Source organism: Macadamia integrifolia, chromosome 4 (assembly GCF_013358625.1).
Source record: "Macadamia integrifolia cultivar HAES 741 chromosome 4, SCU_Mint_v3, whole genome shotgun sequence".
Lineage (NCBI taxonomy): Eukaryota > Viridiplantae > Streptophyta > Magnoliopsida > Proteales > Proteaceae > Macadamia > Macadamia integrifolia.
The window spans coordinates 11,890,251-11,951,198 of NC_056560.1; the positions used below are offsets into that span (position 1 = coordinate 11,890,251).

The 60,948-nt window shown below is 36.4% G+C and overlaps 3 protein-coding genes, 2 long non-coding RNA genes and 1 pseudogene across 8 annotated transcripts; 3 read left to right on the top strand and 3 right to left on the bottom strand.

Moving 5' to 3' along the window:
* Window positions 1-1,010: 1,010 nt before the first annotated feature.
* LOC122076037 lies at window positions 1,011-8,285 on the top strand. 2 transcript variants are annotated; one of them, XR_006139418.1, is made up of 6 exons: window positions 1,011-1,171; window positions 1,289-1,394; window positions 4,833-5,142; window positions 6,132-6,339; window positions 6,428-6,581; window positions 7,281-8,285. It is a non-coding gene; the product is annotated as an uncharacterized LOC122076037 (long non-coding RNA). The 2 variants fall into 2 exon arrangements; XR_006139417.1 differs by having other exon boundaries at window positions 6,428-8,285.
* An 11,435-nt stretch (window positions 8,286-19,720) lies between these two features.
* Window positions 19,721-22,322, top strand: LOC122076240 (annotated as a pseudogene).
* Window positions 22,323-25,686: 3,364 nt separating this feature from the next.
* On the top strand, window positions 25,687-28,677 carry LOC122076210 (LOB domain-containing protein 4-like). Its single transcript, XM_042641534.1, has 2 exons — window positions 25,687-26,087; window positions 28,089-28,677. The coding sequence occupies exons 1-2, from the start codon at window positions 25,911-25,913 to the stop codon at window positions 28,413-28,415; spliced, it is 504 nt and encodes a 167-aa protein (XP_042497468.1). The 5' UTR covers window positions 25,687-25,910; the 3' UTR covers window positions 28,416-28,677.
* A 9,009-nt stretch (window positions 28,678-37,686) lies between these two features.
* LOC122075169 lies at window positions 37,687-39,054 on the bottom strand. Its single transcript, XM_042640099.1, has 4 exons — window positions 38,664-39,054; window positions 38,377-38,520; window positions 38,132-38,284; window positions 37,687-37,975 (listed from the first exon to the last, which is right to left on the bottom strand). The coding sequence occupies exons 1-4, from the start codon at window positions 39,015-39,017 to the stop codon at window positions 37,883-37,885; spliced, it is 744 nt and encodes a 247-aa protein (XP_042496033.1). The 5' UTR covers window positions 39,018-39,054; the 3' UTR covers window positions 37,687-37,882.
* A 9,128-nt stretch (window positions 39,055-48,182) lies between these two features.
* Window positions 48,183-50,079, bottom strand: LOC122076155. Its single transcript, XR_006139451.1, has 3 exons — window positions 49,985-50,079; window positions 48,383-48,517; window positions 48,183-48,258 (listed from the first exon to the last, which is right to left on the bottom strand). It is a non-coding gene; the product is annotated as an uncharacterized LOC122076155 (long non-coding RNA).
* Window positions 50,080-52,823: 2,744 nt separating this feature from the next.
* LOC122075694 (uncharacterized protein At4g15545-like) lies at window positions 52,824-58,179 on the bottom strand. Of its 3 annotated transcripts, none has more exons than XM_042640830.1 (10): window positions 57,679-58,179; window positions 57,417-57,485; window positions 55,265-55,318; window positions 55,063-55,126; window positions 54,881-54,955; window positions 54,532-54,699; window positions 53,691-53,736; window positions 53,516-53,594; window positions 53,250-53,388; window positions 52,824-53,129 (listed from the first exon to the last, which is right to left on the bottom strand). In XM_042640830.1, the coding sequence occupies exons 1-9, from the start codon at window positions 57,970-57,972 to the stop codon at window positions 53,290-53,292; spliced, it is 948 nt and encodes a 315-aa protein (XP_042496764.1). In that variant the 5' UTR covers window positions 57,973-58,179; the 3' UTR covers window positions 52,824-53,129; window positions 53,250-53,289. The 3 variants fall into 3 exon arrangements, with proteins under 3 accessions (XP_042496764.1, XP_042496763.1, XP_042496762.1); XM_042640829.1 differs by having other exon boundaries at window positions 52,824-53,113; window positions 54,532-54,789; window positions 57,679-58,175; XM_042640828.1 differs by having other exon boundaries at window positions 54,532-54,789; window positions 57,679-58,175.
* Window positions 58,180-60,948: the final 2,769 nt, after the last annotated feature.

The window sequence follows — 60,948 nt, forward strand, 5'->3', positions numbered from 1 at the left end:
TATATATGGATTTAGCATTCATGGATATCCTAGACGCATGGTCGGGTAGCATTATCTCTCTCATAAATATATTAGAAGAATAATAAAATAAAAAATTTTAGGTAAAAGGAAAATTATAATCTGAAGGACATATCTTTGGATTTAGCTCACGGTATTCTTTATCCCAAAAAAAAAAATGTTCACAGTATCTAGTTGGTGTATTAGCCAATTTTGAAACAATGCTAATACTGATTAGATTAGACAATTTACGCTTAAGATTTCAATATCAATTTTTTAAGGAGAAAAGAACCCTATCTGCTTGCGTCTCTTTATGCCAAGACACAGACACACATGAAAAGACGATGCTACTCCTTGCCTAGATGTTTCTGCACAGCCTCCCATTGGCTTGTACGCTAGCACAATGGTTGTGCAAGTGGAGAGGATTCTTTTGCCCCTTTTAAAATTATTTTATCCCAAAATTCTGTAACATTGTATCGTATCATCGTATCATCGTATCATCGTATCATCGATACTAATTTCGTAAAACCATTACATATTTACATATCCATATAACTTGAAAGTCTCTGTCACGTGTAGATGCAACGTGCGAACAAGATTGCATATTTGAATCCTCTGTATATACATTCATGTAGACATACATGTGAAGATCCAACACGCAACAACTATCCCACCTCCTATTAGTTATAATGTAAAAAAGATATGTAAGGAACCAAAAGGGATCAGTTGTTGAAAAACATGTACGGTGCATAGTTTCAAGTCTGGGATGGGTCATATCGGAGGTATCAATTGAGATCGATCCTCGTTCCGATACTGATCTGGATCATTACAGGGGTAAAATTGTAAAAGAATAGTACTTTTTATAAAAATCAGGGTTAAAATAGACCGATACCCACCGATCCGATCCAATCTGATCCAAACAAGATCTATCGGCATAGACTGATACAGATACCGTCCCCTAAATCCTTGGTCAGGTGAACGTACGCGCAGAGTATCCATTCAAACTTCTACACTATACTATAAGTGTCTCCCTGCTTTCGTAGGAGAGTTCACCTGCAAGTCCAGCAGAGAGCCAGAGATAGCTCTAAACCTTCTCAGTGCTTCACTCCATAAGACCATAACCTTAATTACATCTTCAAGCCTTCATCTCTGATTGACTGGAAGACAATTGCAGGTTTAATTTCTCAATCTCTAATCCCTTTCACTTCTTCTATTTGGTTTTTCTTTTGTCCTTCAATGGATATTCACGTGATAAATGATGACTTACATGAAAACTCGCTGCATTCACCAGTTCTTCTTCCAACAATTGAAGTTCAGAAGTTCACCACAAAAGAAGTAGATTTCTTCCAACTTAATTTGTTTATAGAGGATTGACAGATAAAACATACCTATATGAGGTATCAGTTGTGTGGCTTTTTAATATTTCTTTACTGTTTATGTTTTCACTTGTTCCTGTACTTAATCATTCTGGGTTTTTTATTTCCCTTGTTGATTTTGATAGGCTGAATAAGTAATTTGTTGATTTTGATAGGCTGAATAAGTAATTTGTTGTGGAATGCTGATGAGCTGTTTGTGAAAAGATATATTTGAAAGAGAAAACAGAGTAAAGGTTAAAATATCCAGCAAGATTGTTGAGGTGTCATTTATGTTCTAAAATCCCTTTTTTTTGCAGGATTGTAGTAACAGTTACGTTTTATATAGGATGTGGGATCACAAACCAAAAAAATTCCTACCAAGAATGGCCTACATGGTCTCTAAAATTTTCTACTAATTGGTTGTATTTCCACCCTCGATGTTGTTAGCCTTGACAAACTGATGGCTTGGGTAGAGAAACACAGAAGTTCAAGTCCTCACAATTTTTTTTTTTCAAGAGCCAAGGTGGTAACTGAGAGAATTTTCCTCAATATGTCTCTAACCTCCAATTTCTGAACTTCCATTTTATTTTATGAGGAAACCCAGGGATGAACTGTCTTCGTGTGGTCTCTGACTTGGACCCCACTTCCTTCATCTCCTGGAAAGAGGGAACAATGCCATTACTGTATATAGAAAAATATCTTGGAGGTGGACAATTTCGTTTTCCGATTGGATGGACTACAGCGTGGTTTCAAAGATCGAAGTTGGAGAGGACAAACTCTATCTATGATATACAGTGGACATTAGCTTACCACTATGCTCATTGTTTGTTTTCTCCTTATGTTGGCTGACATCCAATCTGGAACAATCTTGATTAGTATTTTTAGGGACTGATCAGCCCTCTTTTGTTGGCCGTTATATTTTTTTGGCTCCTTTAATATGTTGGCCTGAAGAAATTCTTCAGCACATCTTAAACATAAGATATGTCTACAACAACAATGCCTGATGGTTTTCAGCACCAACTAGTATTTCTTCCACATGGCAATGTCTGTTGGTCATTCACTAATTCTTACGATTGGATAGATGACAAAATGCCAAAATCTGGTGGGCTATCTCATCAATATAACGTCCCACCAAGTATGGATGTTTTCTTCTTGTTTCTCTAATTTCCCTCTTCTTAAAATAGAATATGTTCTTTTTTTCTTCCCAAAGAATTTCCCAAGCATTATTCTGACACATGACAATGTCAGTTTGGAGCACAATAGTGATTAGATGAGTATGAAGACACCATGTCTACAAAGCATGGGCACAAATAGACACTGCATGTCACAGAAAAAGCTGTTGTTTCCAGAAATGGCACTGTTAATGCCAGGAACTCAACCCTAGGGATATAAATTTGAACAGGCAGAGGTTGAATGGCCTGTTTGTTAGGGGCTTTTGTAATATAGTTCATTTACATTGCACCTCGGATCTGAGGAAAAAATAGCTTGCACATTTTTCAAATATTTCTGCTGGTACATAGGTGTCTGATCAAGAGTTCTAGATCCAACTTACCAATGGGAGCTTGAGAGGTCAAAGCTTAAAAGAATAAATAGGTGGTAGTTGTACCGGCTGTACCATTAAACCTGAAAATAAAGATGATCAATTGTTTCTCCATGTTCAAGGCAGAGACGGTTGATATGTGAATCGTGCTTGCATATGCCATTTTTACCAGGATTCTTTCTAGCCAAATTTGTGTAGTAACATTTATTTTATTTGGAACTGGGATTTTCCGAATGTCAATCCAACTAAGATCAGGCGGTGATGAGAGCTCATTGCTGATGAGCTGAAAAACACTTTTAACTGTGACACCACCTGCGAGTTATGTGCAGATTTTTTTTTAATCTGCATCAGTGTCAATAATCCCCAATAGAGTGGCTTTTGATCTGATCAACTATTTCCATAAGAAGAATCTTTAACTGGCCAATTGCCTTGGATGCTTTTGATTTGTGGATCCATGAAGTAAAAAAACATGCTGGTGTTGGCAGTCTCCATGGGGTTTTGGGGAGGTGATGCATATGATAAGAAATTTTTTTTCTGAGATACCATCCTGGATTTGAATAGGAGTCCCACCCCCAAGTTTCCAGATTAGGCTTTTCTTTAGAAGTTGTTCACCCTTAGAATGTTCTACCAGTACGAGAAATGTCAAGACATAATTTCAGTGTCCAAAAATTTTGATTAAATTTTTTTGCTTCAGTTAAGCTAGACAGCAAGGAGTGAGAGCATGGAGGACAGATAAGGCTGGCTTGTTGATAAATGCAACTTTTTTGGTTTTCGTACTTTTAATGCCTTGGTTCCCAACATCTCTTTTGTTGACAAACTATATGCTAGTAAATATCATGAAGCATAGGGAGCTGAGAAGAGTCATGAAACCTTCTCCTTCCTTTCTGTGGCTAATAGATAAGCATTTTGTATGGGCACTGATTGCATGGAAGGGTGGAAGTTAGGGTTGTGTCAAAATTCTGTGTTCAGCCATATATAGCAATTGAATCTGCTAAAATTATCTCCTGGAGTGTACCCTGTCCAGAAAAATGACTTCATAATTCCAATCTTGAATCAGTTGGGAACACTGATATCTTTCAGGAATAGTAGTGAGCCAAATTGGGCAAAGAATGTGGGAAGGCTTTTTCATGTTCTCCTTATGTAAGTTGGACATGGCAAGCTGTTTTCATTTGATTTTCTGTCCAAAACTTGTCCAAATGGAGGAAAATATGGAGATTGCTGAATGGAAATCAGAAACAGAGGTTTTGAGAATTTATGTTATCATCAGCGATAAAATTATGGAATAAAGTGGGAGAAAAACTAAACTATCATCAGCAATAAAGTTCTGAGATAAAGAGAATCAAAACAAGCTATTCAAATGGGTTGAAAAACATGTTGGTTCTGCATCCATGTTGGGCACTCTAGGTAGCAAATATGGTTTCTCTTGACACGGTAAGTGACAATAATCCCTGTCTCATCTGTCCCTTGAAGATGAGATTTTAAAAGAGTGGCACTGGCTTAATTGACAATGGGGAGACATTGAAGTCTTAATAGACATTTCTTTTCAGTTTTCTGTCAATTATGGATTCTTTTATTCATTGTTAGGGCGATTCTTGGTACGAATAGGGATTATGACAGTCCATTCCTTTTGACTTACTATCTCTTTTATTTTGGTTTGATATTGTTGTCTTTTAAGTAATATGTTTTTCAAACCAGTTGTCTTAAGTAGTTGATATTCTTCTTTTTCTCTCCCTTTTCTTGGATTGGGGAAGATAGGCCCAAGTGAAGATGGGTTTTGCGTGTAGGTCATTGACATTATTTTTTGCTTCTATTTTTCTAGGATTTGGATTTATCTGATTTAGTTATGGGTGAGATGAATCATGTTTGAAGTTTGGATGGTTACTTTCAGTAAAATGTAGTTTTCATCTGTTCTAATGATTTGCTTTTATTTAATATTTTAGGAAAGGAACCATTGAAATCATGGAAGCAGTTGCTTTAGTGTCCAATACTGAAGCAAGGGTGCTTCTTGGTGAGGTGAAGGACCACATCAGCAAATTGCCTGACTCTATTCTTCAGTATATTTTCTCCTTCTTGCCCACAATATATGCTGCAGCAACCAGTGTATTATCAAGAAGCTGGGAGTACGTTTGGACCTCCGGCTTCAATCTTGACTTTTATGATAAGATGGTGTCAAATCTGGTTAAAGCTCCTGAGCATAGGAATAGCTTTATGAATTTTGTGTAGAGTACTGATGACTCCATGATGCTTCAGGTATACTAAAATTCAATCTTATTTGTGGTGATTGTGATACATGTGTTAATTCATGGATAACTGCTGCAGTTGGGCGTAATGTTCAAATCCATGCTCTTATGATCCACATAGGGAAACTCTCTGAGCTTCTCCATTTCCTTTTCACATGTAAATCACTGGCAGGAGATAAGAACGGACATGTGCTTTAAAAATTTCCTACTTGCATTAGCTTTCCAATCCTCAAGTCCTTGCGTCTGTTTTAGGACTCGTTTGATAACGTTTCTGCCGTTTACATAAATTTCCTTTTCTAGAAACAGAAACGGAATTGAAGGTGTTTGATAAGTCATGTTTCTGGAAGTCGATAGTAACCAGCGAAAGAATGGCCACGAGTCGTTTCCAAAAACGGATCTACTTTTTTCGCCTAGGTCGTTTCTTGAACCATAGATAGGTAGAAATTTCAATTTCTATTTATGAAAACAATTGAAACGAAACAGTTTTATCAAACGCTTTTTGTTCCGTTTCTGCTGCTTTTGGACACAGAAACGGAAGAAACGTGTTTCTTGAAACGTTATCAAACGGGCCCTTATATTACACTTCCAGCTAGTCTTTCAAACCAGAATCTCTATTCCAGCTGTCTGGTCCTGGAAGACCTGGTCATATAAGTGTTCAAATTGGAGGATGGACCCTCAATATTTCAAATCCTGCACTTACAATCTTGGCTATACATTATAATTTATATTGAACACCATAATGCACCTTTGGGTTGTGAAATTGAGATTTGTGCTCCAAGTCTTGTATCCTTCAAGCACATATCAGATGAAACAGAAATCGACTCAATAGATAACCCATCCAGATTAGTTGATGCATGCATTGACATGATAGATGGCTACATCAATGGCAACCTCACTCGTAACCTTCTTCAAGAGCTTTGTAATGTCTAATTTCTAACACTAGCATCAAGTTCAGTTCAGGTTTAACTATTTCCTTCTTTACTTTCACTATATGGGTAGTTCTGACTCGAACCCATGACCACTTGGTCACAATGGAGCAAACTTACCGTTTCACCAAGGTCAAACCTCTACGCTGTTGGATGGTGCCCAAAAAAGAAGAGTTCCGAGTGTGTTTGCAGATCAGATGGTTATCTATTTGTGGGCTGTGATAACTTATGCATGAAACCTTGTCATGTTTGGGCGCCAAAGACAGCCTTGGACTACTTTGGTATGAATTCATTAATATGATTTGACATGTTTATTTCCTTGATGTTTTCAAATGTTTCCTCATTTTGCATTATTCTCTCATGATTTAGGGTTCTTCTGGAAGAATATGGAAAGACATACAGCTTTCCTACATTTTATAATCTGAATCGCTTGCTGTTCAAGGATCTTGATGAATCTGATATGAAAATACTAATCTGCTTGCTCAACCAATCGCCTAATCCTGAACATCTTGTCTTTGACGAGGTAAATTTTAAACCCTTAATGTTGTGACTGTTAATATCAATCCAATTGTACAATTGCATTATTTTTTTACTTTCTTCTGGTTGTTATTTCTCTATGAATTGGCTGTCTCTTAATTAGAAGTATAGCTTGATTGTCCTTACTATAGGGAATTGAGCCTCCTGAAGATGATGAAACCTATTGAGAACCAATGCATGTGCGTTGCCTCCTGAAGGGATCTTTTCCCTTCTAAATTTTAAGGTTCAAAATTTTTATTATAATTTTGGTTCATGATGTACATTTTTCTATTTCCTTATTTTCTTTTGACGCATTTTGATGCACATGTCTTCATCATGTGACAAATTCAATGGCTATGATTTTTGGCACATGTCTGTTCTGCACAAGCTTGGTTGTGCTTTCCCTTTAGGTTAACCATTTATGAAATGTGTTAAAAGAAATGGGTTCGAAAAGATAGCACATGTTTATTTTGGAACCGTTGGATTATTTAATGTGTGACAAATTCAATGACTAGGATTTAATCGCATGTTCTATGTGTGAAGGCCTTTGAATTATTTCCATTTATTGCTTTTGCTTTTCTTTATTTGGTATTTTGGAGGGAGAGAAGGACCCCTGAGGCCTAATTGGTGGTTTTCTCTCATCTGCGCACAACTCACAATCTCTCATTTCCTCCTCCCTTATCTTCTATATGACTTTTCTTTTCAGATATTTTGAAGCAACATTGTTAATTTGGATGCCTATAAGTGAGGTGTATGGTGGAAAGCTGCTCTGCCCTTTATTGATTAAGGATTTTCTCTTAGGTTTGCACCATCTGTATGTACATTTGTTGGATGACACAGGAATTGGGTTATTTTGGTTGACATCCCTAGGGAGCTTTCTGGTTTAATATGGCAGTTTGGCTACCTAGTTGGTCGCTCTGTTGCTTCTCAGTGTTATACATAGTTATTAACCTTTGTGGCACCAGGTCACAAAGCCTTGCTTTGCTTGATGGTAATAGAGTTTACTTGCAAGGAGTGATGGAGTTTAATTTCTTTCTGATACCAAAGCAGTTACTGGAACTACGTAGAGAGGAAAGCCAAAGTTGTCCAGTGATTCTGTTAGTGATATTACTGGTGATACTTCAATGTTTCAAGCCTTCTCCGGATGTGTCTGCTTATTGGAGAGACTGCAATTTTAGAGCTCATTGAATATATCTCAGCCTAGTTTAGTTTTGAGTGAGAACTTCCATGAAATACTAGAAAGGCCAATATGAATTCTTAGTAGTCCTGAGACTTCCGGTAATTTTGAATGCCTGGACCTATGTTAGCTGAGTTGGAAGGCCTTGGATCATTGACTGATGGAAAGATACAGGGTTTCCCGTCCTAGTTTCAACATGAGAACAACTACTATAGTTCAAAGTCCCAAGATTTCACTTACCTGATTGAAACATATCCCACTCACTATCAGGCTACTACAATGATCTAACCCTCATGGGGTAGTAGCTCAGTTGGCAAGGACCAACATCTCACTGTTAAGAGGTCATTAGTTCAACTCTCCTTGAGATAGCTGGTTTGGGGAACCTAACAAAGTGAGACTTGAATCTGATTGCTTGTCATTTATTTGTAACCAGTGAGAAGAGTATAGGTTTCTCTTATCATATGATCTGATGTGCAGTTGAGAGTGCAAGTTGGGAAAATCAAGCTCAAATTTGAACCAAAATAATAAAGGTTTTTTTTTTTTTTTTTTTTTTTTTTTTTTTTTTTTTTTTTTTTTATATGCACGTGTGGGACGCATGGAAGGTGAATAACAAAGATCCAATTGGAATTCGGCCATACTGTTGAACACTGCGTGGATAGGGCCTTCTAGGTTAGAAAGTCTGCAATCGAGTTAACTCTCTAGAAACAAATTTGTAAATACAGGTTGTAAAATATGAACTTAGATGATGAATATCAGAGATATTGGTTCCAAATTTACTGTGATTCCTTGATCTAGGCCTGGTGTTGTATATTCAAATTAATATCCAACGAGGTAGAATCATCTCTCTCAATATGACATTCCAACTCTTTATACTATCATACTATTAATAGGATCAATTATAACAAGTCACACACTCATATTTCAAAAATACAGAAACAAAGGAATTCCTCGATCGAACTACTAGTATGGATTCTAATCCATGTTTACCACATTGCAAGTAATGGCAAATCCAAAATATACTCCTTTTATGCAACAAATATATATATATATATATACTCATACTTTTTTATTTTTAAAGCAATTTAAAAAATGTAAGGTATCATCAAGACATCAATGCATAAATCATCCATTATTTTTCTTTTTTCCATCGAAAAATCTCCTTACGGTATAACCCAGTGTGGGTCCCAAAATCCCAATGCCTTTCAAATTGGTGGGGATTGTGATTGGACAGGAGAGTAGGAAGAAGATACATTGATCCTTTCCTCGATATTCTCCATTGCCTTTAGATTTCTCTTCCCGCCCTTGGGCCCTGAGATGCCTAAAAACGGGAGACTCTTTTTATATAAAATTAAAGTAGTAGGCTCTGGCACCATCTTTCACGTAGCCATCAGATGTCAATTTAGAATCGAAACCAAGACCGAAATGGAAATGGGGTTTAACAAATCGCTCTCATTTCAGTTTCTTGATATGGTTTTTTTTTTAATTGATTCGGTTTGATTTTGGTTTTAGGGTTGAAATTTTTGATTTAAATTGAACTAAATAAGAAATTAAAGAAATTCTATTCATTTTGAATGGATTATGTATGGTCTTAACAAACAGTTTTTTTTGTTTGGGTTGGTGAAGATGTAAAAAGTCTTCCTAACTTAGTTTCACCCCAAGCTTTATCGTGTTCATGGATAGATCACCCATGTTTAGATCCATAAGCAATAACAATTTCCCTATGAAGATTTGCTTTCGCTATTGCTCCGGTGGCTTCCATTAACTAAGCCATCATTGTTTATGAATTGTCAGCTCATTATTCAACAGGTACGCCGTCTGAGTCTTGGTCTTCTCCCACTTCAAAGCTAGCTGAAAGTGGTTCTTCAAAAGCGTGAAAAGCAACCAAACAAATAGAAAAAATGCCTCAATACATAGGACTGAGGGATGGAGATCAAAGTATCAAAATTGGACTATGGCATCAAACTTCTCAATAGCAATATCTATTCTATAAGAAACAATTTCTAGCATTTGACTCTTTACCACCTAAGAATTTAGTTGTACACTTGAAAGATAACCCTAAAAGTATAGGAAATAATTAGATAATTGGTTTATAAGGATCCTGTTTGGTTGACACTAGAAATAAATAGTTGATAGTCAGAAATTTACAAGGTAACATTTCCATTAGTTCCCATTGAATCTAAAAAGATTTCAGTTTTTTTTTTGCTATCCCATATTTCTTTATTTATATATATAGGATCAAGTAGTGGGTGTTTACAATGTGTTGCAAAGATTGTGTGGTTTAGTGGTCTTCTGTTATGACCAGGATAGGAAAGGTTGCTATCAGAATTGAATGGGCTTTCCCGCGGAGGCGATCAAGCAGTAGATCGCCTTGACCACATACATACACACACACACACACACCTATTTTAGTACTTATATCGAACTAAAATTTAACTAATAAGATGAGTTTTGATCTTCAATCACATGGAAGGGTTGGCAAAATCCAAGTTTTCCATGCAGCAAGTGGTTAATTACAATCAAGATGTAGCTAAATGTTGCTACATTTTATTTCCCCTTCTAATAGATTGTTGCCATTCCATGATGACTCCAAAGTCATTATCTATAATATATAATGTGGTTTTTAGGAATCAGGTTGTTGATATTTTTAATTCATGTCTCAATGCTACCCACCAAAATTACTGATAAACTCAACCACATTTAAATTAAACTGAATCAGTCCAAAATATATGGAAAACTTATGTTCAGATAAGGTTTTTTAAATAATTTGTGAAATTAATAATTTCGAGAGAAAAAAAATAAAATCCTGTCTCTTAAAAAATGTCTTTGAGAATAGTACGTGAACAATTAGATAATTCAAACCGATGAAGTTCATGATCTTCAACAAAACTAAATTAAGAAAACTATTATAAGTTAAATTTTAGTTTTCAAAAATGTAAATGTAAATTTAAAATGCCCAAATCGAGAGATTACTAACTTTGTTGCCTGCTTTTTTCGAAATATGTTTCCTTTTTAATTAGAAAATTGAATTATTATTATTAATTTTTTTTTCCATTTCAATCTATTCTCAAAACCAAAATTTTTAACTAAAAACTCTCAATATCAGGTTAAAAATTCAATCTAAGTAACCCAAATATGACCCATAGTATAAAGTTCGGTTATCTAAAGGGAATAACGTTACTTTAAAAAAAAATAAAATAAAATAAAGAGAATAACTTGTTGTCATCAAAGTGGTGAACTAAGAAATTGTAACATTATTTTAATTACCTCTTATCTTATTCCCTTACAAAGTTATTTATTGAAGGGGTTAAAAAAGGTTTTTAAAAAAAATTGAAATTCATTTAATGCAAAATCAATGAAATTTAAGGGAAATGTCTGTATTTATTTTCATTGATGGAAAAAGTGTGTTAACCTAGAAAAGGGTGTCAATCGGTCCGGAACTAGGTATTCAGTCTGGTTTCGATTTCGGTTCCAAAGACTATTAGTATGATCCAGAATTGGATCAAGTCTCGTCTCGATTTTGAAAATTGGTACTTGTATCCGACCCATTCGGTTCCGGTCCGATTTTGGTTCATATTCGGGAACAAGTAATAAAGGGCAAAGGTCCCTAGCTCAATGGTTCATTGAGATTTGTCTCAAACGCCCGATTATTTATAATGTGGCAGATTGGATGAGTTCCAACATTATATCTATATATAAACAACAATAATTTCCAATTCCGTTTCAAGAAAAAACACTTATACATTAGAAAGATAAGAAAGTTCATACAAAAAGCTGCAACGCTATTGAAGATTGAAAATCAAACAAGTGCATCATTGTAGGAGATGGAAAATGGACCTACTGTAATGTTGTTGAGAAGAATCGACTGATTGGCGGCCGGGAAATCGTGAAAAAAGGAATAAGGGACACTTTCAGCAACTGCAACTTTGTCTAAGACAAAGAGTTGCTGTTATGCTAATCATGAGAAGAGGAAGAACATAATGCTTCAAACTTAAAGAGTTACAGTTAAATAGATTATTTAACTCATGGTTCATGAGTCCTAAGGCAACAAAAACTAAAAAAAAAAAAAAAAAAGTGTTTTACAGTTGGACTATAATTATAAGTCTAGAAGACAGATTATCATTTAGGTAATTAATTATGTCGGGTTTCCATATAATTTTTGTCAAGTTTTTAGTTAAAGAGGAAAAAGTGACATTAAGTTATTCGGTCTGGTTTTGGTTAGATCCGTCGGTTCTTGGCATAAATCCATATCCGAACCAAACCGAATTGTATATACTTATTTTAGATCCAGGATTTAATCCTATTATAATGGGTTGGATTCGGTTCAGGGTATTTGATCCGGAACTGGGTTCAATTTTCGGTTTTGGTTCCAATTTGACACTCTTAAACCTAGAGGAGAATAAAGGTAAAATTATAATCTTGTTGTAACTAATGAGATATATGTTAAACCCATGGTAACAACCAAGGGTGGGTATTTTCAAACCTACATCTGGAATTCCATTCCACTAGCTGGTACTAGGGGTTGCAGCTTTGCTTTTTGTATTCTCTGGTATTTTTAGTAAGGATGTAAGTGGATAGTCGAAATCCGAATTCGTATCTGTATAGGAGTATCCGTATCCCGTCAAAAGATATCCGAATTAAAATCTGAATGATCCGATCCGATTAAATAATCAATTAATGATTTTGAGGGTTCTTGAAATTTAAATAGAATCTAGAGAACGAGGAAAAGAGCTAAACCAACTTAGAAAGATGGATTAAGAGAAAATTGTATTGATAGGGGAGGGGGGAGGAAGGTCCAAATTATATAAGTTAGAAGGTAGACGGATAGTTGAAAATCCGAATTCGATCCACATTTGTATCAATTTAAAGGTATCCATATCCAATTAGAATATATTCAAATTTTATCACATCCGATCCGTTCCGATCCATTTACATCCTATAAATTTTAATAGTGAATTCTGATATTCATCATGCTGAATCATTAGAATAAATGACATTTCAAGGCAAAAGAGCTCAACAGAAAGGAAAAAAAAAAGGTTTGACCTAAAGACAATGGTCGGTGGATGGGACTAACAATGACACTCCAAATACTTAAACTAGGGCTTTCCCAGTTGAAAGGGGTAAAGAGTCCACTAGTACTTATTAACAAGCCACGAAGAGTGTTTTAGAAGCAAAGATTTTAGAGTCCCACTAGTACATGTTGAGGCAGTTGAGCCATATATGAAGAGTGTTTAAGAAGCAAAGGTTTAGAGTCCACTAGTACAGGTATGCTTGGTGCATGGATTAATAAATATTGCTGCCCATCATGGGAACTAAGAGACACTTAAAGACCTTACCAAAAAAAAAACAGAGACACTAAAGATGTGTATGAGCTTGTTTGAACTTTGAAGTTCATTCCCTATTCTTATAGATCTTTCCACTTTTATAAGGATTCACCAAGTTGTCTTTATGTGGAGAACCCTCTCCACTCACCTCCTCTTTCCTCTGTGACATGGATATATGGTCTTCTTGTTGGCCATGCGTGCTTGTTTTGTAGTGAGAAATGCATTGCAACAAATGGTAAAGAGGGTCTAATGCTCCATAAAAATCTATATATTTTAATTAAAGAGGCCTGTGACCTTAAGAGCACTTGAGATGTCTCCTTTGCAGTGCCACTCCCATTTGCTTTTCCCACTAAATGGGTTATTGCTTTAAAAAGAGAGATCCTACCTAAAGGTAAAAGAAACCCGTTAATTTAAAAACAAATCAATCTGCTTTGCTTCAACAAATTAAATAAAGGAAGAGGTTTAAAGAGCCTCCTCCTGTTGAATATCCTTGGAGAAAGTCTACCTAGAATTAGAGATTTCTCCAAGGTCAAACTAATCATGCACTAATCAAGATATCCCTCAATATGCCTAGTAACCTCCAGAGAGATAAAGAGAGAGAGAGAGAGATTAGTGCCAAAGTTGGATTAAAGTTATTCAAATTGTACCATCAATAGAATGAAATGATATAATGGTAAGCCTAGGGTGACGAAAATGGCTCTTCAGTGTCTATGCCTTACTCTTTTTTACTTAAAGAGGCAATGTACCCAACGTAAAAAAGCCTTAAGTCCTATATAAAAAAAGGGAAAAGGTTGGGTATGCCGTTGATATCAAGTATGCTAGCACCCATTGTGTCTATCTCTCTCTTCCCTTTTTTTGAAATGACCCTCATATCCTTCCTGAATGATACTCCATCATGTGTTCCTATTGGTGCTATCCGCTAGCATACTTGATATCGACGGCATACCTATCCATCTCCCATAAAAAAAAGAGCAAGAGCTATCTTAAAAGGTTTAGAGTTGGGGCTGAAACGAAGAAAACGGAAGTGCGCATCATGCACTCCTACGAAGCTAAAAAACATGAACGGTTAGTGTGGTACGGAATCAAACTACTGCACTACTTCATTAATTTATAAACTTACATGCTAGGAACATAGGATTTAGACTAACATCTGCACAAATATGGAATGGTAGGTCATCACCTGCAATCTATCGGACGTTCCAAAAGACGCAGATGCCGACGAGAACGGCAGACAAGCTTGTCGATTATGAGAGATGACATTTTGGATTAATCACTTTGGTTCAAACTCATCACAGTTTTATGCTAATTATTTAAGGTAAAATGCAGCCATTAACAATAATGAATTTAAGATATATTATATGATCCACTTGGTCAAGTAAATAAATCTTAATTGTTTCATAAGCCGGCTTAGGACTGTTAACACTGAGTTGATTAATTAAGAAAAATTTAGTACAAATCACTTTATTGGCGCCTAATGGTGAGTGGGCCTTAATAAATTGCTTAAGTATCAAGACACTTAATCTTAATGATGTGAACTTTCCCATAAGGGCCATGAGGAAACCTTGTCCACTAATCAAATTTCTAATTCATGCATCCAATTGTAATTACCATCTTTCTAATCATCCACATCCCATCACTTCCTATTGTTACCAGCTCTTATAAGAGCTTTCTATGTCACTCTCATCACATTAGATTATGTTTTTGTGTATGTCAAACTCTAGGCAAGATCTTACATGGTCAAGACAGAACCCTAGCTTAACCACTTAGAAGCATTGCTTTTATAGAAGAACATTGAAGAGAAAAAAAAGTAATGAGATGACATCTCTATAAAGTGAAGGTTAATTGTCACAATGTAACATTATTCATAGTTACGAGAAAGCGAAATGACTGTCGTAAAAATAATTTTCTTATGTTAAATAAAGTAGGATAGTCCACGAAACACTATTTGGGAGTCATACCCAAAACGTTAAAGTATTAAGAGGCATATAAGGTTCTAGAAAACCGATTTGAAATTATAGCAATAATATAATTCCCAACATTTTGACATAATAAAATTATCATCAACCACAATTTGTCTTCGTTAATTCACATGTAAAATGTAACATATAATAGATGATTTGTTACCATTGTCAACGTGGAAAACCACGTCGGATCATGATCACGGGTCGAGCCACCTCGAAATCACTAGATTTCCTAATCATCATCAACCCTTCCTAATGAGTGACTTATGGGACCCTAATTAGATTGGCTTTTTTGTGGCAACAGAATACATTTTTAGTCCTCATGACGCAGCCATATTAGGTGGGGTTAAGCTATCCCTCAAAATCTAAAATTAGATTATGTGCTTCCCCTTTAGTTGAGATACCTTATATTTCAATTTTTTTCTCGTTAAATGGAGCACTTAGTATTGGATTGGCTTTTCAAGGAACAAAAGACATTATTTCTACTAAAAATGGGACCCTTGGTTTGAATTTTAAGTTCTTATGGTCACTTCTTTTGTAAATTTCCAGACCTTTCTTTACTTTTCCTTATGGTCACTTCTTTTGAGCCATGACCTGAACATTCTATGAGTTCAGATAAGGTTTTCGTATGAAAATCATTTTTATACGGTGGTGTCTGATCCACATATGGAATCTATTCAATATATCTCTTTTTACAATAAATTTTCACATTGAATGGATTTCAAGTATCAATCGTTCTCATATGAGAACTTGATTCAAATTCACATTCTATACTACAAGCATTTCTCTACCGGCCCCTTCTCATCTTGAAGAACAAAGCCAAGACAAAAAACCTTTCTTTTGCTTTCCCTTAGCTTCGTTACCAACTGAAGTCAGTCTTGGACTTTGGTAGAAGCTTTATTTATCTCCAAACGGTGGGAAAAGGTTATTCATATTGACTATCCAACGGTAGTAAGAGGAGCCGTACGGTGAGACAAGACTAGATCCTTGCCGTTGCTTTGTCTTGTCTTGTCTTTTCACCGAAAATCAAACCGGTTTACTTGAGGACTCCTTCCCTGGTGGATCCCACTTGAACTCACGGACACCCTCTAAACCATTAATCATGCAGCCAGCCATGTTTTGAGTGAGTTTGGAAAATGGTTTTTTTTTTTTTTTCTTCTTATGCTGACCACTTAGGGCAAACATTCTATCGCTGAAAACAGATTGAAAGAATTTAGATATACAACGCAAAGAAGGTCAGCCGGCAAGGAAGACACCCACATGCCTTTGGAAGAGATAAGAAGAAACCCACTTTGCAATACTATGGGCACAAAAATTCTTAAGCGCAGTTTGATGACGTTTCTACGTCTAGAAACAACAGAAACGACTTTTCATACTTCTGTAAACAAAAATAGATTTTTTAGTGTTTGATAAACCTGTTTCTCCAAATGTTTTTTATAAACATAATGCCATTAAAGAACCCAATAGTATCATCGAATGCCCACAAGAGAGAGAGGGTTCGGTTGCCTCTTTTAGTTTGAATAGTTGAGAGATTTATCGGGCATAACAACCTTTTTTTCCTCTCAAATTCGTTCCTAAAAACGATGAAACAAGTCAAACTTGTTTCGTCAAAGTCTTTTCTAGAATTGTAAATAGGCATAAATTTTGATTTATGTTTCTAGAAAATGGTGAAACGAAACAAACTTTATCAATCGCTTTTTAGGCTGTTTCTGCGTTTCTAAGGAACAAGAAAATGCAGAAACGAAATATTGTCAAACGGTGCCTTAGTTTTATGCATAGAAGAGTATAAACACAAATAAAAATTTTGAGCCAAGACCTGAACATTCTATGAGTCCAGATAAGGTTTTCGTATGAGAATCATTTTTATACGATGTCTGATCCACACATGGAATCTATTCAATATATCTCTTTTTACAATAAGTTTTCACATTGAATGAATTTCAAGTATCAATCGTTCTCATACGAGAACTTGATTCAAATTCACATTCTATGCTACAAGCATTTCTCTAGCGGCCCCTTCTCATCTTGTAGAACAAAGTCAAGACAATAGGAGAAGAATGGAAAAGATAGCCACTCTTTGCAAGATCTGAGCATACCTTATTTTCCATATTTTCAAAATCAAAGTAAAGTGGGTTTCAATTTGTCTTTGAATTTGACGCTTGGTAAGACTTGGGATGTCCCCCATTGTGATATCCATTCATATAGAGGTTTTTGAGTAGAGTGGGAAATTCACATGATAACACAAGATGCGAAATGGATTAAAAGAATCCAAATAATCAAATCAAATTACTCAAAACGTTTTATACCATCCCATATATTGGCATATGCACCCTCTCACTGTCAATTCTCCGTCTTTGTATTCCAATATTTTTCAATGTTTAATTTTTCTGCTTAATAACCTTTTGTGTGCGAGAAATTATATTTCATTTAACCAACCAAATGGCAACACTTATTTGGAAGCTAGAGCGATACAGGAGAGAAGGACATAAAATATGAGAGAGAGAAAATAGAGGAGATAAAGTAAAGAAAATAGAGGAGATAAAGTAAGATCGGATTGCCTTAGTGTAATTGAGACGTCACTAACCTTGATTTTGACTAATTGAAAGAGAGCCGGTCTCTATCTCTAAAGAGAAAATATAGGGATTTAACTCACTTCTCCGTTTTACTCCTCTTTCAATAAATAAGATACTAAAAGGACTTTCATAACCCACAAAACCCACGTACAACACATCTTAGACATTACAATAAAACTCCAAATAACTTATACTAACTATTAAATAACCCACCACACATCTTGGACATTACAATAACCCACCGACACCTATTCACACCCTGTCACCCTCATAATAAGGTTTTTTTTTTTTTTGTTAACCAGGGTGTTCGGGCTAGCTTATGCGCATCTCAACTAATCCTCAGGGAGACTAGCGCAGCAACCCACAGCCATGATCTCCACTTAAATCGTAGTTGCACAGACGAGGAATCAAACTTGAGACCGTACGTCTAATCCACACAATCCTTAGTTCGCCCTAACCATCTGGGCAACCCACGGGTGAGTACAGAATAAATAAGAAAACACACATACACATACACACACACTCACACAATGCGTACGACAGGGTTCGATCCCACAACCTCCTCCCCTGAGTGCCGGCTCCACAAATCGAAGCTACCACCACTAGGCTACCCTCATAATAAGTTACCTAACTACATAGGCCACTAATTCCACACCTTATTCATTTCTTACACATAACATCGAGATTTACCAATCTCTTAGATGTGAAAACCTTTTACCATAATATAACAAAAGGAGGGATCTCCAAACCAATGTTCACCCAGAAAAGAGTACCTCACGATTTGCATTTAACAAGACCTTCAAGGCGAGGAGTATAAAAAGTGTCAAAGGGTGTCATGGAGGAAAGAGAATGTAAGGAAATGAATACTACCGACCATAAATACATTATTTTCTCACAAATGAAGTCTCCCAAAAATTTACCTGGTGAAAAAGTGTTGCCGATGATATAAGTTTCTAGTATGTATGGAAGTCTATTAATTTCAAATTTTCTTCGGAACCCTCATCCTTTCATGTTCTAATAAGGTTGATTGATGAAAAATTTATACCTTAAGATAACCACACCAAACCATCCCCTTTTAACATGTAGAATGGAAATCCTAGATTCTTCTCCTCTTACTAAAGCAGAAAATGAAAAGGTAAAAAGGTGTTTCTCTATAACAGCATTGTAGAACCTTGGCGGTTGACCGTTTTTCACGTTACTCGCACGAGCAACCAGTATATCCACGTGTCAGATATTCATTTGTTGTTTTAATCGGCTGACTACTGTGCAAAGATTTGCTAAGCACCAATGAGAAATCGAAACCTGTCCTAATTTTGCGTAATAAATAAAAATCTTACCATCTTATTTTTAGTTCCTCATTTATTGAAACAAACATAATCATAGAAAATGAATTAATATATCAGGAAATTTTAGGACAAGATTTTCATTCTAGAAAAAGTGAGTGAGTGGCACGTGCACTTGTGTGTCTTTAAATTCAGCATGGCCTACACAAAAATGGAATACTTTTTATGATGGGTTTCTTTATCTTTATTTATTTATTATTATTATTATTATTATTATTTTGTGTTTTTCAACTGATATTTTAAACTAAAAAAAAAAAAAAAAGAAGCTAAACCCATTTTGAGAATGTTAGGGTCCGTTTGATAACGTAACCAGAAACGTGTTTCTGTATTTTCTTGTTCTCAGAAACAAAGAAACGGCATAAATACCGTTTGGTAAAAGTGTTCTGTTCCACTTGTTTCTTGAAACATAAATTGAAATTTATAACAATTTATGCTTCAAGAAACATGAATGACGAAACAAGTTTTACTTGTTTCGCTCGTTTCTTGAAACAAAAATGGGGCACAAAAAATCGATATTGAAGACAGAGTTTGGCATCACTACCATCACCACCGTCTTCGACATCTCACCGACCGGCAACTCTCTTTCCCCTGTCATGATACCCCCACCTCGCCATCCTCATACTGCAACTGTGAATCATCTCGTCTACTGGCCTGGAACGGTAATGTCGGCACTGCTGCCACAGCTGATGAGGCCGACCTGCTCTTTCGTAAACGCTTATTGCAAGGTCTTCAAGCCAGGGAGAGATCGGTTGGGGATGACAAGAGAATGGGGTCATCGAGTTCCAAGGTTTCGATTTCTTAGTTAGGAAACTTTGTTCTTTCTCTGGAACATCAACATCCTCTGATATTACCGTAGATGGAAGTATTGATGATTTGATGGTGACATTTTGGGTAGCTACGATCCATTGACAGAGAAACAGAAAACAAATCCCTTTCGAGGAATTAGGGTTTTTTGTACTCCATTTATGGAAGCTTTTGGGGATGATGAATTAGGGCTAGTTTTTAAGAGGGTTATTGATCGAAATGACAGGAAATCTTGTGCTCAGGTTTGTAATCAGTGGTTGAGGGTAGAGGGCTTAACTCATTTGGCTTTACGGATCTTAGAACCTGAACTCCTCCATAAATTCTTGCTGAGGTTCCCTAACTTGATTACTTTGGAAGCAGCTGGAGAGATCACTAATTCATAAACTGCTGATTTAATAGCCGAAACGTGTCCTGATCTTTGGTTGCTCAATCTCAATCTTCGTCAAACGCAGTGGGTTCTCGATGAGTTCGAGGAATTGGGTCCAAACAATGTAGGGGACGATGGTGTCTGTGCCGTCGCGATTCGTTGCCCTGCTTTAACCAAGGTTTGTCTGTGTAGGCGGAGTCGAATCGGGAACGTGGGAGTTGTGGATCTCATAAAATCTTCCCAAAATTTATCGACTTTGGATCTGGCAAAGTGTACTAAGATCACGGATCAAGCATTAGAAGCCATTGGAGCAGCGACTTCACTGCGAGTTCTCAACCTGCGAGTAAACCCTGACCCTGATCAAACACCCAAAATTCTGTTTCTGTTCCAAGAAATGGAAATTTATGTTTCTACCGTTTCTTGAATCAGAAACGGCAGAAACGTTATCAAACGGACCCTTAGTCATAACCTCTTATGAAGAAGCAAAACCAAACGAACCTAATAACAAATCGAAACAACACATTAACCTAATTTGATATGAACCCAAAATTCAAATAGATCAAAACCAGTTCCTTTTTTATTAGGCCAGCTCTAATATATTCAACTTTGTAGAGATCAAAGATTGTTTCAATACGATCTAAAATAAACCGAATTGATCGATTAACACCTCTATATCCCACCAAACATGCAAGCATACATAGGACTCTTTTACATGGTAATAGGGCAATCTGTGGATAACCAGTTTTTTTCCGAATATCATACCATCACAAGGGCCATATCATGCTTGATCAGTTAGGGGAAACAATGGGTGAATGCTCATTCCAACCTTCCCCATTACCATGAGAGAGAGAGAGAGAGAGAGAGAGAGAGAGAGAGAGAGAGAGAGATTCATTTTCTTTTATTTTTTTGGGTTAATGCTTCATTCATTCATTCGTTCCATTGACAATGAAAAAATGTTTCATCATGGGGCGAACCCCTTGCGCCTATCATGTTGAAGAGCACGTATCCTTAAATCAATTAGCCGGGGAGAGAGAAAGAGAAACCTCATGTATTGACAAACAAAAGTGCTTAACCAAAGAAAGACCTGATAAGGGTCCATCATGTCAAGAGCACAAATACTAACACCAATTTCTCTCTCTCTCCCTGAGAGAGAGAGAGAGAGAGAGAGAGAGAGAGAGAGAGAGAGAGAGAGAGAGAGAGAGAGAGAGAGAGATTTTCATGGTATGATCCATGATGAGAAGACCCCAGTTGTGCCTATAATGTCAAGATACATAAGATACATACACTTAAATCAGTATCTGATTCATGATTATGTTGGGTTTCGGTCTAGAAGCAATCAAGCTTTTGATTCTGCCACTAAGGGTCCCAAGTATATATGAATGCTTCAATAAACATAATATATATATATATATATGAATTAATTCTTCAATAACCATAATGTCAATCAGTCATTTGGTCTTACCACAACCAACATAGATATTTCATGGGTGTCAACCGATACCCTGTGGTTGTGGGATCATTCCGGGGTTGAATGAGAACCATTCAACTTTCACTGAAAGCAGTGAAGAGCACAAAATACTCCCATGTGAGTGGCCCAAGGTGTGCCTAATGGGAGTCAAATTCAGGATGTTCAAGTTTACGGCTCGTACAAAGTTCGTTGCTCACCAATTGTGCTACTCCCTTGGGTTTCTCTCTCTCTCTCTCTCTCTCTCTCTCTATATATATATATATATATATATATAACAACCAAGACTTTAGAATGAAATTCTTATATGAAGGGCTATGATTCAAGGAGGGGTTACAAGTAATTTAACATAGAAATTACCCATTAATCTATTTGATTCTTTTGTAACCTTCCAAAAGATTTGCTGAAGTCTACCTAAGATCTCTCAAAGGTTATCTCTTCATCAACTTTGCTATTAAGTGGATATGCTTACGCAGTCTAACTTTGTTAATTGTGTGGTGCTGATACCATCCATGTCTTCTCTTTTAATAAAGAGCTACAAGGGTAGATCTTAAACTACAAGGTGCAGTATGAATAAGATTCCATTCAACATATGGATGTAAAGTGTTTGAGAAGTGGTATCAAATTTTTACTAGGTTCAAATATTCTCTTCACCTTTCTTTCTTACCATGCTTAGTCTTCACACTTCATTGCAGTTACATCTGAGGTTACTTTGCCATGGTATTTCTTCTATTTGATTAATATTTCTACTTTGCTCTCTAGAAACTTCTAAGAAAAGCTAAAACGAGTAAAAAGGAATGGAAATCACAAAAAAAATTATTACACAATGTAAAAAGATTTACGTGATTCGCTAAGATTGTCCACATTCATGGTGAGATGAGATATGCTTTACTATCAATGGAGAATAGGGTCACAGATGTTTGTCTTCATGCCTCTCTTTCAAATTATAGAGAAAACTGTTAGAGCAAACACCAAGATTTACGAAAATAAATAGACAATAGATCCGCACAACACAAAGATTTAACGAGGTTCATACACCGGTGTGGTGTGCTACATCCTCGGGGCGAAGAAGAAGATGTTTCATTATGTAGAAGAGAGAATACATCCAAGCAGATGCGAGAAAACTAGCCTTGAAATCCTACCTCGAAAAATCCCCAAAATACAATGTCTTTCTCAACAAGACAACAATACATTATATACTCCAAGTCGCGGGTCGACCCATCGGGTTGCGATCAATCTAGCCAAACCCCTCTGCTTCCATCACAGATCTCAAAAAACTTCTCATTTGGGTCATCACCAAAATATGTCAGAGCGGGTCAATCTTCAAAACGGGTTAAGAATTCGAGACATACTTAAAAAAAAACCATCTTTTTACTATATTATATAGTGGAACCCTATTATACATAGGCATATATTACTGGAATACTTTTGTGGCCCTAAAAAAATTTCCTCTAAGGTTGTCACCATTGAACCCTTACTATGGACCCATTAGTTCATCGAGGTCATGCTAATGAAGATAACATGCAAGGTGGCCAAATTCCTCTGAACTTTGAGGCCTACAGCCTCTTAACGGCCCATCGAAAGCAGCCCACACACTCACATGATGAAATACAAGACTTCATACCCCCACACATCCTCTCTATTTATGCCTTTCAATAAGGCTCATAGAAGAGCCTTTCCACTACTTCAGGAATGGACCTTATGGGTAGTGGCGCATGGATTATGAAGTCCTACCCATATCTTGGTATTGGCTAGCTGGACCAGAAAACTCTAATGTTGAAACCAAAATATTTATTTTTTGGTGATAAAAAGTAAGATATTTCATTGGGTACCAGTCGCTTAAAAATTTAAGATGTCAGCATTGTGAGATTGATAAGACTGGTTCTATATCAAAACCATCCCATTAAAATTAGTCTAATAATAGGATGATTTAGACCTTATGACAACCACCTTATTACTCTTGATCATCAATAATTGTCGATGATTGAAACAAGAAAGAACAAATCTACTTATTGGTCTAGTAGGACATTTGATCAAGCTGGTTTCAAAGACTATGGCCAAAAAGGTTTAATAGTATCAATGTGGACATTTTAATAGAGGAATCTACATTATAATACAGATTAAGAAAATATATTTTAATTGACCTTGTATTTGTTCACTTTCTTCACTTAGCCCTAGGACCATAGCACAACCAGATGGAGAGATCTAACTACCCAAAATGAAGAACCTTGTAGATTAGCAAATTAAACTTTTCTTTCAAAGAAATGAAACAAAACATACCTGGTCAAGCAAGCCAAGTTGAACTGAGACAGAGGAAGGGTAAAAAAAAAAAGGGGGGGGGGTGGGGGAGAAGGAAAAGGAAGAAGAAAAACTAAATAAATAAAAGGAAATATTAATAGGAAAAAATTTGTAACATTATCCTTGAAATTAAGGGAAGATCAATTCCATAAAATAAAGTGCTCTGAATTGAGGTAGTTTTTATTTGACATGTGGGCAGTATTTATTGAGACAACTTTGTGGATATATCATAGAATTAATAGAGGCTAAACTTTGTGTACATATCATAGAAATCATCATTTACTTATTATTATTATTTGGGTGTACTTAGGAACCACTACATGGAGGATTCAGGTCCTCTCTAGTCACTAGGATGTCCAGTGCGGCATTTGAAAATTGGGAGGGACCTGGATATGTATCCCTAGATTCTCCCTACTGTTGGATACATGATGAGATGCTTAGCGGCTGGAGAGGATCTGAGACCATATTACAATAATATTTTGAAAATTGTTGAAATAGTCTAAACCATTTGGACAACAAGTGTGCACAATTGAAAAAATTAAAAAAGAGAAGAACCTGTACATGAGAGGTCATATAATTTAAGAAGTCATCCAATTTGACATACGATCTCTATAATGAATTCATCATCTGTCCAATGGTTATAATGACTAATCCGTGTTGACAAATTGGGTTGGATTAGTATTAATTGATTCGGATTATGCCTTAGTTGCCAACTCCTAAGGTGAAATATGGAAAGAACATGCATTTACCAAGAAAAAAAAAAAAAATTGGAAAGAACATGTTTAGATGGAAGAGTTCATTATCATCTTGGCTTTCTCTCCACACTCCCTTAGGGCTGGACCTTCTGGCTAGTGGCACATGGATTTTGTAGTTCTACCTATATCTTGATAGTGGTTGGACCAGAAAACTCTAATTCTTAATCGAAGTTATTTATTTTTTGGAGATAAAAACCAAGATGCTCATTGGGTACCCATCACTTAACAATTTAAGATGTCTAGATTGCAAGATTGATAAGATTGGTTATAAATCAAAACATCCTGTTAAAATTAGTCTAGTAAGATGATTTAGACCTTTTTTTTTTTTGGTAAACGGATGATTTAGACCTTATGACAACCACATTATTATGCATTCTCGACCAATAATTGCCGATGATTGAAATAAGAAAGAACAAATCTATTTATGGGATAATTAGGACAAATTTTGATCAAGTTGGTTTCAAAGTTTGTGGCCAAAGGTTTATTCAATGTAAACATTTTATTAGAGAAAATTCACATTTTAGTACAAGTCTAGAAAATATCTAATATATCTTAGTTGGCCTTATATTTTTTTTTTTCACTTTCTTCACTTAACTCTAACTAGAACATTGCATTGGCCCACGGGACTGGTCAGGCCAAAGGCCTGAATACCCATCGTTAGCAAAAAAAAAAAAAAAAGCTAGATCATTGCACACCATATGGAGAGAACAATTACCCCCAAGTGAAGATGAACCTCAAAAGATTAGAAAATTAAAATTTTCTTTCCAAGAGGAAGAAGAAAAGTTAATAGAGGGCAATATTAATAGGAAAAAAGTTTATATCATTATCCTTGAAATCAAGGGAAGGAGAATTCCACAATAATTTTTGGGTAAAAATGTATATTACAAATTAGAATGAAATAATATAGAACGGTAGGAACAAAGAGATCTTGTCAACAACGATGGTTTTGTCTAGCAAAATCCATTAGGTCCTTCTTTGGTAGGACCCACATAAGATCTCCCTCAAAATTGTATATAATACCCATCGGGCTCTTCCCCCTCTCATCCTTACTCTTTTCCCCATCCTGACTCTTTTCTCTCTCTTCTACTGCTACAATTTCTTCTTCTTCCTCCTCCTATTACCACTAATACCACTATACCACTACCAATACTATTGCTACTTACCCAATACTGCAATTTTCTGTCTTTTAAAGGCACAGTGCCCTACACTAATACAAGCCAGCCTCACAAAGAAGCGTGAAGGTTACCCAATCTTGACCACCCTTTGAACAACATGAAGGATACTGGCAGGAAACAAGGGGCAGCATCGCCTTGCGCTGCCTGCAAGCTTCTTAGAAGGCGATGTGCCATGGATTGTGTCTTTGCCCCTTACTTCCCAGCCGATGAGCCACAGAAGTTTGCTAATGTCCACAAGGTGTTTGGTGCTAGCAATGTCAACAAGATGTTACAGGTTCATCTTTCTCTCTCTCTCTCTCTAGACATTAATGCATAATTGACTATTTTATGATAATGGGTTCTTCAGATTATGTTCATTTGTTCTCTGGTTAACACTGGGTTCTCTCTCTCTCTCTCTCTCTCTCTAGACATTCATGCATAATTGAATATTCTATGATAATGGGTTCTTCAGATTATGTTCATTTGTTCTCTGGTTGACACTGGGTTCTCTCTCTCTCTCTCTCTCTCTCTCTCTCTCTCTCTCTCTCTATGCAATTATACGCAATTGGCTATTTCTTGATAATGGGTCTTTCAGATATGTTGATTTGGGTTTTTAGTGCATGCGGGGTTCTCACTCTGTCTGACTTGGTTTTTAGGGCTGGCTGGCCATTTATGACAATGTCTTTGCAGTATTCTTGGTATTTCAGGATTTCTTCATATGGGTTGCTTCTGTATTAAGGCTACAGTAATGGACCTTATGGTTACTGAATCGGAATAGGAAGGACTGTATCTAAGTGATCTAAGTCTAATAGTGGGAATACTAAATTTCTATTATTTGCTAGACCACCAATCAAGTTTTTGATAAATGACTTGCAAAGATGTTGATGGGTGAGCAAGAAATTCACTGTGGTTTCTGTCAATTTAGTCATGAATGAGGAAGGATTTGTCAATTCTGCCTCTGTAATTACACAAACACAAAGTAGTCAAATCAAAGGAGCATAACTTCACTATTAGATTTTTCTACAAAGACCATAGTTTTCTTAGATTCATTTTCAATTGAGGGGGGGGGGGGGGTTAGAGGACATCTACTTGAGACAGTAATTCCCTTAAACAACTCAAATAGTTCTACTCTCACTTTATGACAAATATCCATGCTTCTTAGAAAAGAATGGTGGAGGCTCCTCTTTTTTCTTTACTACATCTAGGTGATTCCTTCCCTAAATAAAAAGTGTCTTGTATCCACCATTTCGATCATAGTTGAAGGAATCTTCGAGGGTTCTAGAATGGCTTATTTTCTACTTTGGTACTTGATTGATTCAAGGGAATAAACAAAAGGGTGCATCGATTGAGTCTGATCACAAAAAAAAAAGACTTGGTTTCTACTTTTCTACTGTTGCAGCTTCTTTTGCGAAGAAAACAAGAGGCAAATGTTTAACTTTTTATATAAATTTTCAAAAAGAAGTGTTTATGGATTATTTGAATTGTTTCTTTGGGGATGGGACCTTAATGATTGAGATTGGTCCCTTAATAAGTCCAAAACAAGGGTTGGTACCATGTAACTGACAGAAAAGTTAAGAGTTTTATGAGGGTTTTTACTTTAAATTAAACGTTAGTGACACCATCATTTCATCGCTTCTATGTCACTCTTAGCTCAAGGTTAGGGCCTAAATCTTACAGGAAATTTCTTCAATTTTCCATAATTTGGAGTCTCTTTTGATTCACAGGAAGAAAAACTATCTAAATTTACTCCTGAGGTATGAGTAGTAGCAGCATAGTTGTTTGATTAGATTTGCTAATTTGGATTTTAAACTTAATATTTATCGTAAAATTGGCAGTTGTGTTTGTAGTTGCAAATTAAGAGACATCAATTCTTCCATGATACACCTTGTGTCCTAGTGGGTTAACTCAATAGCAGCTTGCAAAGATGGAAGAGAAAACATACATTCTCATGGTTGATCCATGTAGTACAGTGATTAGGATGTGGTGATTAGAAAATATTTATGAAACATCTTAAAAAGCGGTGGAACTGCACACTTTCGTGTGCAGAGCATTGCCCGGTCAGAGCCTGCCAAGAAAAGCTTTCTTGAAGAGGCGGGGCTGGTTCCTTTACGGCGCCTGTCCTTTATTTAGATTTGATGATGGGGCTAGGCAAGCACAAGAAAGTGTAGGTTGGCTCTCAGCTCCATCTGGTCCACCTTTCAATGAAATGCTATGAAATGATTTGTTTGTGCTGTTGATGATGGCACATATGTTATCGTTTATAGTCCCTGATTCTGTTGGGTTGTGATAATTGCAGGAATTACCAGCACACCAACGCGGCGATGCTGTCAGTAGCATGGTTTATGAAGCGAATGCAAGGGTGCGAGACCCTGTCTACGGTTGTGTGAGTGCCATTTCATCACTACAACAACAGGTTGATGTCCTCCAAACCCAGTTGGCCCTAGCACAGGCTGAGGTGGTCCACATGCGAATGCACCAGGGAGCACAGACATCGAATCTCGCTGGTAATTCGAGTGATGGTGCCTCCCCATCCTCCAAGTTCATTAACCCACACACCAAGTCTTTCTTTTCTTTGGATATGGTTGATCAGGCCAATTTAGGGGAGTCTTTGTGGTCATGCTAGCTTCGGATCATATCATCTTTCTACTACTATTGGCTTTCTTTTTTGGCTTGCCTCCTAATACTTGTTATACCCTTCTTTTTCTCATCCCCTGTTCTCATATACATCCTTACAATACATCTCCATGTGACAGTGATCAATATAATGATGATCCACCAACTTGGTTTGGGGTGGACTCATATCATATAACCATATTGTAAATATATTTAACTTATGGATATGAGTTATTAAATTGCTATTGTAAGTGAAGATTGCACTTTTGCTATATTGTGTTTCCATGATTTCTTGGTGATGGTTTTATTGTATCTTTCTCTTAAAGGAAATGAATTTTATGTTGATGCCTATGTGAACAAGAACATTACATCCTCGGTAAACAAGTGTTGATTAAGGCTGTGTTTGGGAGATGAGAATAATAGAAAAGTGCTGACTGCAGATGGGACCAACCTTCAGTGATTCAATTGAGCCTGACCTATCATATCATGAATGGGGATGGCAATGGCAACTTAAGTATCATATCTCTGAAACGAGATCCTCTCAAGTGTGCCAGTCCCTTCAGTCACATCGGATGGCTGGGAAGCACTTAGGGTGCATGCCCTAGTTGCTGTCAGCTGTTTGATGGATGCTAGAGGGGTTGGCGCATGGAGAGGATCCAGGTTCAGGTCCCATGCATGTCCCTACATTACACAGCAAAGTTGAAGGTAGAGGTGAAAATACTGAGAACAACTTGAAAACTCAGACGTAGACACATCCCAATAAGTCAGTGCTTGATTTAGTAGGTTTGGGTTATAGGTTCCTGTTGATATATTTGTTGCCACAAACTCCACACCATGAGACTCAAGAAATTTTTGTTAAGGGTGGAGGTTGGTTACGCGGCAATTTTTCTTGGAGCTAGCGGCTCCAATGCTAGCTCCAATCAATGGCAGCATGGGACACACATAGGTATGAGCGTCTTTTCCGTAGGGTGGGTGAGAGAGAGTGACACAAGTCTGGAAAGCCCGCCTAGACTTTTCCTTTTGATTACGTAAATACATTAAAGTTTTATCAATTCTCTTAATTCAATGTATAGTGTATTCCTGTTTTCCAGTTTCAAGGACTTTGGTTTAAAGTAACTAAAATTTTTTATTGCACTATTATAGTTTAGGGAAAAGGCTGACTGGTTGATCGGGTCGGGTCAATTATAGTTTAGTAATTTTTTATCGTCTGCCTCTCTCCCCTTAGAAAAGATTTCCTTGCTTATCCTAGCCCTCTATTGGTTGAGTAATTAGCTCCAGAAAAACCTGTAACGTGCATATTTCTTGTTGCACAATTCCTTTGGGGGATTTCACATGAATGTGAAAAGGGTGATCCAAAATCCGAATTTGAATTTCTTTTAACAATCTAATGAGTAAGAGAACAAAAGGAAAATTGGAAACATCATGTGGGGCCTAATGAAAATTTCTTATCCACTGGCCACTTTCCTATACTCTCCATTCAAAAAAACACATGCTTTGTGATAATCTCTGTTCCCCTAGGCATGTATACATATATGTCATACATGTGAAAATCGCTGCAGTCGTTGCACCGATGTAGTGAGCATCAAGTGGTTAGGAGTCCCTTGGGATGCATGCTTAAATGCTCTTAGCCATCTGATGTTCACTACACCTCATTGCTCGCTGTAAAAGCTGTGGACTCTATGTCATACTAGTAGCATCATGAAAAATTGAAATATAATTTTACCAATTAAAAAAAAAAAAAAAAAACAAAAAAACAAAAAAAAACTGTAATCCATCAACTGCTTTCTCGTAAGCAGTGGCAAAAGATTCTTTCCAAGGCGTGGTTTCAATTTATTGGGACTGGATCGGTTATATTTCCCAAGTTGATTTGGGTAATTATGCATAGCTACACACCTATATGAGCCATAGGATACTGATCCCAAAAAGATTGGTTGGCTTTATTAGTTTTATGCGCCTCTTTGTCATTCATAGAATTTACTCCCATTTTCTGTTCTGGTTCTGGACCTACCCGGCTCAGGGAAGATTAGTCTACTGTCGGAAGAGAAAATATGTGTTCCCATTGACAGGCCCAGTTTTTGGTTTTTGATGAAGAGAACGTAGATGACCCAAATCGGATAAGAAGAATTGGTTTGTCAGGCCCTGAATGAAACTTACCCTTTCATTTCATTCGTGATATTTCCTGACCGAACTCTTTGTTTCTGGTCAAGATTAACAATGATGAGTTGGAATAGGCCGAGTTAACTCGGAATGGCCGGAGCCATCTAGAGTTTTAAACACTTGCACAGCCATATAAGAAAGTTTTCTAGCCATATGTTTTAGGTGACAAATTTTTTCATTACCACACCTTGTGACATAAATATATTTTTGGGGAAATATTGGTAATGGCTTGGTCCAATTCCAGTTTGTGGCTTACCCTAAATATGAGTTTTTACCATGTACTATAAACATACCACTTCTCATATCCATTGAAACTTCAAGTTGGGCAGGCCAATGTTTCAGTCCTAGTAATCTGTAATAAAATTGGCCCAGCCCAACTGACAAACTCTACTATTTTGGGAATTCTCCCTCATATTTTGATAGAAAAGGATCAGAGATTGGCCCGGTTGATCAATCTGGTATAAAATAGTTCAAACTTGGTTTTGAAGAATCAATCCTAGTTTGAAAAAAATAAAAATAAATAAATAAATAAATAAATACTGACTAATGACAGGCTCATACGCACAGGTTTGGTCCTTAGTCTAATCAAGTTTTGGAGATTTTTTTGAACTATATAATTATCTGGTTCTGAACTAAGTGAAACAATTAACTAGTCCAGTTCTTAAAACTCTGCTATTGGTAACAGAACCATGTTGCCCATGAGATAATGGTGCTAGTTACCAAACTCTATGATGTACTTAATGAAACCAAATTATTGAAAGAGAAGAAAGAGATGAGCTCATGAAAGATGACAGGTGAAAGAAAAGCACTTAAATTTGGTTGGTAAGCTCTCTTATTCTGGAAGGAGTTGTTATACCAAATCTGTAAGGCTATCTTTGTTTAGATTTCCAATTTAGATTCATTGCTAGCTGTGTTGTCCATCTTTTTTTTGGCATAGAACCATCAATCAACCAAGGAAAGTGCAATAAAGGGCTAAACTTTAATTTAGTTTGGACTGAACTTCTATGTAGCCCAGCCCAAAAGTCATGTGAACCATTAATGGTTGGTTCAAAGACAGCCAAAAATTGTTGCCCAGTCATCTTAGTTGATTTAGTCTTTTACCTAATGTTTTGAAATTCAAAAAGTATGATTGATCCAAATTTGAGTACTTTTAATTCCAAATTATTCCAAAAATAGTGATTTTTCTTTATCTTCAGTTTAAGTATATATTTGTGTTTCAAATATTTTATTGTACTTAATAATATTTAAAGCCAAAATTTTCATCGTATTTTTATTACCGATAACGCGATGACAATATACTTGGGTGAGTGCTGGATGTAATTGAAATTAGATTGTGGTTCCTAGATGACAAAGAATAAAATAGTACTAATAAGGAACCTGTCTTATCTTTTGGAACTAAATCATGATTTCACTTAGAGCATGTTTGGATAAGGTGCTTGGGCTTATGCTTCTCAAGGTCTTTGTTTCTTACAGTCTAAGAAGTCAGCTTCATCAAATCTTCAAAAGCTTCAAAATGCAGATCCAATGAGAGTTGTCATTGGAAATCTTTTCCCTTAGAAGTAGAGAACTTCATCCAATAAAAGGTTTTTGCTGCAAATAAGCCCTTAGATGTTTATAGATACATAATCAAAAGTTTTATTTATAACAAAGGTGAGAGGGTGCTAGTTTGGCAAAGTAGATGAGCCCAAATTTTGAAGAGTCGAATAGGCCTATTCTCTTCAACTCATCTGTCAAGTTTGAGTCTCATCTGGATCCATCTGACTCTATCAAGTATCAAAATAAAATAAAGAAAAATAGTGAAAAAATATAAAACATTAAAAAAAAAAAAATCTGAGGCAAAGTGTGGAGTACAAGGTGAGCCATACATTTAAAATAAGGCCCAATATTGGTACCTAATCAACACATAGTTCTCTTCCTAAATGTGTGGAGAGAGAGAGAGAGAGAGAGAGAGAATCCAGTGAGAAGGAAATTATATGTAGCCATTATTATCAAAGAGAAAACTAGGTGATGAAACATCACTTCTGACCGTTTTATCCAAATAGAACTCGGGTATGATTTCCCATATTCTATTTTAGAGTAGGTCAAAGTTCTTTTAGGAAGGGAAGTATAGGATTCCACATCCTTACTTGTTGAAATTATATGAGGGGGGAAAAGGAGGTGAGGTGGGAAAAAAATTTGGAACTACTCACTAAAGTCATTAGCAAAAGCCCTTCTCCAACTGCTTGATAGGAGCTATATACTTTCCCATGATAGGAGCTATCTTGTTTGAAGTTGTAATTAGTTGAGGATGGTTTGACTAAGTTCTCACCGAAAGGCCTTGAGGGTATTGACCCATTGAAAAATTCCACTAGTTACTAGGGTCCAATCTAGCTAGTGATTGACAGAAATGGCAATGCCCTCAATTTTCCTCTATCCAATTGCAGAGATATGGTCAACCAATGAAGGTCCTTTGATCAATCATGAGTGGGGATTTGAATTGATAAAGAGTTTACCACTTTTCCATCAAGAGGATCAAGAACTTTATTGACTTGAGTGGCTTCCTCACACTAGAACTGTAGCTCTTCCTCCCTTCAAAGGACACACTAAGTTCCATTTTAGGGTTGGTGCCTGCCCCTTATGGATGATCTCTACAGTGGTCAGTCCTCTTGCAATAGTGGAGCCCTCAAAACAAATGATCAGGTGAACAACTACTTATATTCTGAAATAAAATAAAGACTCTTATGTGGAGCAAGGTTTACAATGCCTAAATTCTTGCATTAAAAATGTTATCTTAGAAAACTCTAGATTATGAGAATGCCCAAAAGAAATTTTTGTTGGTATACAATGTCTTGTATATTGTTGCAGTTTAATTTAAGGAATATTGGTGAAACAAGATCTCATCTCACCGAAGATGTAAGCAATCTTGTTGAAACTCATAAAACTGTGTGTATTGCTTATTTTTGTTTTTTCCATTATTTTTTGCATAATTTTTAAGATTACATTTATATACCTTTATCAACTTTAAAGTTGATCTAAGAGTCAGATTATGATTTCATTGTGGGGTCACATTCATGATAAAGGAAGATGTTTCATTCACTTTAATATTGTGCTTTCTTCTGAAAGGAAGAATGTGTGCTTGTTACACCCTTTACTTCAGCATTTTATAGAAAGTCTTAATTTTGGTGGGAAAATAGTGAAAAGAAAAATAGATAAGACATGAAGATGATAAGACATCTCTTTCTCTTACCTTTGCCATGTTCATGTTGACTTTTACTTTATTTTTTACATATAAGGATCAGTTTTAATGTATTACACACACACATATATATATATATATATATATATATATACACAATCGTATGACCGGGCATACAAAACGTAAAAAAAAAAAAAAAACCTTGGAACCTCTACCTTCGGCATTGCCATCCGTAAGGAAGAACCAAGGACCTCACAAACAATCAAGAGAAACGGTACCATGGCCTACTGTCTAGTACATCTCACTTTAGTTTCTCTGAAATATGATACATGAAAGACACCTGAAAAGGCTTTGCTAAGAGGTTATTTATCTGGCTAGCTTCTCTTAACAATGAGAGATTTTCCAAACAAAAGAGGAAAGATTTCAACAGCCACCATTCCCGCAAATAGAACCAAGAAACTAAACTTGAGTCAGAGTCAAACCACAGATTATACACATATATCAATATCCTTGGCCTTCTGCAAACCAAAGATTAGGCAGCAAATGTTGACTTTTCATGGTAGAAAATTTGAAATTTCTATGCCATCTTTCCAGAAGAAATTCAAAGTATAAAAATAAAACTAGCCATTGTAATCGGTTATGTATAAACATTTGTTTCCCTCCATGATTGTCCCACCTTTCTGTGGTCAGGAGGTGTGTCCCATGTCACTTTTTCTTAGCCCATTTTAGTGTTTTAGAATGTTCACATATGGTCGGGTTTGATATGGATCAAACATTGTGGGAAGAAGCCTTCTGTTTGCTAGAATTTAGGATAGAGAAAAACCGAAACAAGATTTTTGTACCCAAAATCACTCATCCATGGTATTGGGATCATTAAGTAGAGCAGAGAGAAATCAGGTTTACCTATTTGAGATATCATACATACGATATCCTCTAATTTCTCCATGATTTTCCTTATCTCTACTACAAAGTTGTCAACTTGAATGTAGGGGATATATAAGTAAGAGAGAGAGAGAGAGAGAGAGAGAGAGAGAGAGAGAGAGAGATTTCTCTATGTGGACGAGGGGTAGGCCAGCCCAGCGAATATAGTCAGGGCAGGTTGGGCCCCTGGCTATTTATAAATCAGTGTGGCTCTTGATCAACGTGGAAACCAATGAGAGCATACGTGGAAACATCAACAGTGACAAAAATTTTGTTTTCAGTGGAGACAAACAGTCATTTTGCCCCTTCCAATGTCTGGGTGTAGAAGCCACATTGCCTTCTAAAGGCCACATTGCCTTCTAAGCTTATTTTTCTCTCTATAACATTTCCTATTTCTGGTAAGATTATGACATATTGCAAATCTTCATGTTAACACTGGTGCATGTAATTAGAATCAGGCTTTGTTTATTTTAAGTTCCAACTCTTTTGGAATTCTTCCACTTTCCTTCTTTCAATTAATTTCTGAGCATTCCTAAGGCTCTACGCACCTCATCTAAGATTTATCTAATCATTTAAATGTATTGCTATCCAAGGATTGATCTCTCTTTTGTTTTGTTTCACATCATATCTCTCTATTGGTTGAGAGAGTGTAAATCTCTTAATATTCAATGCTATTGGGTGATTCAATATTGAGAGAGTATAAATCTCTTAATATTCAATGCTATTTTTATGTTTCAAATATTTAAATCAGTAACAATTTATATTCTTATGGCAACAGACCACTCATATCCTTATATCTGGAATATTTTCACTCTATGTTCTCAATTAATGCACAAATAAAAGATAGTCTATTTTACATTAGAAACCATTGAGAGGCTATAATTTTATTACAATCATGCAGGGGGACTTCTTCACTCATTAGGAACACTATCCTCACGAAGGGCATGGGGACAGCTCAAACAGAATGAAGGCTGCCGCACCTCCTATTACAAGGAAATCATCGATAGGAATAGCTATAAGGTTAGACCTGCCCACGGTCCTATCCGTATTCTTTGTCTATTAAGCCTAACAGCTATGGGACTTCCTAAAGAAAACTGCAATCACAGTTTATCAATCGCTCACAAGACCACCGAGATCTTCGACTTAACTCCCAAAGGTAATCTATCCGGATCTTCTTATGAGGGGGCGAAAGATAATGAAAGTGAAGAAAAAATTCTTTTGATAGCTCACTAAAGGGAAAATCGTTTTTATGGGATAATGTGGCCCCTACGTCCAGACAAATTGGGTTGGGTGAGGGGGCGAGGAAGGGGGGAATAACGAGACCACCTCTATGACGTGGAAAATGATGCCTCTATCGATGTTTCTTTGAACATTCCTATTGATCCTTACAAAAGCGTAGTAACAGCACTCCCCCACAGAATCAAACACTTTCCTCTCACAAAAATTCATTTAAATTTGATTCTAAAATAATATTAAAAAGAAAAGTTATCTATTGTTATGTTACATTATTACTTTGGAGCTAAATTCTACCACATCCTTCGAGGACAGTGTGGCCAACATTTGAATTTTTTTTTTTCTTTAATATTCTCGCACGTGCTTAGGGGACAGTGGCCAACATTTAAACCTCTTTATTTTTGTTATTTTTGGTCAAGGAAAGGAAGTACAAAACAGAGCGACATGGGAGAGTGGGGCATGTGCATTGCTTCACTGCAATAGGACTTGAACCCAGACCTGCTTCTTGCAAGATAATGCCACAAACTAGGGGAGAAAGGGGCCACTATACTGGTGCCACCCTTTCAAGCCTTTTGAGGTACCAACTAGGTTACCACGTGCAAGATGCCCCAGTCAACTGCGGTACTATTTCCCATATATTATATGCTCTAGAGATCAGGTCATGTTAGTATAATGTACCCATTCCAAGTAACAATCCAAACTTTGACTTCATTAACATGATTGGCTGGTGTAGAGAGAGAGAGAGAGAGAGAGAGAAGAGGGTTTTTGACTACCCTAAATTCCAAAAATTTTGAGTGTGAGGGTCTTTCGCACTCAAATTGCAAAAGACCAAACCCTTTGGATTTATGGGGAAAAATCCAATTTCTCTCTCTCTCTCTCTATTCACCAGCCAATAATGTAAATGGATGCAAGTTTTTATTTATTTATAATTACCATATTAATGCTTGAGACAAGATCTTGAGAGCATAAGTGCAGATCAATGGCAGAGATTGTCTCCTACCCAAGAAAATCAATGATAGAGTCACCAACTTTTACCCAAAGAGATAATGATCATGAACAATTGCAATCTTCTTTCTAGCAACACCTAATATGGGTTAATTTGATCCATGTATATGAACAATTTTTTTGTTGCCATTTTATTGTTTGAGACAAGATATGTAGATCATATCTGCAAAGACTATTCTGGATTGTTCTTGCTTGGCTCTGGTTGTACTTTGTCAAGTTAAGAGAATAGAATAACAAAGTATACGTCTTTGCCAATGCAAGCATCTTTCTTTCAAGTGAGATAATTGAGACCTAGAGAGTAGGGTCTCCTTTATTGCTGAGTGGTTTTATACCTTTGATTGATTGCCCACTAAAGAAAATTCTTTGATTCACCCTTTGACGTTCAAAACTCCGCCGAGGTTTTATTCTGCTGGTCCCAAGCCTGGATAAAGGAAGAGGGTTTAGTGCGACAGGTTGGCAGCTAGCATATTAGCCAAACCCTTTTACATGGATAGGCTTCACTCTGCATAGCTAAACACTTCTCGATTTTTCACGTGGATCCATTCATGTACTACCAAGTGGCAAATAGTATATCATAACACTCCAATAGACATATATAATGAAGTGTAGATTTTTCATAGGATCCTCGTAGGCTTCACAATTTACCACCTATTGTATACCATGTGGCAGATAGTGGAGCATACCACTTCATCAAGCATAGTGAAGTGTAATTTTTTATTTTCCCCTTCTTTCTATTTTTTTTTTTTTTTCATGGAAGTTTCAGATTAAAACACCTTTTAGTGCATGCAAGAATTGCAACATAGTCTTGAAACAAAATATATTTTTTCAGCTCTTAAACTACTTAAGGTGACTATTTCTAATCATGTACTAATGAAGTAGTAATACAAACACTCCTAGAATACCAAATGAGTCCTAGCTAAGTAAGGGATATCTAGAAAAGATTACTAGTATCTCTCTCAATTGGACTCTTAACTCCAATTTCCACTTTACATTAGCTCCCCAAGATTATCAGTGAAAATGGGTAAGTACATGAGACTTGCCACAGCTTCTTGCATCCAGTCCTCCCCATTGAATTTGATCTGCAAACACAACCCAAATGCAACAAAAATATCATAAAAATGGTAATGAAGTCATCAAATAAAGAAAAAAAAAATTCATTTTCTCTTAAAATAGTTCTAAAGAATTTCTAATACACTTCTAAATTTCCTATATGTAGAAAAAAAAAAAAAAAATACCTGTTCACCATCATCACTACATCCTTCTTCATATAAACAATTGTTGCTTTGCATGGCTGGGGCTTCTTGGCATGCTTCATTCAATTCACTGTTCCTTGCAAACCTCCCTCGAACTCGAACCCTCCTATCAGCTAGGGTTTTTCTACAGGCATACTGTAATGTACATCTAAATTGATTATTCTTTGCTTAACATGCTAAATTAATGGGTTTTAAGGAAAATTAACTCTCTTTTTTTAAGAACTTACCTTAATGGTTTTGTTGAAGTTCCTTCTATTTTTCTTCTTCAAGTACTTGAGGATACGTTTCTTCCTTTCTTCTACTGTGTAGCGACCAACTTTTACATTTGATTCTTCATCTATTGTTGACGAAGGTGAATTATCTCTAATTCCCTGCAAAATTTAAAATAAATAAAAGTTGTATAATTTTTTTAATAAAAATACATATTAATATGTATTAAAAGTACAGGATTAACGTCCAGGCATACCCAGATAACGAATATAACAAAAAAAAGAATAGATGACTTAAAACTTACAGAAGCATAAACGGGTTTGAAATCTGAGATGAACCCATCACATTTCTCACTGATCTCATAGATAACTTGTCCATATCCAGCTTCAGATCCTATTTGAAACTGCTCTAGACCAGGTTCCATGACATTTATGGCCGGAATTCCGAGCTGTTCTTGGTATGACATCCCCAATAATGGTGATCTGGTGTAAGTTTCAGGCTTGGATACATTGATGATAGCTTCATTTCCAAACAAGGGAAAGCTTTCTTGTCCCAACATTATGTCTCCGGCAATGTTTTCCACTGGAATGTAAGGCGAAATCCCGCAGAATCCAGTGGAGAAACTATAATCTGAATAGAATTCAGGAATGGAAGCCATTGAAGATAGAAAAGGTTGAGGGTTGGGTTAGATGTTTTCCTGTACGTGAGTGAGGGTTTTGGCTGGAAATATATAGGCATTGAAACCCAGAGCCACAGTGCATGATTTGAAATAGTTGGGCTGTGGTGGGTCCGTGGGACATAATTAGCTTCTTGCGCAGCATTTTTTAACCAACACAACCATCACTGGTTAGTCTCCTTACTTTAATTAGCTTATTGTGCCGTTGAGGAAGCGACTTGTGTAACAGTGTTACTGTCTTTAACTATCACTAATCCACTTTATTGACTATTGTTTTGTTTAGCCTGTAACCGCGTTTACAAAGAACCAACTGATTGGCTGATGTGGCAGGAGATGATGACTTGGCATTTTCGAGGTATTTTGTCATTTTGGAATTTTGAATTTATTTTATTTTATTTATTTATTTATTTATTGGAGATAGGAAGTATGTTATACTATTGGACTCCTTTGCATCACCATTGGCTAACAACTTTCATCATTGTGCTAGAGTAGGAAACAAGATTGCGCTGTAGCTACACTTAAGCCATTTATATATGTTCATGCACCCTCTTCTAGTTCTAGAATTTTAGAACTTATTTTGTCATTTGGTGAACTCTATTTAACCTAAAATTTAACATGTCGACAAGAGATCATTTGTTCATTGAAAATTTTGAACCTTGTAGCATCTGCAACATAGCATATGTTTAAGATTTTTTTTTTTTTTAAACTTCCAAAACAAGAACATTCTAGAGATTTTCCTTATTTATTTTTTTATTGGTCGAAACTAGAAAGGTAGACTGTTGCTAGCCTAGCTCCTTCCTAGATTTATATAAACAAACAGGATTTCATTTAGGGACTGTTTGAATTGCAAAAGTTTGAGCTACATGAATGCTAATTCTCTCTCTCTCTCTCTCTCTCTCTCTCTCTCTCTCTCTCTCTCTCTCTGTGGGATAGAAAAGGGTGGATGCATGGAGTCTTTCGAGTCTTTCTTAATATAAAATTGGGTACTTCACAACCTGCTAAGGATCCGTTCCTGATCCTCTTCAATTCTTAATCGTGCAATTCGTATGCATTTATCTCTGTGCACGTGACATGTGTATATATCATTTTAAAATCCAATAATTATAGAAGTTTCTCAGGTCTACATGATTACTAATATCATCACTTCCCCATTTTTTGTTGCATTTTCACCGCAAAAGAAAAGAGAGAGAGAGAGAGAGAGAGAGAGAGAGAGAGAGAGAGAGAGAGAGACTTTGCACTGGAAGCTTGTTACAAAGAAAGTGGCTACTTTTAGGTGTACTTGTTTCTCACTTCTCGCTTACTCATAACGCTTTTACTTCTCACTTTGTATGCTATACTTCTCTTGACAATCCCTTTGCGATCTCCAAACAGAACAGTGCTATATTTTTCGCTCACAAACAGGCCATAGAGCATATCCTTTAAAAAAATGGCAAGGAGATCACTTTAGCTATTGACTACCCCTTGACCTACCTAGTATAGAATCAGGGCGGTCCTTCAGAAAAAGGACTTTAATGGGCTGCTAATGGTATTGCTTCAATTCTTGGGATAAAGAGAAGTTCTTTGGGGTGACTGACAATCCCTCCCTCCAAAAAAAACTCTAGTCAGGATCCCCTCTGAAAGTAACTATCCATGGATGGAGAGAGATGGGTTGGGGTGGTTACTGGGAGAGGAACCTCTCTCTCCCATGTATAGTCATGAAGAGGACCTTGATAGAATAAAATCAGGTGCGAAATTTTTCTTTTTTGAGGTTTATAATTTCTTTTGATTTTATTTTAATGAATTCTCTAGTAGGGGTCGCCTCCTCCCCACTCCTCACCCCCCACCTTTCCTGCGGTCATCCTCCCTCCAAAAAAAAAAAGAAAAAAGCTATCCTAGGGCGAAATCTAGGGTTTTTAAGTATTGCCTTAAATGATGGTGACCAAATGGTGGAATCAATGATAACCATAATCTGTATAATTGTGTCTTTAATACACTTGTTTGATCGCATGATCAAATGACTATATTTTCTCCATATATATATATATATATATATATTTCCGGGTGGAAGTGTAAAGAGTCAAATAACCAAATTATTAAAATTCATTTGTTGGTATTTTTTTTTAAACTAATCACCACTTAATTCATAAACTGAAAATAAATTAGGATAAGAGAATAAGGATCAACACCTCAAAATTAAGAGTTCATAAGCTCAGCTGTTCTTAGGGTTCCCCGACAAACCCCCCAACCCCACCACCGCAAAAAAAAAGAAAAGAAAAAAGAAACAGACCTAAAGTGAACAAATCAAAGATGATGAGACCCATACATATTTTAAGAATCTATAACACATGGGTTGCTAGATTTGGGCCAAGAGTATCACCACAATCAGTATTCCTTCAACATTTGCGGCGGCTTTGAGGGCCTAAGATTAAAATGACTGGTATTTTGAAGCCCCAAGATGAAATGACAAGTGTCTCATCAGAAGGAGTTTCATTTAATCATTTGATCAAAGTTCTTAATCAAATTAATTAAGAACTAGCTGTGACCCGGTTTGGCCTCTAGCTGATCAGGACTTGAACCTGGATTTAATTGGCTCCGTTGAAATGGTTCAACCATTAGTATTTTCTAGGTTGATGCAGATCCAATAATTAGTTTCCAAAAGAGTCAATGAGAGTAGGGATTTGGGCATGTTGAATGTCGACCCGACCCATAATATTGACTGGCGACCTTCTAAGCATACTAAACATTTGGACCAGCCGGTGGACCTTGGATGTCCATCAAGAGAGTTGTGCAAGCATATCCGGGGATAGGATGGAAATTTCATCTTTCCTACTTCTAAAAACAACACATGGCAGACAAAACAGGAAAAACCAGGCAATTTTTCAAGTTCTAGCATTTTATCTACCCTTGCTTCGAAAGTATACTTTTTGATATACATAAAAATAACCAATCAATGAGCAATCGACATGTGGTATGATAAGCCTATTGAAAGTTAACTAAGAAGGAAACCATAGAAACCCACTGGTAAAAAAAAAAAAAAAAAAATTTCAGATCCTGCCTTCCCTCTTGGATAGATTCATACTTAGATTCAATCTGCTTAAATAAGGAAGTCCATGCAAACTCTCAAATTGTGATCTCCACTCCTAAAGATGGAAATCCATCGAATGCAATCTCTTAACAGACCTCAACCTTCCAAATAGGGAAATCGTCTCTAAGCAATATACTTATCATTGTTGTTGCACAAATACCAGCTTGAGCGTCAGGGGATTACCAACAACAGTTTCTGGTCATTACGAGGTAGGATGGAAACTTCTTCCTCTCATGAAGCATACTATATTTTGGGGTTTTTTTTTTTTTTTTTTGAGTCATTACTATACAAGGTAGGTTGGTTAAACTGGTTCTGTGAGTTTGATTCATTAAGTATTATCACTAAGGTTTAAAACAAAGCACATTCTAACTGAACTTAATTTTAAAATTTATTGCAGGCCAAATAGGATTAATTAGGGATTCATGTAATAGGGAGAAGGGAAGTTTTGATTCTTGGCGCACCAATTTTTTTCTTTCTTGTCTACCCATTTGCTTCAAAAGGCAAAACCAAAATCACTGGTCTGTTAGATTTGGTTCCAACCCCTTAGCATCAGGTGCTTGGTTTCAGCTCTAACCACAGGAAGAAAAATAAAAGACCGTAGGTGTTCAGCTACCTATAGACAAAAGGTAACTTTATGAGTTGTGTAATTGGGTTTTTCTTTTTTCATTCTTAGTTATCCAGTCAAATGAACTTTATGCCTTTTCAACACTCCTTCACTTATAGATCACCCATTAAGGATTGCAATGGAGAATAGGGCATGTTTGGAATTTTCCAAGTAGGTTTTGGGTTGTTTAGAATCAATGATGTTTCGATTTGGGTTCGGATTGCAATTGAAAGGGCAGTTAATTACTACCTATAGCACTTTTCCATAACTCAATCCATATCAAATTTACTATTCCACTTTAATACATTCTCTCTCTCTCTCTCTCTCTCTCTCTCTCTCTCTTCTAAATATCATAAAAAAAGGAATTAATATAAAGGGATGGACAGGATTAGTGTTGACGTAAACCCAGATGATAAACAAACAACCCATAAATAGAAATGATTTTGATCCCCAACTTTGGCATTGCCATCAACAACTACATGTTTTCTATCTCATCATTTAATAACGTGTTAATTTGCATTCTAATATCAATTGATTATTTGTTACTTATATGTTGGGAATTAAATAATGTATATTCCTACATCGATTAAGTTCGATCCTTAGTGCCTCATATACTTCACAAGCTATTTCGATCTAATGCCTTAAGGTTTTGGGTTAGCCTCTCTAATATGGTACTAGAATCCGACTCCATTTATTGTGTTTCCTAAGTTATTCGTCACATGTAGAGCAAGGTATGTTGAAACTAAATTTGAAGATGTTCAAAGTTGTTGAGGTATAGTTCTATATCAATTAAGTTTGGCCTTGGAAGAATTATCTCCAATCAAGATGATACCCCATTTATCTAATTAACAATATGAATGAGCATTCCATTACTGGTAGCATTCTCTCTCTCTCTATAGCCTGACAAGATTCCTCAAGTGGGTTTCATTTTCACTTTGGCTCATGTGGATGCATGTTGCCTGGAAGTGAATCTCTGGTCTAAAAAGTTAATAGAGCATAAATTCACTACAGATTACGTTCTTGCTTTCTTCTCATCTAGAACTATTCTTGTTATCACAGTGGTTCCCTTGGGGTTCATCTCTTTTCATAAGCTTTGTCCAGCCTTTGTCCAACAGGTACTATCCTTTTAGATGCAAGTTGGTCAAAAGCCAGTCTTCTAAACCAAGAAAGCAGATTCATATTTCTTAACATATCGTCAATGATAAGTATTTTCCTTAACAGTGTTAAATCTAGGAAAGAAACAAAGCTATCTAGTCGCGTGGCCCATGCACCCAGATACTGGTACGTGAAATTATTGCTTCATCCACTATAAAAAAAAAATTTCATTCATATTGTACAATTTCATTGATCGACCACCATATTGATGCAAGGGTCATGCAACCAGACAACAATCTCTTACTCTAAATGATAAGTCTTTAATTACAGAGTGAAGGATCTCATATTTCAATCCCACATCTAGAGTTTTGGAGAATGAGCTGGGCTTGAGTGTGAGCTATGGACTATTGTTCCATTAATGGGCTACTGTACCCTTTCAGCTCCATACTTTTAACCTATTTTCATAACTTGCTAAACTTATGTTATTTCAAGTAATTCATCTTATTAATGAGTCTTAGGATAGGTCATTTTCCTATTTCTCACCATTGGATAGATAGGGCTAGTCTGAATTAGTCATGGATTAAATTTCAGAACTAAATTAAAATATATCCTTTTCTTTTTTCCTAACGAGAAACCTCTTGAACTTGTTCGGTTTTATGGTTTAGACCCAAGAATAACACGCAGACACACCTAACTTGTGTAATAGATCAGTTGTGGGGAGACTGATATACCACCTCTTTGTAATTCAAGTCTTGGACTGAAACTTAGTGTGTGAGAGCACAGGACCTTGGTGTCTATTGACATATCACGTGCAAAGTGTTATTGGCCAAACATGTAAGTCTCTCTAGCTAGACCGACTAGATTTCTCACTTTTTGTAATTTGTTAAATAACAAAGGCTTAAGGGGAAGAAACCCTAATTGGTAACCAAGTTGGCAAGGGACCTTCACCTATGAAGCTTGTAGTTCTGAGTTCGACTCCTCTTACTCCTTAGGATCATTCACGTGAGAGGTGTTTACTGTTTAGTACCATGAATGTTAAAAGAGAATGGAATGGTGATCATCATGAAGTGGAGGGCATCATCGACACCTACCTTGTATAATCATCATTATCTTGTATAGTCACTTACCTTGTATAGGGTATTCATATAGTCAGCTTACTTTATCACTCCACACAATGAATGGAAATTACAGAAAAAAATACTAAAACAACTTTGTGGGACCTTTGTGTGAAACAAATCAAGAATTCAATACCCTTACATTTTGAGCTTTAAGGGTTTTAGAAAAATAGTCTTTTCTTAAACTTGTATACACCTTAGAGGTATTATCTATAACTCTCTAAATTTAGAATCATCAATTTATTTATTTATTTTGTGAGATTGCTAATGTGATTATTGAAGGCTGCTAGTTAACCATTGAAAAACTACAAAGACTGTTGGTTGGTTATCAGCCAATGAAATTTACTATACACTTAGGAGTGGATGTTGGAAAGTTTGCGGAAATCACTATAAATCTTTGAGCCTCCCTCTTGGGTTTTATACTTTCCACCTTATCTAGTTCTTAAAGTTCTTTTAAGTGTGGTTAAATTTATATTTGTTTTCGCATTAAATTTTTTAGAAGAGTTTGTTCATTGTTAACTCTTTTTTTTTTTTTTTCTTGATTGAAATCAAACAGAGGCAAAAGCATATATAGTTAGATATGTACATCTTGGGCGGCGGTTATGCCACCGTTTGTCCTTCTTTCCTGAGCAACGGTAATGCTACCGTTTGCCAGATTTTCCTGAGCTACATACACAAAATCATAGTTAGATATGTTCATTTTTATCTTTAAACCTTAGAATTAGCTAGAATCACTTGAAAGGTTGAAATCTTTGCTAAGTTGGCCATATCTAATCTATGTGAAGCTGGTGGACACGGTAAGTGACATTTATTTTTTACTTAGGAGTTTTGGTATAGATAGAGGGATTTCTCTCCATAGAGCCTAGGGAACAGGGAGTCATCCAATGAGTGGGGTGACCTAAGGGGTGTTTGGTTCGGTAAATCAAATGGTATATATATCGGATATGAATGTCAATCTTTTGATAGACATTCTTCTGAATTATGTTTCTTTTTGAAAAATCGTTTGGTTGCCTTGAGGTAGGGGTGTCAATCGATCGGTCCGGCTCGGTTTCGGTCCGGGTTGAGTCGGTTTTGGTGTGGGAAAGCTGAAATCGAAATCGAACCAATAAGGAAATTCCAGTTTCGGTTTGGTTTTGGTTTCGGTTTGTCTTCGGTTTCTTAAATTGATTTGTAACCAGGTTGGTTTTGGTTTTTGGTCCAGTTTGGATTCAAATTTCCATACAAATGTATACAAAACTATGCAAATTTTGATTTTTTTAATGAATTTTGGAGTGTTTCGGTTTCTTACCGGTTTGGTTTCAGTTTCGGTCTGGGTTTTGAGCCTGCTTCGGTTTGGTTTCGGGTTCATCCGGTTTCTGGTGTGGTTCGGTTTGGTTTTGGGGTTGCAATACTCCAAACCGAACCGAACCAATAAGGCTTTGGTTTGGTTCGATCCGGTCCGTGTTGTCATCGGTTTGGTCCGGCCGATTTTACCGGTTCGGTTTAGGAATTGACACCCCTACCTTGAGGCTAGTACATGTTTCTCTCGGGTTGAGATATTGGCTTCCGTAGAGAACTTCTTTCCGCTTTCTCCTTTTATATTAGGTGGTAAAAAGGTTGCTCAAATCTTAGTTTAAGTGTTGAGGTAAACTTAGATTTGGAACACATCCTTTGTAATAGGGTCATTCATGGGAAGTAGGGTGCTCACTTATGAGGGTCAATCTAGTACAGCTCCAAAAATTAAGAATTATCATTCTAAAGAATATCATCCCAAAGATTTACCGAACCAAACACCCCCTAAGGACATGTGCTTAGATCCTCCTAACCATGGGATGGTTTCTTGCTCCCTAAGCTCCATGGAGAGGATCCAGATCTTGTGAGTCAACGAGGAGTGGGTTTCAGATTTTGTGGAGATAGGAGAGTGTGAAGACAAGAGAAGTAGAGTGAATAGATGAGTTGGGTGGTGTTGATTGGTTGGGGGTGTTCGGCCAGTTTTGGGGCTTTTGTGAGATTTCTATCTTATGTTGGTGGACAATGTGTTTTTCTTTTGTCATTTAAACCTCTGTGTTTTCAAAGTGCATAGCATTGGACTGGTTGATTCTATGGGGTCTGTTTCGATTCAGATGTTATGATTTGGATTTGAGATGAACATCGATTACCAACTCAATTTCAAAATTTTAAATCTTGTTACAGATTGAGGTCGTTACTTTTCCATGGACAAGACATTGCTAACTGGTCACATGGTCCTCGTATTAGTGTAACTCGTATTAGTGTAAGGTCAACAAGGTTGTGCATAAAAAGACATCATTATAAATGAAACTTTTTCTTACAAAAGGGGTGCTGCCATAATTTATTTATTTTTAATAAAAATTTAAGCCTTTAGAGAAGGTCTGCATCAGCCAATCCAAACTGGTTCTCTGGGCTGATGGATCATGTCAGCAAAATAAGGATATGGCTGCCACAACCTTGAATCCTTGTATGGGTTGAGGGTGTTGCTACTGGTTAATATACATAGACACAGATGTTATCAAAAAACAGGAGAAAGACGCAGAGAAAGGTAGTTCATATATAATTGCATCCATGCCCAAAAACATAGCTTTATTTTCATATATATATATAATATCATCCAAAAAGCTTACAAGGGTGCGGAGTGGGCCCCCAGCAGTCCTGCACGATAGATCTTCTTAATTCTCTTCTTGGTCTTGGCCAGAAGGTCCTACAAGAGAAAGAACAAGGCATACAAAAAATATGGAGTTAGTGGTTATTTTATTAGAAACAAATTAAATTAAAAAAAAAAGAAGAAGAATTTATAGGTCCTTTGACATATGAAATAGGATTTAAAAAAAAAAAAAAAAATATTATGAGTGGGATCTACAGGAGAAAGGAAAAAAGGGTTTGGATTGGGATGCAGAGAATATGGTAATGTGACAGTTCTAAATTTTTTTTTTTTTTTTTTCGACACCTCGAATCTTAAGTTAACTCACTCAATCAATCTTGTTAAGATAATGAATTTTTTTTTTTTTTTTTTTTTTTTTTTTTTAAAGAAAACCAGAGGTAAATTCATTCAATCCAATCCAATCCAATTTTGATAGATATTAGATTGATATCAATCGAGACCAATTCTAATCCTAAACCAAGATTACGAGCATTGACAGTGAAGGAAGCATTGGAAAGTCTTAAACATTAGGCAGAAAGAAGAATAAAGGATGGAGAATTTTTTCTCAACTATTATTATTATTGTTATTGTTTTGAAGATAATAATGAAGTCATTGGGGTCTAAAGTATAATTACCTTGAAAGCACTCTTCATCACTTTATTTTCCTTTTTGAGTCTTCCAACATCAAGAAGTAATTGAGCTGCATAAGCCTATAAACAAGAATAAAATTTAGATTGGTATGACATAAAAAGGAAAAAAGGTCGGGTCAAATCATAAAATGGAGTGGATTAGTTATAGAGATTAAAGAAGATTGTAACAAATAGAGACTTATACATCTTTTCTTGCCCTTGATTGAGCAATGGATCCCTTATTGCGCATCTTACGACGTTGCTTCTCGTTTTCAGCTGCATTGAGGCTCATATCATTGCCTCCTACATATGTCAAAGTGGGTTGCTGAAGGCTAAACATCTGAAACCCCTCCATAAATGTATAAACTTAAATCAAATTCTCATCAAAGATGCAACGAATATATGGAGTTTTTCTGGAAAATAAAACATTAACTTTATAAATTAAAATTAGGTGAAATTTTTTGTAATGGGTCTCATATGTGGAGGCATAGTATACGCCTTAGGTTCAGAGAGCCTCTTCCCTATATAATAATATGGGATGAGTATTATAATAACACCAGCGTACAAATTCTTTTCCACACCCCCTCACATTTTGTGCCATAGATTTCATGCTCTCTCTACACGATAAATATCCTTTGTTTATAAATTATTTTCCACAAGGTTTATTGGTAAGAAATTATACTCTGACGTCTTGGAAAACCTCTCCACTTATATCTCTACATGGCATGTGAAATGGTAAAAAGAGAGAGACCAAAAGAGGGGCTTGATTAAGTTTGGACGCTAAGGAACTGTTTGATAACGTTTTTGTCGTTTATGTTTTAAAAAACGACAGAAACATAAATTTCAGTTTTTAGAAACATAAACGGAATTGAAAGTGTTTGATAAATCATGTTTTTTTTAAGTCGATAGTAACCAGCGAAAGAATGGCCACAAGTCGTTTCCAGAAATGGCGAAACAAGTTCTACTTGTTTCGCCTGGGTCGTTTCTTGAACCATAAATCGGTAGAAATTTCAATTTCTATTTCTGAAAACAAGTGAAACGAAACAGTCTTATCAAAAGTTTTTTTTTTTTCGTTTCTGCTATTTTTGGATACAGAAACGCGTTTCTTGAAACATTATCAAACGGGCCCTAACATGTCAGATGCATAAAGAAACTAAGGAAGATTAAGGATTCTATTGGTAAATGGGCCATATGCTCTAAAAAGTACTTTTAGTCAAGATATATAGAAGTCCTTATTTTCTTTAACTCAAAAAAAAAAAAAAAAAACCCTTATTTTAGACATCAAATTCTTCTAAGCACTCAAAGCATACAGAACAAGGTCACAAGTATTGGTATTGGAGACCGTATTAATCTTTCACTATACAATACATATGTATTGCGCTGTATTGGTCCAAGATCCAATAATTAAAAAAAGAAAGAAAAAGGGCTATATATCTATCGATACCACCGATCAGTATCATAACACGATCGATGATATGATATGATACCAATACCTTGATCCATGATAGGAGTAAATCTTTCTTAATTTCATGCTGGAAAAAAAAAAATCACCAAAAACAACATTGAGACTATATATGACAGTCTGGAAACATAAAGTTTCAAAGAAGTAATAATAGAAAATTTTTCCCAGTTTTTTTTTTTTTTTACAAAAATGAAAATATCATGAACACAAATTAAGAGAAAAGAACAAAGTATCAAGATCTTCAATCAGCCTAACCCGGCCTAAGCTTATGAAAACACTCACCAACAACTAAAGCTCAATAAAAAAATAAAGAGAAATATCAAGAGATTAAAAGTCTAAGGTTACCTCAAAAGCTTCACTGGTTGCTTCCTATTCTTCGTTTTCTTATCAAAAAATGTGAAGCCTGGCCTAAATATTTATATTAGGGAGCTAATTCCTTGAGATTGGTCTTTTTGTTACTTCCAAACGACCACATTACACTTCTACCAAAAAAAAAAAACAACCACATTACACGTGGAAATTTACCTCTTTTGAGTTCTTATCATGTTTGCTTGTGAGGCCAAGCCATATAATTTAATGGTTTTAAGTTAAGTTCTTCATTTAGTGGTGTATCTATTATCTTTCCATTTAAAGATTTGCGAGTTTAATCGCATTTATGATATTCTTTGTCATTAGTCATTTTCTGTATTGGAAAGGACCTGGATGAAAAAAAAAAAAAAAAACTCTATGTTTATTAATTATATTAATTTTTCTATTAATAAATGATTATAACGTAGTCCGACTCTCTAGGGTGGAGAGGAAACAACCCTACCAACCAATATTGTTTGAATGAAGGGATGACTCTTTAAACTTGAACCTTCAGTTTCATGCTTTCAGGTAGGGATATAAACGGATAATCAAAAATTCAAATTTGGTAATCATCTATATCCGTTTAGGGGTATCCATATCTGATCAAAGGGTATTTAGATTCAAATTTGAATTACTTGAAAATTAATTATCCGATTCAATTGCATATTTTCCTCATGTTCTAGAGAATGAGGAAAAGAATCAAGGCAACTTAGAAAGATGGACTGAGAGCAAATTGTATTCATTTTTGGGAGGGAAGGTCTAGAATACACAAGTTAGAGATGTAAACAGATGGTCAAAACACATGTCCAATCAAGAAATATTCATATCCAACTATGTCTGATCCATTTATACCCCTGCTTGCAAGGTGAACACTTATCAATATACCAAGTTTACCACATTTTTCCCAAAAAAAAAGAAAAGTTTATCCACACTTTTTCTAAAAAAGATTGGATATACTATAGGGAAAAAGTTGAGCACACTAATGTTGGTGTACGATGTCTTGTATTTTGTCACAGTTTAATCCATGGAGTATTGATGCAGAGGTGTAGGGGGATGCAGCCCCCACTGGAATTTTTTATTTGAGGGCAGTTGTGTATTTTCTGGATTAAGATATTTCATTATATATATTTGTAGCGAGGGTTTTCTCTCTGTAATGCAAATAATACTGAGAGGTGTGAGGACAAACGTTATAACTCTATTTTCCATTGATAGTGAAACAGAATCTCATCTCACTGAGGACGTAAACAATCTTGCCGGATCTCGTAAATCTGTGTGCATTGTTTGTTTTTGTTTTTTCATTATCTTCTGCATCGTTTTAGGGTTGCGTTTCTACAACTAACAGGTTGGTTACCTAGGATTCAAGTATACTCACGTTGATTGATCGTTGGATTAGATTGTTTAGACCTATGTCATTGATGAATTATACTACTATACGGATATCCAACCTAAATAATATGATTTAACCAAAAATATCTGACATGTCAGCTATTTTCTCTCTCCCCGTACTCACGCAAGAATCTAAAATTTTCTCTCTGCTACTTGTAATCCTCCTATGAAAATTACAGACTCCATAAACCTCACCACTGTGGTGGTGTTAGTTGTTATTGCTTATGCTGCCTCGTCGGCTACATCTTCATTTTTATCACTCTACTCGACATTGTTGCCATTGTCTACTACTTTATTGTCGGCGCGAAAACCCCAAGCCATTCAATCAATAATCTCATGGGTCGGATGAAGCTCAACATTGATGGTTGTTTGTTAGGTAATCCAAGAAGAGCTAGTGCTGGGGAGTTGGCAGTGACAATATTTGTCAGGTGATCTCTTCTTTCAAATCTTTCCTTGGGGGTAACCACGATTTTTGAAGCAAAGTTTTGTGCTTTGATATTGCAATTGGAGAAGGCTAGAGATCTACAATGCTTAAAATTATGGATTGATTATGACTCAATGGTGGTGATGTCAATGCTTTTTAACGGAGTGGCTCCTTGGTTCGTTTGGCAATGGTGATCTGCTCTTCTTAGTTACCTTTGTAATATTGAATGACAAACATTCCACTACCATTAGACGAGAAGCTAATCCGGTAGCAGATTTTCTTGCAAAGTCTGCAGCTAAGCAAAATCATCTACCCCTTTGTCGGTGTGCCCTCTGTTGTCAAAGAGGATCTCAAAGACAATGCACTTCGTAGAACTAGATTTCGTGGTGTGCTAGATTGTGCTTTACCTTTCATAGTTCTCTAGTTGTCTTCCCCGCTAAAGGCCATGCCGAAGATAAGTGTTGTGAGACTTGTGACTAGAGCTTCTGCGTCAATTGATTCTGGATTTGGGTTTTCCAACTTGTGAGATTTTCTTTTCTTCCTATTAATATACATGACCATTTAGCCAAAAAAAAAAAAAAGACCCGAATGATAACATCCCAAACTCTCTCCCCTGAAGTCGATGTCACTCTTAGTTAATAACTCTAACAGAGGCCAGACGACTTCCCGGAATGTATTGGAAAATAAAATCCTTTGGTTGGCCACGTGATAAGTTATGTATCACTATCTACAATATAGCTCATAATGTGTTGAGCTTTGTTAATGACCTCTGGCACATTTACATTTGTGCAGCCTCCAACAAAAGGGAGGGTCATAACGTACGCAACCTTACAATATCAAACAGTTCCCATTTACATGAAACATCCACAGAATCCAATGGTTTCAAGAATCCACATGATTAGACTACAACTATGAGCACTTAGGTAAAATAAGGGTTAAGGCAATCATCAAGGTAACAGGCACTACTGCAATGTGCAACTGGTAGGAGGGAGGGGGGGGGGGGGGGGGGGAGAAAAAGAAAAAAGCTTCAACTGTAATTTTACCTCAATTTCTATAAAATAAACAATGTTGGACCATAATACAAATATCTGAATAGGACTACCAAGAAGCTTTAAGGTTTGGGTAGGTTATTGAGGTTTAGGATAGTGACCAGGGGCAAGCTAGCAAGCTAGGCTGGTTTCGGCTATAGCCAATGAAGTACGCTAGTCCACCAGATCTGGAGCCCTTGCTGATCCCAACCAGTTTAATATACGATCTGACTTAGCTGCAGGTGTCGGGTCAACTGTCAAGGATCGCCACTTCTATTTGAAACCCACCTATTACATCTCAACTCTTAACATTCCCACAGGATTTCAAAACATTGATATCAATTCAACATCCAACTTTCACAAACTGTATTTCATAGGATTAAAAATTTCAAATACGAAACATAAGGGAAAAGGATAAGAATACCTGGTATCATGATCTATCAACAATGTCTGAGAAATGTACATTAGTTCTGATGTGTGCTGCGGTTAAGCAACCCTTGGAAAGACAAGTAAAGATCTTTGTTATCTGTTCCAAATATCTCTTCTGCTTTCTTTAAGGTTTCCTGGATGGTAAAAGTAAACATTCCTTTGTCCAGTCAATGTCCAAAAGTGGTTAATGCAACTGAGAAAAAAAAAAATTCAGGTGAAGAAAAAGGGACTTGCTAATGGGTGAGTCAAAAGTCTGAATACCTCTCGTGATTGTTTATGAGCATTAAGCTCCTTAATGTTGGCTAGAAATGCTCTGAATTGTTCATATGAAAGGCGACTCCTGAATGGATTCAAATACCCAAAAACAATCTTAAGATATGCAACTATCATTTCCTTTTGATGTTACTAATCAGAGAACCGAATATATGAAACTGACCTGGCTTGCCGGAAGAACTCCTTGCCATCAATTCGAGTAGTTCGTGCTGAAGTGTTACAAACCGAATAAAAAATAAGTAATTAATAAAGATATAGAAAAGTCCAAACAAATGTGAGTGCACACAGGTAACACACAGTAAAGGTAGAATAGCATGGCATAATACATTAGCAACACTAGCATGCATGCCGTTGGTTATTGACCATATTAACAGAGAGCATCCAATTAATGAGACACATTTTGGGTGGGCTACATGGGTGATCTTGTGGCGCAACGGTTAAAGTTGCACTATTGCAACATGTTGGTGACATGTTCAAAACTTGGAAACAGCCTCTCCTGCAAAGCAGGGGGTAAGGCTGCATACATTTGCCCCTCCCAGACCTTGCACTAGCGGGAGCTTCGTGCAATGGTTTATATATATATATATATATATATAAAATTCTGGGTGGGCTCTGTCCTCAAAACAGACCACATAGATGACTCAATTATATGGGGCCAGCTGATGCTTCTTGAAATACCACAGATATTTTGTAAACCATTCAAACGAAATCAAATGATCAGAAGTCCAGATCATTACAAGCATCATGACCACAGAGTTTGGCTATGACCCCTCCAGTGGGCAAATGAACATTTAGGACTGGAAACATTAATAAGCATCCATACCAAAGGAACCAAAGAGCTTTGCATCAGCATTTTTCACGACAATTAAATGTTGCATTTTCCCTATCCTACAATGCAGAAAGTTGCAATTGTACTTGTACCTATAGTAGCTTTTGAAATGCAATGATGACAGCAACAGTATGTGGTCACAAGCATTATAAGAAATAAAGAAGTTGTAAGAAACCTGGCAATGGGCATCCATTTGGAGGAGAGCTTGCTGCGGAGGACTGCTGGCTTGATGGGTACCATGATGAAAATGTAGATCGTCTTTCCAGGTGGGATTTTGTGGGTGATGTGGTACCAGATGTCATATTTGGAGATCCAGTAGCCGAGTATCCTCCCGGAGAGCAACCTGAGGAGATCATTATTGGTGTTCCAGTAGGAGTAAGGCGTGGGGTGATGTATGGACTCAAAGAGTATTTATTCCCAGCATATCTGATGGCTGTAAACCAGTAGTCAGCTCGAGAGACATCATAAATAAGCAAGTTCGCAACAAAAACATTATTCAACTAACTTTAAGTTCATCAGCATACCATCTTCATTCAGTTTCCCCATTTCTGTAGAACCACTAACATGTGGTGCCAAGTACCCAATTGTTCTTCCATCATCTGAGGCAGAAGATGCATCAAGTAATCTATGTATGCAGACCCACAGATATAATGACATTTTTTTCTTAAAAATTGCACTAAATAAGAGCTTCATCATGTAAACATACCCTTCAAGGAATAAGTATTAGCAACTGACTGGTCACAGGTTCCTATATCAACAGCTTCAGCTTGCTGCAAAAATAAAACAAAAGAGAACTCAACTTTTGATCTAGTAATCAAAAATGCATGCAACCCCACATGCACCCACACATGTGCACAAACACAAGCAGATCAGAATTTAGAAGTGACAAACTAATTCAGTAATATTACAGATGAACTGTCCTCACTGAGTGATCGGATCAGTTGCCGCTTGAACGTCTCCAACTGCCAGAACAACAAGGATTTAGTCTGTGTTCTTAAGAAAAATGAGAACCAAAATTAATGTCTTTGCTTTTAAATTGCATTTGCTAGAAATGATCAGGAATTAGCAATCTAAAGAAAGAAATGACATTAAAGATTAAAATACATTAATAATTAAATAACTAACCCCTGTTTAAAAAAATATGCTTAATGTCTAAACTAATAACATTTTATCATGTTGCCTTATTAAAAGAAAGAAAGAATAAAAAAGCAGCAGTTCAATCAAATCAGTTCACGAAACTCTAGGAGTTCAACCAGGAAATCCAAGGAAAATGAATCCAACACATCAAAACACCAGCCAATTAGGCCAGAACCTAGAAAGGTCTGTGTGCCTGCATAGCTTGCACGAATTTTCTGTTTGTGCTTAGCCTACTGATCCACAAAGTTCAGAGTTGGAGTTGCAACACAACACCCTGTGGGATCTGTGTTTGGAGATCTCTTATTGGCAACTTCAGATCCAAGGAACTTCAGATGCTTTTGTCCAATGCAGCCCACCTTTCAATGCTCTAACATCCATCCCAGTACTGGGCTGTTCTGATGGCTAGTTTGATGGTTACGGTGAGGTACTATTTTGTGGTGTTTACTTTCTAATTCTGAACTGGTGTAATTTTCGCAGCATCCAACCATTAGTTTGGGCTGAGATTTTGAAAGTGTTACTCATCCCCACTAGATCTATCTTCTATTGGAACATCAACCCCATCAGGTGTTGAGTTACTAAATCTGTTAATGTTGACTTTGTCGAGGGTTTAATAGGTCATATATCCTGATAGTTACTTGCTTTAAGGTTGACTGTCAATTTCTGCTGCTGGTATTCTTGCTGTAACCTGCTGGTATTGTCAATATAGTGCTCCTTCTGTAGAGTTGGTTCTTAGTTGATGTGATTCAGCATTAAGGCTACTACATCATTCTCCCTCTAATCATAACTTGCTTGCTAGTCAACCACTAATGTTTTTCTTCTACTTACATTGATGTTGAATCTCCAACTTAGGATTAAAAATAGAAATAAATAAATAAAACTCTTAGCAATTTATGCTTAGTAAGTGGCATTCTCATAAGTTAAATACTAATGTTCCTCCTTAATCAGCTACCTTTCAAACCATTCTCATCGTAACCATCAATGTTTTCATGATCCACAAGGCACTAACTATACAATAGTAGTATCACTGAGCCCATGTTGCATGGTACATGTACTTATAAGTTAAAAGTGGCTATAAATTAGCAAGTCTCATAGAGGTTACCATATTCATGATCAGAGATTGTTACACTTCTTTCCTGGATTTTTTTTCCCACCAAGGAAACTCCAATTGAATAAACAAATACAGAACCGAATGTAAACTTAATCTGAATCATTAGCAAGGAGGTGTGAGTTTCCATTAATGTAGCAACTATAGCTTGTTCAGGAATTGAAAAGCAGATAATCAATACGCCCGATTATTATTTCTTAGAATTTCACCCTTAGCATTCCACGATAGGGTGACATATATGGTACTTTATTAATGCTTATATATTTTATATGACCTGCACTCAGAATAAATCGGTCTGAAGACTTTAAACAGTTGTGGCAGCTATACCATAGAATTGAGAAACATGGAAGAAGCTCAACAGTCAACACCACGAATTATGGTACATGTTTTACATAAAAGATTGTAAAAATACTCAAATCAAATTATCCATATTACCCCACTGTGGGTGTTACAAGTAGTATTCCAGCTTTGTTAGAGCGTAGGGAATACCACAAAGCCCAAGTATGCAGTACAAGCACCTTGACAAGCTTCTGAAAGTTCAAATACAAGTACTTACAAGCATAATATTATAGATGAAGTGGATATATGAGCTATATTGACTTGGATAGAAGTAGTTAGAAAAGATAAGAATAACCTATGCTTCACAACTAACATGACCTTAAATAGAGTTAAACCCCATTTTGTTGTATATATATATATATATATATATATATAGGGAAAAGGAAGAATTAAATGAGCAATTGATAAGGAAGAATTAAAAAACCTATCGCTATATGAAGATCACTGCTTCCAAAAAACCCTAAAAAAAAAAATCCAACCTTGGACAAATCCCGGTTCATTTTCCTCGCGGTCATAGCTAGAGAATCTCGCTCCTTCGCTAGCTTAACCTGTAAACAGATAACAAACAATCAATCTTTATCAATTCAATTTCTCACTTCGCAACAAACAATGACCATATCACACCCAAAAAATTAAAAATTAAAAATTAAAAATTAAAAATTTAAATATGGAGAAATTATGGATTCAAGTTCTCACTTCGTTAAAACCAATGACCAAATTTCAAGAAAACAAAACCCTTACATTCCCATCCAAGACAATCCTCAAGCGCTCATCAGTCTCCCGAAATGCCTCCTCCAGCCTTAAAACCTTCTCTTCAAGCTCGACAATCAACCGATCCTTCTCCAGAATCTTCTGCCTCAACCTACCAGATTCCGTCTCCAGATTCGACACCCGAGACGCAATCGCCATGGACGTAATCTTCCTAGCCAAATCGAGTTGATCATATGGATCCGTTGGAATCACAGATAAGATCTCGTCAGGTATAAGGAAATCTGTGCTGCTTCCGCTACCGCTATCACTGCTCGTCTGGGTCATCTTCTCCCCCTTCTTCGCTTAGAAAGGAAAGAAAATAGGGAAAAAAGGAACTCAACAAATCCCAGAAGCACGATTGACTTTAGGAAGAAACTTTAAAACCAGATAAGCGAAAGATTAAGAGAAGAATCAAAAAATAGAGAAGAGCCGCAACAGAGGGTGATCGAATCTGACGACTTCACAGTTCAGACAAAACAAGTAAAAAAGTCGAAATAAACTCTCTCTCTCTCTCTCTCTCTCTCTCTCTCTCTCTCTCTATTATTTTTAGGTCACGTGTGAAAATTTTGAACGACTTTCCCTCCAAGTAGGAAAGTGAAGGTGTGTGGGGGCCCAACAGGCAAAACTAAATGGTTCTGATTGTGGGCTATGGTCCTATGGCTCACTTGAGTCTAGTGGCTGGAGCCCAAGACCCAAGTGAATTAAGCTTTGGTCTTGGACTGGCCTTATGGGTAATTATACTACACAAGTATGGGCCCTAATATTAATATCTATTTTTTTTAAGGGTTTAAAGAATTCTGAAAATGGTAGAATTTAGGGATGTCAAAAGTTGGCCTGCACCAGCAAGCTCGAAAATAGATCAATTAATTTGATCCCCGATTATGGATCAATAATATACCTAACCTACGAGGCCCGATTAACTAAACACCGTGCACGTCTTAAATGGTTGGAGAATGATTAGGCCAAATGAAAAACAATCGATCTCATTTAAGTTTCATCATGTGGGGTTACGTCATAGGTTGAACTATGTTGAAAATGAGTTGGGTCTAGTATTGGTCAAATCCACCCACCCCACCTTTCCATCACTAAGGAGAATACTAATTCTCCCATTTATTGTTATTTGACAATTTGATTAGGACTCAAATTTTGTCTAATTTTTCCACATCAACATAAAGGAGTGATTTATCATTATTGATGAATCACCCAAGAGAAAAGATATGATTTAGGGTCAGCTATCTCACAAAATCTCGAATCGCATTGTGTCGTGTGAGTTCATTTTTTATTATCTTTATTTATTATTGGGAAAAAGATCCCCATTAGGCAACGTATTATCTACGCCCAGGCATAAGTGAAGGAAAAATAATCGCCCTACCCCTGTTGATATTCTTGCGTGTACTATCATTGACTCATGCATTGGTGCAGTGTCGGATAGTGATTCCCCACTCTGTATTGAGAAAAATTATAAATTGGCCTCTCTCTCTCTCTCTCTCCCCGCGTCAATCTGTCTTGAATATTTAAAAACCAATTCCTGGCGAATACACAGTGGGCTGATGGGGTTTTCTGGTTCAATCCCTTTGATTCAGGGTTTGGCTCATGTTGATTAAAATCCGGTTCCAATTCACTTTTGAGCCTTCCATACCCAGAACCGGGTTCCTAATATGGGTTGAACACGATGTGGTGAACCAATCAAAGCTGTTACGGACATGGATGATTCTCTATTATAATAATAGTCCAGGATCAATTAGGCATTATCTCGGCCGGGTTTATGGCATTAAAAACCTTCGATTATTCAACCATACTTAAATCAATAAATTAGCTTGAACAGATAATCCTAGTCAAACAATTCTGGGAATAGCAATTTGCTGGTCTCCCAGCCTGCTGATTATATTACTATTTTCTCTTATGGTGCCTAGAATAATGTAAGGTTGGAAATAGAGGGTTGGTTATCTGAAGCAACATGTGTGGTTTTATCGGTGTATTTTGCAAAGTATGTACAGGATTTTTTTGTTATGGCTATAGAAGCAGAAGCGATATGTGACGGGCAATGGTAATTTTTTACCACCATGAAAAATATTGGTTTAGTGGTGGTCAAATTTTAGCGCTACTGCAGAACCTACATTTATATATTTTTGTGACAATAAAAAATGTCCACCTCGGTCATTGTTATTGCTGAAATCCTCTATGAGTTAAGCCTGCACAAACACAGAAGGCATAGGCCCGGAGGTATCTCCGGGATTAGTCCTCTTATGCCTAAGTTAGTGATCGGTAGAACAGTGTATTCACAGGAGTAATGGTGGGTGTCGACGTACCTCCCCTGGGTCCCTTTTCGGTTTCCTCTTATAGGGTTGCTGGGCCTAGGGTTTCGGAAACCTCATTCGGGAATCTTCTCCTCACGTGGTTTGGACCCTTGCCCTCTCGGAAACCTTCCCTTCACGTGGTTTGGAGCCTTGCGGCCTCTATCGGACAGGTGACACATGTCCCTTCCTCGGTTGCCACATGTCCTCGCTTTATTTGGTGACAAATCCTGTCGTATCAATCATAATTTTATTAACACTAAAGATCCAATTAACTCCGTTACGCATACAATGGCAGTTTAATTTATGTCTGCTTCTATAAATGGATTTTGGCGGCGGTAATTTTGATCGTTACTAATAAAAGTCTATTTATTTAATTTAACATTACCGATTTAAATGCTTTATTAGACTATTAGGAACGATAATGTGTCACCGCCGTTAAAGTCTATTTATTGAATTAAAAACATAATACTTTTCTTTCATTTCCCTCCCCTCCACTCCCCCTCCAATAACCAAACAACATAGAATTTTTATATTTTGTGAAATACTTCTCACATTTTTTACTTTTTCATTTTTATCCATAAAACAAACTGGGCCTAAAAAAACTATTTACATTAAAACAATTTTATAAAGAAACGATGACTACAATAATGTAGTCTCTCACTGTCGATAAAGGGGAAGGGAAGGGGAAAAACACAAGAAGTGGAAATGTTTCAAGAGATGTGTAGAACTCCATGGGGAGAAGAAAAAGGAAAAAGAGAGACAAAGTTGACGTGACCCATGTTGTTCTCTTTTATATAGTCATCCTCCATAGGGAAAGGGAAAAAATGAAAACAAATATTTTATTATCAAAAAAAAAATTAGGGCATGATTTCAATCTAAGCATACTTGGAATTGTATGTTAAGGATTATTAGGTGGTCTTGATGAGTTTGTTTAATAAGAAATAATTAAAGTTGATCAAATACT

Coding starts and splice junctions, on each gene's coding strand:
- LOC122076210 (XM_042641534.1), top strand. CDS start 25,911: ATGAAGGATACTGGCAGGAAACAAGGGGCAGCATCGCCTTGCGCTGCC. Junction 26,088..28,088: donor ATGTCAACAAGATGTTACAG/GTTCATCTTTCT, acceptor TGATAATTGCAG/GAATTACCAGCACACCAACG.
- LOC122075169 (XM_042640099.1), bottom strand. CDS start 39,017: ATGGCTTCCATTCCTGAATTCTATTCAGATTATAGTTTCTCCACTGGA. Junction 38,285..38,376: donor ACTTCAACAAAACCATTAAG/GTAAGTTCTTAA, acceptor TGTACATTACAG/TATGCCTGTAGAAAAACCCT. Junction 37,976..38,131: donor GTAGTGATGATGGTGAACAG/GTATTTTTTTTT, acceptor TTGTGTTTGCAG/ATCAAATTCAATGGGGAGGA.
- LOC122075694 (XM_042640829.1), bottom strand. CDS start 57,972: ATGACCCAGACGAGCAGTGATAGCGGTAGCGGAAGCAGCACAGATTTC. Junction 57,486..57,678: donor GGATTGTCTTGGATGGGAAT/GTAAGGGTTTTG, acceptor ATCTGTTTACAG/GTTAAGCTAGCGAAGGAGCG. Junction 53,737..54,531: donor AAATGGATGCCCATTGCCAG/GTTTCTTACAAC, acceptor GTAACACTTCAG/CACGAACTACTCGAATTGAT.